Source organism: Zingiber officinale, chromosome 2A, assembly GCF_018446385.1.
Source record: "Zingiber officinale cultivar Zhangliang chromosome 2A, Zo_v1.1, whole genome shotgun sequence".
NCBI lineage: Eukaryota > Viridiplantae > Streptophyta > Magnoliopsida > Zingiberales > Zingiberaceae > Zingiber > Zingiber officinale.
In genome coordinates, this window is record NC_055988.1 from 53,484,749 (window position 1) to 53,556,837 (window position 72,089).

The 72,089-nt window shown below is 39.9% G+C and overlaps 1 protein-coding gene across 2 annotated transcripts; it reads right to left on the reverse strand.

Annotated features, from left to right (window-relative positions):
* Positions 1 to 22,333: 22,333 nt before the first annotated feature.
* Positions 22,334 to 47,126, reverse strand: LOC122041119. 2 transcript variants are annotated; one of them, XM_042600707.1, is made up of 4 exons: positions 46,796 to 47,126; positions 22,917 to 23,006; positions 22,734 to 22,830; positions 22,334 to 22,632 (listed from the first exon to the last, which is right to left on the reverse strand). In XM_042600707.1, exons 1-4 carry the CDS (start codon positions 47,109 to 47,111, stop codon positions 22,494 to 22,496), a joined length of 642 nt encoding a protein of 213 aa, XP_042456641.1. In that variant the 5' UTR covers positions 47,112 to 47,126; the 3' UTR covers positions 22,334 to 22,493. The 2 variants fall into 2 exon arrangements, with proteins under 2 accessions (XP_042456641.1, XP_042456642.1); XM_042600708.1 differs by having other exon boundaries at positions 22,508 to 22,649.
* Between the last annotated feature and the right edge of the window lie 24,963 nt (positions 47,127 to 72,089).

Below are 72,089 nucleotides of genomic sequence, written 5' to 3' on the forward strand. Positions count from 1 at the left end.
CGCCTCTAGACAACTTAAGGAGCATGAAAAGAATTGCCCCACCCATGATCTGGAACTAGCAGCTGTGGTCTTTGCACTCAAAACAAGGAGACATTATTTATATGGAGCTCAGTGTAAGATTTACACCGACCACCAGAGTCTGAAATACTTCTTCACCCAGAAAGACCTGAATATGAGACAACGTAGATGGCTCGAACTAGTCAAGGACTATGACTGCGAGATCTTTTATTATCCAAGAAAGGCGAACAACGTGGCTGATACACTCAGCAGGAAGTCTTGTGCCACTTGATGTCGCTGTTTTAAAGTTCGAGGACGAACTTTCTATGAGGTATGGGGTACTGTAACATCCACGAATTTCTTAAGCTAAGTATGTGAAGATTTTCTCTTAGAATAAAAGAAGACAAGATGGAACCAAAAATATATATATATAAAAAAAAAAGAATTGGTCAAGTATTGAACCTTGAACCTTCTTAAGCTAAGGATTTTGGAATTACCACTAGACCATCATGAATTATTGTTGAATAAAGAATGGATATTGTAGATAAAGATAACACCATGATTAAGACAAGGAAGCAAGAAAACATCAAGTAGCTTTCTTCTTCCTTCTCTTGATTAAGAAGCAAGACAAGTTGTCTTTTCCTTCCTCACTCTTTCCCATTTTCGTGAAGATCCAAGAGGGAAGGAGAGGAGAGGAAGTAAGGGGATGAATGAAGACATTTCTTCATCATTAAGAGAATAAAAGATGAGTTAAGAAGAGGGAAAAGCAAAGTCTCTTTTTGCATCTTACTTCCACCTAGCATAAGAGGAAAAACCAAGAAGGGATTTCATTTTTTCTTCCCTTCCCTCACCATTGCCGTGACCTAGAGCATCCTCTCTTCTTTCCCGAAAATCCAACTAGGGTTTTCTACCTAAGAAAACCAAACCTCAAGAAGGAACCCTCAAGATCTACCTCCCACAAGCAAGAGAAGCGCAAAGGAGCACTAGGAGGAGAAGCTCTCTTCCTTCTTTTCACAAAGGGAACCTTCTTTTAGGAAAAGACCAAGCAAGAGGATGTGAGTATCCCCTCACCTGTGGTACAAGTTGTTATATGATTTTTATTCGAGTTTAGATGAATTTACAACCTAGAGTTTCCTTTAGAAATTTTGGTCATGATACTTGTAAAGTTTATGGAAGCTTAAAATCAAAACCAATATGTTTAAGTTTTTCCTCATGACATGCTATGAATATGACCTTGATATTTCATGCTTGTACAAGGCTTGGAGTTAGGTAATACCCTACCTTAGGGTTCGGCCATGAAGAGGCTTAAAACCTATAGAAGCTCAATTTAAAAACTAACATGCCTATGATCTCTTCTATGATGTTATATGAATATGTCCCTTGATGTTTATACTTGTATGTTGCTTGGAACTAGTAAGACCCTGCCTTAAGGTTTCGGCCATGAATGGATTTAATACCTTAAGGAGGCTCAACCTCAAATCTAGCTTGCTCATGTTTTACCTTATGAAAAGATATGAGAATACCATAATGCACTTAAGATTTCATGTTGCTTAGGGTTAGGTTTCACATGATAAACTTTTGGCCAACATAAAATACAAGGCTTAGGCAAGCCTAAATTTCAACCCTAACATGTTTATGTTCCTCCCTATGATATGCTATGAAAATTTATAAGTACTCACATGCTTGTAAATTCTAGAAGAAGTATCAAGTATGAAGTTTTCCTTAAGATATTATGAATGTTCTCTTGATGTTTTATACTTTTAGGTTGCTTAGAACTAGTAGAACCCTACCTTAAGGTTTCGGCCATGAAAGGATTAAATACCTTAAGGAGGCTCAACCTCAAATCTAGCTTGTTTATGTTTTATCTTATGAAAAGATATGAAGATAATATAATGCACTTGAGATTCCATGTTGTTTAGGGTTAGGTTATCATATAATGAACTTTCGGCCAATATGCAATGTAGGGCTTAGGCAAGCCTAAATTCAACCCTAACATGTTTATGTTTATCTCTATGATATGCTATGAAATTTATAGGGTACTCATATGCTTAGAACCTATGCTTTTGTAGCATTCGGCCACTTACACTTGGTGGACTTAGGAAGCTTGAACTTTAACCTAATATGCTCATGTGAATGCCTATGATAAATGCATGGAAATTGATTAGGATCCACATGTTTACATGCTATTTGTAACCAAGTTTTGGACCTTGTATGTTTCGGCCAAGATGGATTTAAAACCCTAGGAAGCATAGAACCTAAATCAAACATGCTTATGATATTCCTTATGATAAATGTTATAGAAATGAATGTGGGTTCATATGCTTGTATGATTTCATGTAACCTAAATGAGCCTATGTATGTTTCGGCCACCCTTAGTGGGTTGTGGATTTAGACTAAATTATGACCCAATATGTACTTTCCTTGCCATTATATGAATTAGAAGAAGTCAACTTGTGATCCATGCATGATTATGTTTTCTTTTTTCCTTCCAAGATGTATTATATTGCTAGTTTAAGTACGCTTATGAACCATGCATGAGAATGATACCTATAATGGCTATGTGCCCGAATATGATGGCTATGCCCAAGACAAGTATGATGGCTATGTGCCCAAGTATGCATGGCTATGTGCCCATTTATGCATACCTTATGAATGATATGAACATGATATGCTATGAATGACATGAACATGATATGTTATGAATGACATGTACATGATATGCTATGAATGACATGAACATGATATGCTATGAATGACATGTACATGATATGCTATGAATGACATGAACATGATATGCTATGAATGACACAAATAGGATATGCTAAGAATGACACGGATATGTTATGATATGATAAAGATATGATATGACATGAACTTTACTTTGAATGGCTTGTACCAAAAGGGTGGGCTCATTATGCGCCTCTAGGTCGAATTACGGGCCTAGTAAAGGGTGGGCTCCTTACGTGCCCCTAGGCCGAGCTACGGGCCTAGTTTCCTAGTAGGTTCAAGACTAGCTACCTTGGGTCTACTTAGGATGCGCGCATTATGTATGTATGTGGTACTAAGCCGGGCCCCTTTCATGTTGAGATTATTTTCAAGTACTATATGATATTGTTTAAGACATCTCACCCATGACATAAATCATGTTTTGAAAGACATATTACACATGACATTACCCATGTTTTAAAGGACATCTTGTATCCATGCTTACGAAATGATGTGAAATGATGCTTACAGTTATGCTATGATATGATGCCTTGATGTTATGAAAAGAAATGTCATGATGTTTTCACTTATGCTATGATGAACACTTATGTTATAATATGATCTATACCATGATGTGATGATTTCCTATGCTATGATATGACCTATGCCATGATATGATGATTACTTATGTTATGATATGATTTATGCTATGATATGATGATTTCTTATGTTATGATATGATTTATGCTATGATATGATGATTACTTATGTTATGATATGATTTATGCTATGATATGATGATCACTTATGTTAGGATATGATTTATGCTATGATATGATGTTGCTTATACCATGATAAGATTTATGCCATGATATGTTGTTCACTTTATGTTACGATATTATTGGAATTCATGCCATGATATGATATGTTTTAATTATATGACATGAGTGTCATCTATTCCATGATGTATGATATGATGGTTTTAAATGATATATTGGTTTTTGTAAGTAGGAAAGGATCTCACTAAGCCTTGAGTGCTTACAGATACTTTTCCTTGTACCACAGATAAAAGTAAAGGATGGATAAACTAGAGGAGCAGGAGGAAGGGGCAAGAGATGTGTGATGGTGACTTGGCTAAAGAAATAAAAGGACCTGCTGAAATGAATTTAGAATAATATGTTATGTTATGTGATGTCGTTTATGATTCCCTATGCATGTGTTAGAAATGAACACTATGACTATTGAAGTTGAACCATGTTATTTCATGCTTCTATGCTTAGTATGATTCTAGGCAAACATAGATATGCTTCCTCTGTATGTAAGTATGAATGTTTAAGTTTACTAAGTCTAAGGGTAAGAAAGTAACCCCGCCCTCACTAGGCAGGAGTGTAGTAAAAGGGGTGGGCGTTATAGCTTGTTCCATAAGGTCCTCCAAAAATGGCTTAAAAATTTGGTGTCACGATCTGAAACAATGCTCCTAGGCATGCCATGAAGTCTTACCACCTCTTTGAAAAACAAATCTGCCACATGAGTTGCATCATCCACTTTGTGGCAAGGTATGAAGTGTGTCATCTTAGAGAATCTATCAACTACCACAAAAATAGAGTCCTTACCTTTTTGGGTACGTGGTAGCCCTAAAACAAAATCCATAGACAAGTCAGTCCATGGAAAATTAGGAATAGGCAAAGGTGTGTAAAGTCCATGAAGTACTGTCTTAGATTTTGCTTTTCTACACACAATGCACCGTGCACAAAATTTCTGCACATCGTGTTTCATATGTAGCCAATGAAAATGTTCAAGCAGCATTTCTAAGGTCTTTTGAACCCCAAAGTGTCCAATTAAACCCCCCCCCCCTCACGTGCTTCCCTAACTAGCAATTTACGCATGGATCCTTTAGGCACACAAAGTTTGTTATTCTTAAACAAGTAGTTGTCATGCCTAACAAATCCATTTTGTGATTTCTTTTCATACACAGCATATAATTGGGAAAACTCATTATCATGTACATACAATTCCTTAATATGTTCAAAGCCAAGTAATTTAGTTTCAAGTGTAACTAACAAGTTATACCTTCTTGAAAGTGCATCTGCTACAACATTTATCTTTCCTTGCTTATGCTTAATCACATAAGGAAATTGTTCAAGAAATTCAACCCATTTGGCATGCCTTTTGTTGAGCTTCCCTTGTCCTTTCAAATACTTCAAAGATTCATGATCACTATGAATGACAAATTCTTTAGGCAAAAGATAATGCTGCCATGTTTGCAATGCTCTAACAAGTGCATACAATTCTATATCATAAGTGGAATAGTTGAGACTGGCGCCACTTAGTTTCTCACTATAATATGCAATGGGATGACCATCTTGAAGTAAAACAGCCCCAATACCCACATGAGATGCATCACATTCAATTTCAAATGATTTGGAAAAATCAGGTAAAGCAAGAATGGGTGCATGTGTGAGTTTATCCTTAAGTGTTTGAAATGTCTTTTCTTGATTCTCTCCCCATCTAAAACCCATATTTTTCTTAACAATTTCATTTAGGGGTGCTGCCAATGTGCTGAAGTCCTTCACAAACCTCCTATAGAAACTTGCCAACCCATGGAAGCTCCTAACCTCACTCACAGTTTTAGGAGTTGGCTAATCTCTAATGGCCTTAACTTTCCCTTTATCAACCTGCACTCCTTTAGAACTTATGACAAAACCAAGAAAAACCACATGATTAGTGCAAAAAGAACACTTTTCCAAGTTAGCATATAGTTTTTCCTTTCTAAGGACATGCAAGACAGATTGGAGATGTGCAATATGCTCAACAAAACACTTGGAATATACCAAAATATCATCAAAGTATACTACCACAAATTTTTCAAGAAATTCTCGTAAGACATGGTTCATAAGCCTCATAAAAGTACATGGTGCATTAGTTAACCCAAAAGGCATTACCAACCATTCATACAATCCATATTTGGTTTTGAAAGTTGTTTTCCATTCATCCCCTTCCCTTATCCTAATTTGATGGTACCCACTTTTCAAATCAATTTTAGAAAAGAAGCAAGCACCATGCAATCCATCAAGCAAATCATCAAGTCAAGGGATAAGATGTCTATACCGAATTGTGATGTTGTTGATGGCTCTACAATCAATGCACATCCTCCATGATCCATCCTTTTTAGGCACCAAAATTACGGGTACAACACAAGGACATAAACTTTCTCTAACCCATCCTTTTTGCAATAACTCCTCCACTTGATGTTGTATCTCCTTTGTTTCTTGAGGGTTACTCCTATAAGCTGGCCTATTGGGCAAACAAGCGCCAGGAATAAGGCCTATTTGGTGTTCAATCCCCCTCATTGGAGGAAAACCTTGAGGTACTTCCTTGGTAAACACATCCTCAAAATCCTACAAAATAACAACAACATCACTAGGCAAGGAGTTAGTATTAGATTCCATGCAAGTTTCCTTGAACAAAAGAAGAAATATAGGCTGCCTTGTCAAATAAGCTTTCTTCGCCTCACTTCCTCTTGTAAACAAATTTTCTATTTTTCTCTCTTTCTTTTCCTCATTCTCTCTTTTCTTTTGAATGTTGTCCTCAAAATCAAGTATTTTCTTTTTCACACACTCTTTCTTTTTCTTAAGCTCTCGCTCCTCTTTTTCTCTTTTCTCTCTCATTTTTATTTGATCCTCACAAACCTCTCTGTTGGGACCGAAAAGTAGCTAGAGGGGGGGTGAATAGCTCGTCGTGTGCTTCGTGGTTGGCGTTGCTTGTTTCTTCAAAGATGTGCAGCGGAAATGTACAAGAAACAAAATACAATGCTAACAAATAGATTTTACTTGGTATCCACCTCACAAAAGGTGACTAATTCAAGGATCCACACACTCACACACCCTCCACTATGAAACACACTCCTCTACGGTAACTACCGAAGGCGGAAAAGCCCTTACAAACTCTCAATACAAGAAGAAAGGAAAGGATATGAAATACAAGCAAAAGCTTACAATAAACCCTAACCCTAACTTCTCTTCTTGCTTTTGATCCGCCTCTTGACTTGGAAGAACCTCCAAGAATCTTCAAGAATTGGCGATCTGAACTTGAGAGAGAGCTGTGGAGTCGCTGGTGAAGATCGGAGATGAATCGTGTGAGCACTGCTGAAGGAAACGCTCGCCTGCAGCTAAATACGACGCCAACGGTCGGATCCCGATCGATTGGATTGCTCCCAATCGATCGGGGAGGCTTTGGATCGATCAACCGATTGATCTAGAGTGCCTCTATGCTCTCTGGAATAGCCTAGATCGATCGGCTAATCGATCCAGGGCTTATCGCGCACAAACAACAGCTCCCAATCAATCCACTGATCGATTGGGACCTCTGGATCGATCCACGGATCGATCCAAATGGGTTTTATTCGTGGGGACTCACCCAATCGATCAGCTGATCGATTGGGCATGATCTAATCGATCAGCTGATCGATCAAGATCTGCTGGATCGATCGACTGATCGATCCAGATCTACTGGATTGATCGGCTGATCGATCCAAATCTGCTGGATCGATCGGCTGATCGATCCAGATCTGTTGGATCGATCGGCTGATCGATCCAGATCTGCTGGATCAATCGGCTGATCAATCCAGATCTTGGTTTTGGCCCAAAAGCAAGTCCAAAGCCCCCTAAACTAATATCCAGTCAACCATGACTTATTGGTACATAAAACCTAGCATCCGGTCACCCTTGACCAGCTAGGACTCTCTCACCAAGTGTCTGGTCAATCCCTTTGACTCACTTGGACTTTTCTCCTCTTGCTAAGTATTCGATCAATTCCTTTGACCTACTTGGACTTTCACTAGATGTTTGGTCAACCTTGACCCATCTAGATTTACCCGTGTCTGGCTTCACTCACCAAGACTTTCACCTGGCTTCACTCACCAGAATTTCCCTTCTGCCTAGCTTCACTCACTAGGTCTTCTTATCTGCCTGGCTTCACTCACCAGGACTTTCACCTAGCTTCACTCACTAGGACTTTCACCTGGCTTCACTCACCAGGATTTCCCTTCTGCCTAGCTTCACTCACTAGGTCTCCTCATCTGCCTGGCTTCACTCACCAGGACTTTCACCTAGCTTTACTCACTAGGGTTTCCTTCTGCCTGGCTTCACTCACCAGGACTTTCACCTAGCTTCACTCACTAGGATTTTCAGTCAAGTATCCAGTCAACCTTGACCTACTTGTTTCTCCTTCACAATCTCCCCACATGAACAATTGCACCTGTAATGTTCATGTGTTGTCTACAAGTATTGTCAAACATCGAAACCAAATCATCAAGACTCGAGCTTGAGTCACTTCAAGCCCAGTCAAACAGGTCAACCTTGACTTAGGGAATATTGCACCAACACTCTCTAGGTGATAATGGTACAAGTGTGACTTTGCGAGAATTGTGGACAAAAGAGAACTTGTTGGAGAATCCATCATGGTGAGCTCACCTATCAAACTACCAAGGTCTTCCAAGAAGAATGTGGCTTGCCTCCATAGGCGCAATATCACATAGAACTTGATCTTCATATTTGCCAATGGAGAAATTAATCAACACTTGCTGGTTCACTACCAATTCACCACTATTACTTAGCCATTGAAGTTTATATGGTCTTGCATGTGGTGTAGTCTTGAGGTTGAGTTTGGTGACCAACCTAGTGCTTGCCACATTGGTACAACTTCCACCATCAATGATCATAGAGCATGTCTTATCTTGAATAAGGCAGCGGGTATGAAAAATATTTTCTCTTTGGTCCTCCTCATGCTCCTTGGCTTGGCTTCCCAATAATCTCCTAACCACCAAGAGATCTCCATCTTGCGCATAGGCTGCTCCATCATTTTCCTCATCGCTTGAGGAAGAGGAATGAGAAGTAATTTCTTCACTAGAGATTCTCCCATTATCTCTCACCACCATAGTCTTCTTATTCGGGCATTCGGATGCAATATGACATTTTCCCAAACACCTAAAACACTTGATATCCCTACTCTTAGAAGTGGAAGAAGAGGTAGTAGGAATAGGCTTCTTAGTGCTTGCTGCCTCCTTAGAATTTGAAGAAGAACCCTCCTTCTTTGGCTTGTCCTTCCAACTTGAAGAGTAGTTTGGAGAAGATGATTTCTTCATAACGCCCTTTCTCTTTAATTGTTGCTCTACTTTCATTGCTTGATGCACTAAGTCGTCAAGCTCCACATAATGTTGTAACTCTACAATGTCTCTAATATCTCGGTTTAGGTCATGGAGAAACTGAGCCATGGTATCTTCCCTATCCTCCACAATATTGGCTCTAATCAAAGCCACCTCCATCTCCTTGTAATAATCATCCACACTCCTACTCCCTTGGGTGAGTCTTTGCAATTTGTTGTGCAATTCCCTATGATAGTGGGAAGGCACAAATCTCCTTCTCATCAAAGTCTTCATTTCGTCCCAAGTGTTGATAGAATGCTCTCCATACCTTCTTCTCTCCTTTTGCAATTGATCCCACCAAATTAAGGCATAATCGGTGAACTCAAGGGCAGCCACCTTTACTTTCTTTGCATCATTGTAATTGTGGCATGAGAAGATTTGCTCTATTTTCATCTCCCACTCAAGATATGTTTCGGGGTCATTCCTCCCTTGGAAGGAAGGTATATGGACTTTTACACCTCCTAGATCATCTTCTCGTCTATGGTCTCTACCTCCTCTTTCACGTCTTCTTCCCCCTTCATGCCTCCTTCTTTCTCTTGGTGAATCATAGAATGGGTCACTTTGACGAGATTATTCATGATTAGAATTGCCATCACGGTTGGAAACTTTTTCTCCTTCAAGTCAGTTCATCCTTTCATGTATTTCTTTAAGTTGTCTTTGAAGCATTCTCTCAAATTGTTGAGTAAGTGCCTCCATTTGAAGCCTATTAAGATCTCGCCTAGGGGAATGGGGTGATTTTTCCCCACTCATGCTTGCAAAAAAAAGAAGATGACAAGAAAAATTACAAAAGAAATGTTAGACAGACCTCACCGAGTACTCATGTGGTTGCACTCAAATTTATCCACTCAGCTTCCTTTATAAGCTCTTAAGGAAAGAACCTTATCAATATCTTTCTCAAGACAACAAGTAGACAACCAAGTGAATAAGAAACCAACAAGAGAAATATGAGTAGAACAAGAGAAATAAACGGATAAAACGAGAATTTCAGCAATGAAAGGAATATATCTTTGAATTCAGATTTCACAAAGAATGAATATTGACTCCTTTCAATTCACAAATCCTCCTCCTTTTTTTTTCTTTTTTTTTTCAATCAGAAACCAATGACTCTAATGATTCCTTTCTCCTTTTTTTTCGAATTTTCCTTTTTTTTTTTTAATTGAGGACCCAAATAACGAATAGAAATTTATCGATAGATAGGGACGGAGAGATCAACAAAGATGGACAAGAACAAAGATAAAAACAAGACACAAACCTGAAAATCAAGGAGCCAAGGTTCTGATACCAAATGATAAGGAACCTTGTAAGTGGATCGCCTTGAAATTCAGCTTGGGGAAGGGTATTGACGCCACACTCGAGCAAGATGACAAGGTGAGTGATAAGTCATGGGGTTTGATCGCCACAAGTTACCTTGATAAGATCGAAAGTAGTTCTTTGCCTAAGAACTAAAAGGAAGCTCTCACCAAAGAGAAACTAAAATTTTCATTCAAACTTACTTGATTTTCCATACAAGAGTTCTCCTATTTAACATCCCTTAAGATCCACTATGTACTAATTATGCAATAAATATCATGCTTGCATGCATGGTATTTATTATCCACTAATGCAACCACTAATCCCTAATACTAGCTTAATGCAACCATGTATGCATGGTATTTATTATACTAGCTTAGGAACTCTCAAAAATACATTAAAACCCCACAAAGGACATCAAAAGTCACTTTAGAAAAATCCCCCCAAAAATGCATACGAAAATGGTCCTCATGTTGGTCCAATTTCACTTTCAAATTGAAGGAATGTGATCCATTTAGTTGTTGCCTCCATTGTGCATTGATCCTCCTTTTCCTTGAGCCTCATTATTAAGCCTTCCAAAGCTTGCTTCATTCTCTTAGTCTTGGATCTCGTCATGGGTCCCCCAATTCCCTTTAATACCTCTTCTGGGCTTACATCAGGTTGGGGCGCCTAGAAGGGGTTTCGGGCGCCCTGGGGGATAAAACTTTATCCCGAACGTTCAAATCGCGTTTGACGTGATCTGGTCAAAAAACCAGGTCCGGGCGCCCGGAAGGGTTCCGGGCGCTCCGAGCTGCTCTGGGCGCCCCGGAGCCTAAAAGTCAATAGTGGTTGACTTTTTCATCCGAGACCTCTACTCCGGTTCGGTTGACTTTTTCTCTTGGGTGATCTTTGCCATTCGGAAAAGGGCTCACCGAAACCAACTTCCGGTCTTCTCGAGCGGGCTTCCCTCCGGCTTCTCGTCCCTCGGAATCGCCGCGTGTTTCCTTCTCGTCCGTCTGTGTACTCATCCTCAGTCTTCGTCCCTCGGACGCACCGCGTGCCGTCCTTCTCGCTAGCTGCGTATCTTGCTCCCCGAGCAATCTTCCGCTCCGGCTTTCGTCCCTTGGAACCACCGCACGCTTCCTTCTCGTCCCTCGGACTGCCGTCCTTCTCGCTAGCTGCGTCTTCCACTCGACTACCTGTGCTCCTAAGCTCCTGCACACTTAAACACAAGGTTAAAAAAACACACAGGACCTAACTTAACTTGTTGTTCACACCAAAATAACCTTGGGGTTCCAACAATCTCCCCCTTTTTGGTGTGATCAACCCAAGTTAAGCTAGGGTTACAATAGACATTAAATAAAATTAAGTAAATTAACTTAATTTTTAATTTAAGGGAAAAAATAGACAAGATAAAAAAAATTTAAATCTATCTACTTCCCCCTGAACTTATACTTTCCCTTCTCCCCCTTTGATCACAAAAAATGGGGTTCCAAGAAAAATAATCTAAGGGTTAAAGACTTAAAAAAATATTTCTAAAAAAGTTCTAAGTTTTTAAGAAATTTAGAAAAATTTTCTAAATAATTTAAGCTGAGATTTCTAGTTTCAGGAAAAAGTTTTTAACTTAGGAAAAAATGATTTTTGAGAATTTTTCTAAGAAAAAAAACATCCTAAGTAACAAATTTTTGAAATTAAAAAAATTCTAAGTTAAATTTTTTTGAGAATTTTTAAGCACATTTTAAAAAATATGACTTAGGCAATTAAAAAAGTTTCTAAGTAAGTAAATTTCTAAATTGAAATAAAATGTTTTGAATAACCTTTTTAAAGCACTAATTAATTCTTGTATTAATGCTTCGTTAGCAAGTTAATTAAGCATTTATTTCAATATTTTGGCTTCCAGGTCGTGGCGAGGCACTAGGCCTTCTTGGTTATTGGAGCAACAACCACTTCCTTGACAAAGCCTCATAAAGAAATTCTTTGTTTAATTTTCTCACTTAAAGCGCTAATTTTAATTTTAAAATTTAGTTTAAGCATGATTTAGGAACCCAATATAGGTTCCAACCTACTGGATTAATTAAAAAGTTTTTAGGGACATATTTTCTTGAAATGTTCTTAATTTGTCCCGGGTGATATTTAAAGTACCAATTTAAATTATTAAATCTTCTAAAATTGGTTTTAGATGAACATGCATAGTTTTTTAAGTTATCTATTTGAATTTTTAAATTTTGATTTTCTGATTTCAATTTTTTATTTTCCAATTTTGATTTATCTAATTCTTCTAAAGGGCAGGATTTAGCTAAAATTATTTTTAAATTTTTTATTTCCTTTTCTAATTTACAGCAGTCTTTAGTTAATAACTTAACGAATTTAAAAAGTTTATCGGGAGGAAGAGAACGTACCTGACTTACCTTGTCGAGTTTGTTGTTCGTGTCTCCCCCTGAATTACTGCTTTCTTCTGACGAAGCTCCCCCTTCATCGATGCTCTCGATGCTCATCTCAGAAGAGCTTGAATCGCAGTCATCATCTTGATGACTCACCATCAGTGCGAGTCCGGAGAATGCTTCGACTTCTGATTCGGACGACGTATCGTCCCACGTCGCCTTTAGGGTCTTTCGCTTTTGAATAGGCTTCTTACCCTTTTCCTTGTCCTTGTTCTTCAGCTTGGGGCAGTTGTCCTTGACGTGCCCTTCTTCGTCGCAGTGGTAGCAGCAGATCGTTCTTTTCTTCTTTCCCTGCGGATGGTTAGTAGATCTGGATTTACAAAGTTTCTTGAATCTTCTTACCATCATTACCATTTCCTCGTTGTTGAGAGAGGATTCCGATTCTGGTTCGTCTCTCGAAGCTTTGAGGGCGGCGTTGTTCTTGGGCTCCTTCATTCCTGCACATCTTGACTCATGCACTTCAAATGTTGAAAAGAATTCTTCTAATGAAATCTTTTCTAAATCTTTAGAAATGTAAAATGCATCTACTAATGATGCCCATTTGGTATTTCTAGGAAAGGAATTTAAAGCGTACCTGAGCGAATCTCGGTTACTTACCTTTTTTCTGAGATTCGAAAGTCTGGTAATAATTTCTTTTATTCTTGAGTGTAGATGTGCGACTGACTCGTCTTCCCCAAGTCGCAGGCTGGTGAGCTAATTGCGAAGCATATCTCTTCTGGCGAGCTTGGCTTCGGACGTCCCTTCGTGCAGCTCGAGGAACTTCTCCCAAAGTTCCTTTGCCGAGTCATAGCACCCGATCCTGTTGACTTCTTGAGGTGGAAGAGCGCTTAGCAGATGGTATTTTGCTTTGACGTTCGCCACGAATTCAGCCTGCTCCTTTTTTGTCCATTAATATTTTTCCTTACCTTCTGGATCTACATAGCCAGATTCCATTGTTAAGGTTAATTCAAAGTCTGTGGTAAAAAATACCTGCATCAGATTCTTCCAGATAGCGAAATCCCCTTCATATTTCGGCGGGTGGATGCTCAGTCCGACCATCTTGTTGCTTCGTTCGGCGGTTAGTCCTCCTGAAGCGCCTTGGCTCTGATACCACTTGTAGGACCGTTGAGCCGGCTAGAAGGGGGGTTGAATAGCCCTGTAAAAATTAAAAAAAAAACTCTTCTCGAACTTTCAACAGAACACTTGCATTAAATAAAGTAAACAGAAAACAGAAAGTAAAAGGCTCACAGAGAGTTTACTTGGTTACAACCGGGGAGGTTGTTAATCCAAGGAAGATGTCGTACTATTATCTCCTTCTGGCGGAGAAGCCTTTTTACAGCAGTGAAGTGCACAACTAGAAAAGCTAAACTAGAGAGAGCGTGCAAGTGTTGTTACAATGAGTTGTTCTGAATTGATGAAGAGCTTCTGGACCAAGGCTATATTTATAGCCTTGGTCGGGGCACCTGGAAGGGGTTCCGGGTGCCCTGGGGGGATAAAACTTTATCCCCAACGTTCAGATCGCGTTTGACGCGATCTGGTCAAAAAACAAGGTCTGGGCGCCCGAAAGGGTTCTGAGCGCCCCGGACAGCTCCGGGCACCCCCGAGCCTAAAAGTCAATAGTGGTTGACTTTTTCGTCCGGGACCTCTACTCCGATTCGGTTGACCTTTTCGCTTGGGTGATCTCTGCCATCCAGAAAAGGGCTCACCCGAACCCAACTTCTAGTATTCTTGAGCGGGCTTCCCTCAGGCTTCTCGTCCCTCGGAATCGCCGCGTGTTTCCTTCTCGTCCGCCGGCATACTCATCCACAATTTTCGTCCCTCAGACGCACCGCGTGCCGTCCTTCTCGCTAGCTGCGTCTCTTTCTCCCCGAGCAATCTTCCGCTCCGGCTTTCGTCCCTCGGAACCACCGCGCGCTTCCTTCTCGTCGGCCGGTGTACTCTTCCGCAGCACCTCGTCCCTCGAACTGCCATCCTTCTCGCTAGCTGCATCTTCCGCTCGACTACCTGTGCTCCTAAGCTCCTACACACTTAGACACAAGGTTAGAAATACACAGGACCTAACCTAACTTGTTGACCACACCAAAACAACCTTGGGGTTCCAACACAAACTTGGTATTTAAAGTACTAGAGTGCCTAGATGGCGCCTAGGCGCTCTAGGTGCTAGATGCCAGTCGAGCGCCCGACTGGCGCCTAGCGAAACTTACAACACTGCAAGTGAGTGAAGCTAGGCAGATGGAAGTCTTGGTGAGTGAAGCCAAGTGAAAATCTCTAGTGAGTGAAGCTAGGCAGTGTGAAAATCCTAGTGAGTAAAGCTAGCTATTGAGAAAATTCCGGTAAGTGAAATCAGGTGGTGAGAAGCTTTATTGAGTGAAGTCAGGTAGTGGAAATCCAGGTGGGTCAAGGTTGACCGAACACCTAGTGTTTCGAAGTTCAAGTGGATCATGGAGGACCGGACACTTAGCATGAGATGATAAATCCAGGTGGGTCAAGGTTGACTGGACACCTGGTGTTTGGTAAGTCTAAGTGGGTCAAGGCTGACTGAACACTTAGCACAAGGAGGAAAGTCCAAGTGGGTTAAGGCTGACCAGACACTTGGTATATGGAGGAAAGTCTAAGTGGGTTAGAGAATTGACTAGACACTTGGTGATGAAGTCCCAATAGGTCAAGGTTGATCGAATGTTAGGCATGAGGAAGTTGACTGGATGTTAGGCAAGGGAACCTTAGACTTGAGTTAGGGTTGAACCCAATCGATCAGTTGATTGATTGGGAGTGTCATCGTGAAGAGGGAAGGTGAATCGATCAACTGATCGATTCAGTCAGAACTTAATCGATCAACTGATCAATTTAGGCACTTCGTGAGAGCACAATGTGCTCCCTAGCTGATCGATTGGGACACTCCAATCGATCAACTGATCAATTGGGGAAGATTTTCTTGTAATATTGTGAGGCAACCAGAATCGATTGGCTTAATTGATTCCGGTGCTTTTTCACGAGAACACAGAAGCTATCTAGATCAATCACCTGATCGATACAGCTACCTCCAATCAATCAGCCGATCGATTGGGAGATGACCATTGTGCAGGTTACGAGCATTAGACGATTGGGATTGTGTGGATCTGGCGTGCAATCAATTGAGAGTAGGCCCAATCGATTGGGAACCCTAAAAGTGTAGAGATAAATCTATTGGCAAGTTCAAACGCAACATTGCTTCTCCGCAACAACTCACTGAGCTTACGATTCTTTATGGTCGGTTCTTGCAAGCAATAAGAGACATCTTGTTTCTTGTTTGAAGTGCTACTACATTTCCAAGCTTATAAGAGACATCTTCAAGCAACAAGAGATCAAGCAAGAAGGTTTTCCATTTGTATTTTTTACATTTACTTCTTATTTAGAGTTGTATTCTTGTTCTTGAGTTGTACAAGGTTTCTCCACCTCCTGATTATTCCGAGAAGGAGTGTTTTCATAGTGGAGAGTGTGCTCAGGTGTGTATCTTTGAATTAGTCATCTCATCTTGAGATGGATACCAAATAAATCTTTTGTGTTAACATTAGAGGAGTTCGTTTCGAGTTTTAGCTACAAATCATCTACAACAAAGCGAGGCGAGCTATTCATCCCCACTCTAGCTCTGAAGTGACCAAACAGGTCGAACCCTTCTTTTATAGCCCCATCCGAGTGCTTAGACTCCTCCTCGAGCACCCCCACAGAGCTAACATGGCATGCTCTCGTCGAAACTTCATCCAGCAAACTTTATCCACTTCCGAACGCTTAGACCGGTTCGGGCACCCAGACTGCTGACATAGGCTGGGCAATCAAAGCGTGCCACTATAGCCTGTGGATGAAGTTTTCCCATTTTGGGCGTTTGAACCAGTCTGAGTGCTTGGACTGTCCGGGTGCCCTCAGTGATGAAGGCTGGCCAACTAATGCGCTCCCTATTGGCCACTGACCTGGGTGCCTAGAGCAACTCTAGGAGCCTAGAGTTTCGGGCGCTTAGACTCTGGCCAAGCACATGGATGTACAACCCTTTTCCAACAAGCTTTATTATGCATCACAGGTTAGTCCAACAAGCAATAATATGTAAAGAATAATAATATTTGATAGTCTCCAAACTGTGCGGTCCTAACTTTGAATTTCGCTAAAACTCTAGGTCAGATTGACACCTACTATTCCCTCTACCGAGAACATGTTCTCACCTACTCATCTCAGGAGAGTTTACCTTTTGTCAAACCGGCCCTCCAAACTATTTGGACTTTTGCTTAACACCCGAGACCTCAGGACTTTCCGTTGGACGTCCAAACCCCGACACATCCAGTCCTTCGCCTGGTGTCTGTGACCCCCAGGACTTCCACCTCGTGTCTTCAACCCTAAGATTTATGTTCGACGTCCTCGACCTGTCAAGACTTCGCCTAGTCTCCCGCACCAGGACTTCCTTCCCTAGCTGCAATTAAGACTTTCCACTTGCCTAGTGTCCACTAGAACTTCTTCTTTGCCTAGCATAAACTAGAACTTTCACCTTGCTTTAGATTACTTAAGGCTTTCCTACATACTTAGTCAAACTTGTTAAATCACAACAAACTTTAACTTTAAACTCTTTGACATTATCAAAACTTAGGTTCGATTATCTGGTGCTTCTTGTGTTAGGACCAAAAGTAGCTAGAGGGGGGGTGAATAGCTCGTCGCGCTTCGCTCGTTGCTCGGCGTTGCTTGTTCCTTCAAAGATGTGCAGCGGAAAATACAGAAACAAACACACAACGCTAACACAGTTGGTTTTACTTGGTATCCACCTCACAAGAGGTGACTAATCCAAGGATCCACACCAACACACACACCCTCCACTAAATAAAACTCTCCTTTATGGTAACTACCAAGGGCGGAAAAGCCCTACAAGACTCAATACAAGAAGAGAGGGAAAGGATACAAGAAATACAAGCTTACAAGCTTACAATGAGTACAAAACCCTAACCCTAGCTTCTCTTCTTGGCTTTGATCCGCCTCTTGACTTGGAGAGCTTCCAAGATCCTTCAAGAACTGGTGATCTGAGCTTTGTGAGCGCTGTGGAGAAGTTGGCGAGAGCTCTGGGGTGAATCAGTGAAAGGATACCGCAGCCATCGAACGCCTGCAGCTATAAACGATGCCAACGGTCGGATCCCGATCGATTCGAATGTTCCCAATCGATCGGGGAGGCTTTGGATCGATCCACGGATCGATCCGGCGCTTGATAAGCGCTGGATCGATCCACGGATCGATCCAGCATGCTACGGCGAGCGTCCCCAATCGATCCAGCGATCGATTGATCTCGATCGATCCACGGATCGATCCGTAAGCTCTCTGTTCGCTGGGACAGGTCGATCCACCGATCGATCCGAGGCCGGATCGATCCATCGATCGATCCAAAGCACTTGATTTTGTCCAAAACCAAGTCCCAAACCTCCCAAACCAACATCCGGTCAACCTTGACCTGTTGGTATGTCATGCCCAGCATCTAGTCACTCCCTGACCTGCTAGGACTCCTTACCAAGTGTCCGTCAACCTTTCGACCCACTTGACTTTTCTCTCATGCCAAGTATCCGGTCAATCCCTTTGACCTATCTGTCTTTCTTCATGCCAAGTATCCATCAATCCTTTGACCTACTTAGACCAGATGTCCGATCATCCTTGATCCATCTGGATTTTCCCTTGCCTGGCTTCACTCACCAGGACTTTCACCTAGCTTCACTCACTAGGGTTTTACATCTGCCTAGCTTCACTCACTAGGACTTTCACCTGGCTTCACTCACCAGGATTTCCATCTGCCTAGCTTCACTCACTAGGACTTTCACCTGGCTTCACTCACCAGGATTTCCATCTGCCTAGCTTCACTCACTAGGACTTCCTTCTGCCTGGCTTCACTCACCAGGACTTTCATACTGCCTAGCTTCACTCACTAGGTCTTTCATTTTGCCTAACATCCCAGTTAGGACTTCCCAGTCAAGTATCCAGTCAACCTTGACCTACTTGACTCTTCTTCAATCAATATCTTATTGTCAAACATCTAAACCCAAACCAAGACTCAGCTTGGTTACCCAGGTCAACCTTGACCTGAGGGATATTGCACCAACATCTTGCACCAACATTTCCTTATCCTTCTAAGACCGAGATGATGAAGCCCCTTCCATTAGAATTGGAGAATTAAAGTCGAAAGCGATCGAGATTCAAGAATTTAGAGATGAGAGTAGAAAAGATGATGTGAAAATAATGAAATGAGTTATCTATTTATAGATTTTGAAAAATAGCAAACACTAAATTATAGTCATTGATACAAAAAGATCAAATAATCTCAATTGTTTAAAAAAATCAACGGTCGAAACAACCAATTTCCAATAATCAAAACCACCAATTTGAACCGCTAGTTTGAATGTTTAATTTGGGCCTTGAATTAGCACCAGCCTGGCTCGATGCAAGCCTATGTAATCGAGTCAACAGGTAACTGACCCATTGACTTTGTTATGGGTAGGGGTGTAAATGAGTCAAGCCACTAGTGAGCGGCTCGGTCAAAGCTCGACTCGAGCTCAGAGTTGATCAAGCTCGAGTCAATTTAATACTGGTTCAATGGCTCGTCGAGCCTATTCGAACCAAGCTAATTAAATATTCTAATATTTAAAATAATTACTATTTTACAATTAAATAATAAGTTGAAGAGGTGTTTGTGATTAGAGAGTTTATTTTTGGGTTTTTTTTAGTAGTTGAAGGTTTGAATCCCAACCTATACACGGTCTGTTTTTTCATTTAAATTAAATTTCGAGCCGAGCTCGAGCCCATGATTAGATAGCTCGAGCTCAAACTCGATTGATCTTGAGCCGAGCCTCTTTAATTTTCTCTAAGTTCGGCTCGGCTTATTTGCACCCTTAGTTATGGGTCGGGCCGAGTCCGATTTCAACCGGGTTCAAACTTGAATCTAGTAGTATATTTACAATACTTAGTTTAATACAATCAAAATATATAGAGAGAGAGATCTGCAAATCGACTAATCCTAGAGATCGATTGAGCATTCTTATGTCCACTTCTCACGGGAGGAAAATACATTAATATGAAAAGGGGAAAAATATTTATGTTTGTGATTGAAATTAGATTTTTTGAACTTTCAAGTAGATTATCTATGTATCTTGTAGAAGGCTTACAATACGTAGTGTTATACCAAATTGAGATGTGGAAGGTACGGTGAAGGTGAGATATATTTGGCTTTATCTTGTTGTAGTACTTACTAATTTTATCATGATTTGAGTTCGATCTTAAAACTCCACATTAATCTTATAGGCCTTTTTCTATCTCTAACCAATTATCAAATTTAGGCCGTCTAAGCTGTTAACTAGGTATCTATGATTCAAATATTAACTATGGTTTATTATAGAGATTTTTTTCTAGTGGAAAAATAAATATATTAGTTGTTTAGATGATTCTTCATAAACACTTTTTGATTTATCTTAATAGTCGATAAAAATTTTTATAGAATTGCATCGATCATCTTTAAAATTAGTCGGTTGGATAGCACATCTCTACTGCAATCTCCTTCAAATGACTCGTCTTCTCCTTTAAAACTTTAATTTTTTTTACTAAAATAAAGCAAAGTTTGAATGTTATTCTATGCTCGAAAATTATTATTGATAGCACAGCTCTATTGCAATCTCCTTCAAATGACTCGTCTTCTCCTTTTAAACTTTAATTTTTTTTACTAAAATAAAGCAAATTTTGAATGCTATTCTATGCTTGGAAATTATTGTTAAATAAGGTACATAAATCCATACTGTTTTCACCAATCTAACTGTTTTCACCAATCTAATACATCTAACTATTTGTAATTTTCTAAACTATTAGAATCTAGTTAAAAAATTAAGTTCATTTATAGTTCAATGTTTGAGAACCACTTGTTAACTTGGACGAGCGGCATAATTAAAGTTCTTATTAAATGTATTCATTATATTTATCATGGCAAGTATTATGAATTTTTTAGTTCCAAATTTTTTTAATATTTAATTATAAGATTAAAAAACTCATATATTTAATCTAATGGTCTAAAATAATAGATATTAAATTAATATTTACTTAAAAAATTTCGGCAACTTTAAAACAATAAGTTATCATATTTATAGTTTTAGTTTTTTTTTATTAGAGTAAAATATGATATGATTTCCTAAATATATTTTAATATACAATATAGATAGATATATCATAGAGAATATTTTACCCTAGACCTTAACCTTCATAGGAAGAAAGTCTAACTCCAGACATTTTATATTTATTAAAAATTGATCTTATCTAAAAGATTATAAGCATTTTCTACCTGTAACCAATTATTATTTATTAATTAGTTAATAGAAAACCTTTTAACAATAAATATTGCTAATTTATCTTTGAATAGTAATTTTGTTTTAAGCATAAGATAGGTCGAGTTTCAGAGATATATGGTGGTACATGAGCAGGAATTTTAACTGGCAAAAAACAGAGCATCCTTAATTATTGGTATTTAAAAATTATCAAAACATATTTAAAATATCTTTTTATGCTCCACCATAGAGCAACTTCCATCAAAACTAATCACAACTGTTTCAAACCAAAGCTGCACCACCATGCTTAAAATTTGATTAAAATTGGTCAAGGTAGCACAATTTGACTAAAACTACTCCAACTTAACGATATAGTGTGACCAACTTCTGTGCAAAAAAATGATAACGTTCATCTCAAAAAGTCAATATCGTAAAATTATACCAAAGCTACACCACCTTGAAATAAATTTGATTTTGCGCCCTTAGGTGGCACAATTATAACTAAAACTGCTCCACCTTATAAATATGTCGATCTAAGGGTGCCATCAACTTTAACTAAAATTGTAGCACCTTAAAATTGATCCGAGGTGCATCAACATTAGTCAAACTGCTCTAACATGATATAACAGACATAAAATTATAAGTGGAATATTATTTTAATAATTTCTAAAAAAGAAATACTATTTTGATTCTCTATTTTTGTTTTTATATTTAATATTTACACATTTATAATATTTTTTAAAAGAGATATTTCAAATATCAATTTATAAATGAAACGTTGTTGATTTGTGCAACATTTTCACCAATTACTCTAAATCTATCTTGTGTATAAAGGCTCAAGATATGACAAACATTGAGGGGAAAAAAACTACCTCGCAATATTATATCAAAATTTTCTTTTAAACCAGTTATCCTAGAAATATTATTTGACACGTTATTAAAAATTGACAATTTTTTCAGCTATACCATAAAAATACTAATTATTATTTTTAGATAGACTAATTATTGGCTATCCAATATTTAGGGTATATATATATATATATATATATATATATATATATATATATATATATATATATAAGGTATATCTTTATTACATTAGAATTCCTTGATCCATTTCCATAATATGACTACTCATAAAATATTAATGTAACTTGAGTCAGCAAAATGAAAATGATGACACAGACTTTATAATAATTTTTGTGAAACCTTTTCTCACTTCCTACAAGCTCAACACTGATGAACAACTATCCTAATGTCATTTGATTTTATATGATGAGTAAAAAGGCCAATTCCACTGGAAAACCTTCTTGCAACTCTTCAGCTAAGCCCTTTCTTCACCATCTTTAGAGATGCATCGTCGTTTACATGAATGAATTTCAATCCCCATGAACAAATGAATTTTATTATTATTATTATTTTTTACTTAACAAATTGAAACATTGTGACAATGTTTTTTTACTTCATTGTAAACTTTCCATCGAGAGGAAATCGAATCAAAGATACACTTAAAATAAATTACAATTGATCATCAATCCAAGGAAGGAGAACTTACCAAAAGAATTTTGCTAATTTTCAAAGATGCAGATAGGTGACTGCTACTTAATCTCCCCCAGCCCTCTTTTTCAACATCGAAACAAACTCGTCCCTATCTTCTTGTGTCATTCCTTGGGTAGAGCAATCTCCAACACCCCATTCTGCACCTCGCAGGCAATACTTATCTTGAGTTTCTCTTTGGTTCCTGCAACCATTCCCACACTTCTCAAAATCAATGAACTAGTACTTGCTACAATTTTCACCGAATGAAAAGTTTGAGTTACAACTCGCAAAATGGCATGATACCTTTCCTTGTTCAGTCTGGACTTCTCTAAAAGCTCCTTAAGCACAGAAGATGACTTGAATCTTGCATCATTCTCGGCGTACTTCTTTTGATTCTCATCTTCAAATTCCAAATAACATACGACAGAGTGACTGAAAAGACAGGATAGAAGAGTACATGCTATATAGAAGACAAAAGAACCAAACCATTCCACTGCTTAAGGAAATCAATCTGAGGTAGCTGAGGTCCAGGCACTGACTCCAAGCCTGAGAAACCTGATAGAATTCCAGCATTCACTGCAATGCACAAATGTTTAACATAATTCCCATATACAAGAACCATTTGCATGCTATTTCAACCTAAATAGATGGAATATAGATGGATTAGGTTCTTACAGACTTGATTATTTGGCAAAATATACATATCAGAGACTCAGTCAATCCACACATTCATCAAGCTGCTGCTAACTAGAATTAGTCAACTTAATTTGATCCAGGGATAAGTTCTACAAGGCAAAGGTTCCAAAGGCCTAGTGAGTGACATTACGGAGTGACATTGGGGCTAATTTTGGAGTTTTACGTGCAGGATCTGCAATGCCATAGGGATAAAATGGAATAGATTGAAGCGACGCAAAGAATGAGTTAGAGAAGAGAGTAACTCAAAGTACCCTTTACCTTTAGTCTCCTATTTCAATTTGATGGTTTCCTATCCTCCTCTCTCCCATTTGATAGCCTTGCTTTTTGACCCCTTGAAAGGTTTTCAAGTCATGTGGGCTCTTGGGGGTAGACACACTAATGAACTTACATAATTAAAATCACATTTAATTATCTTGATTTTGAATTAGGCACTTGGGATTAATTCCAAAGTTAATATTTTATTTATTTTTGTTCTTGATGTCATTCTTTTTGTTGTTATTGTTGGTAAAATCGACCTTTGGGGTTTTGATGTTTGACAATCTGGTCAGTTTGATCAAGGATTGATCCAAACAAAGCTTGATATTTTAAAGAGAAAAGTCTGGTCCGGACTAGATGACTAGCAAGGGTAAGTCCTAACCGAAAAATAGGCAAGTGAGAAGTCTACTAAGTGACTAGTCTTAACTGGAGGGCAGGCAAGAGAAAGTCCTGTGAGTGAAGCCGGGCCCTAGTGAGTGAAGCTAGTATTAGAGTGTATACTAAAAGTCTAGCTTTTTGTATAAACATTTAAGAATCACATTGGTCAAATGTCTACATTTATGCGAAATGTAGTTGTCCATTGAATTTATATTAAAGATAACATGATGTGAGGAGACACACAGAAGTTCATGTTATCAGTTCCTTATAAATTATAAACAGTTGTTCACAACCAAGATGAAATGGGACAAACCATTTAAGTGGTTGTAGTGTAATTAGATATTAGTTTATCTTGACTAATAAATTACACTAGTACACTATGAGTGTATTGAGCAAGACCATTTGAAGTAGTATCTTTTTATACTGATTATATAAAAGAGCAATACCTCTGGTTATTATGGAAGTATGTACTCTTAATCATGATATAATAACAAGCACGAATACTTAATATTTATTTCTTTGATTTATCAAAGGGTGCGATTTAGCTCGTTAAATCAATAGGCCCGATAAGTTGGGAAATGATATTATTTATATGGCGTGTTGTTGATTATAGAATGAAACTGTGTCCTAGTAATTTAGGTTGATGATGTCCCCTTGAGGAGCTCATAACGATTGTCATGTAAACCCTGCAAGTGGACCTAGTCCGGCATGATAATGAAGTTGAGTGGTACTACTCTTGGAGCTAGATATTAATTAAGTGAGTTGTCAGTAACTCATTTAATTAATGGACATTCGATATCTTAAACACAGGGAGACTAACACACTCATGATAAAAAGGAGCCAATATAGTAATATGGGATTGGTGCGGTAGTACAATAATAATTCTTTAGTGGAATGAGATATTATTGATGAACTTGAGTTGGGTGTTCGGAGCGAACACGGGAAGCTCAAACTCATCGGGAGACCAAAACCAATTCCTCCTCTCGGTCTCTATTGTAGCCTCTTATTTATAAAGTCTTATATCCACCAAACTCAACTTCTTACCCACCTTAAGGTGGCCGGCCAAGCCAAGCTTGGAGCCCAAGATAGGGTCGGCCAAACCAAGGTTAGATAGGTTCAAGTTGTGGCCGGCCCTAGCTTGGAGCCCAAGCAAGGGTGGTCGGCCACATTCACATTGAAAGAGAGTTTTAAAATTTTAAATCTTTCCTTTTATAACTTTTTATAAAGGATTAAGAAAAAGGTTTGAAATCTTTCCTTATTTGTAGTTAAAAGGAATATTTTAATTTTTTTATAAATTTTAAATCTTTCCTTATGTGGAAGCCATGATTTTAAAAGAGAGTTTTAAAACTATAAATCTTTCCTTTTATAGCTTTCTACAAAGGATTAAGAGAAAGGTGTGATATCTTTCCTTATTTGTAGTTTAAAGGAAGATTTTAATTTTTGATAAAACTTTCCTTTTTGTAGTCATCCACATGTTTTAAAAGAGAGATTTTAATTTATAAAACTTTCCTTTTATAACCAACCATGAAGGAATTTAAAGAAAGAAATTTTTTAATTAAAATTTCTTACCGGAAACAATTAAGGAGGTTTTAATTTTTTGTTTAAAACTTTCCTTGCTTGGAGAACAAGGTAGGGGCCAACCATTAAAGGTTTATAAGGAAGTTTTACTTAACTTTTGCTTCTTAGACATTGGTAAAGAATATAAGGAAGTTTTAATTATGTTTAAAACTTTCCTTATTTGCCAAGACCAAGGAATATAAAAGAGAGGATAGAAGTGCCTCACCTCACAACAACACATCTATTATTCCTCTCCTCTCTTCCTTGGTGGTGGTCGACCCTCTTCTTCCCCTATTCTTCTTCTTTGGTGGTCGGCGGCATCTCATCCCTAGGAGTTGTTGGTGGTCGGATCTTGTTAGAAGAAGAAAGATGCAGAAGATAATTTTTGAGATCAAGGCATCACTTGTTAATTACTTTAGGGTGTTTGGAGAGAGAGTACTTTTCTACCTCCTTTGGTAGCATGATGATTTATAAGGCGATAGTCAGTCGACTCGTCTAACGCTGCTCCATGGGAGATCCTGACTTATGGACTGATCGGATATGGTTAGATGACCTTGATGATACCTAAAGTTATACGACTCACAAAAATGTGGAAGAGATGGTGTTAGTTGATTAACACATGAAATTCCACTGTCACTGAGTGGAAATATCAGATGATGATTTTCGAGGGGCACAACGTCGATTGACAGATATTTCAACTAACTATTTAGTGATAGTGCTCCTCTATCCTTGTATGCATAGCTCGTCACTAGAGGTTACTGAACCTCAGGTGAAGCAATCGTAGTATGGATGGTTACAAGACAATGGTTAGGCAACTTAACTGACATTGTCTTTATCAAGTAGCTCAAGATCTTGACCACATAATTATTTACTCAAGGTCTTGAAGTCTATATCTCAGATCAGAGGATTTGACCCTTTATCGATATTTATCGAGGGACATTTACAGATACGATTATGAGAGTTGTGGAGATATCCTTTTGATAAATAGACTCTCAGTCAGGAGGTTGAGTGACCCTTTGAACTTTATAATGTCATTCCTTTACTATGGATATTTGAGCATTTGAAAGGATGAGATTTGATATTAGAGTTTTTATACTCATATCTTATGGATTGACCGTATCTCTACCATTTGAAGAGTTGTTAATTATCGATCAGGAAGTCAAGAGATATCCCTTGGACTTCAATAGTCATACACCTTTGATAAGATGATGATATATTTTTATATCTTGATAGTACCCCATGATGAGAGCGGGTCACTGAGAAGTCGGATTTATGAGCATACGATAAGTTAGTCTCACTAAAAATTTATGCTGCAACAAATTTACCCATAGTGTATAATCCCTTTAGTTAGTACTGTTGGAACCCCAAGGTTGTTTTGGTATGATCAACAAGTTAAGTTAGGTCCTGTGTGTTTCTAACCTTGTGTCTAAGTTAGGAGCACAGGTAGTCGAGCGGAAGACGCAGTTAGCGAGAAGGACGACAGTCCGAGGGACGAGGTGCTGCGGAAGAGTACACCGGCGGACGAGAACGAAGCGTGCGGTGGTTCCGAGGGACGAAAGCCGGAGCGGAAGATTGCTCGGGGAGCAAGAGACGTAGCTAGCGAGAAGGACGGCACGCGGTGCGTCCGAGGGACGAAGACTGCGGATGAGTACGCCGACGAACGAGAAGGAAACACGCGGCGATTCCGAGGGACGAGAAGCCTGAGGAAAGCCCGCTCGAGAAGACCGGAAGTTGGGTTCGGGTGAACCCTTTTCCGGATGGCAGAGATCACCCAAGCGAGCGGATCCGGAGGAATAGTCCGGGGCGCCCGGAGCCCTCCGGGGCGCCCGGAGCCCTCCGGGGCGCCCGGAGCCCTCCGGGGCGCCCGGACCTTGATTTTGACCAGGATCGCGATTTACACGATCTGAACGTTGGAGGATAAAGTTTTATCCCCCCAGGGCACCCGGAACCCTTCCAGACACCTCGACCAAGGCTATAAATATAGCCTTGGTCCAGAAGTTTTTCATTCATTCAGAACTCAAGCATTTCCTTCAAACACTTGTACGCTCTCTGTAGTTAGCTTCTGTTTCCTGAGCTTCAACGTTGTAAGAGGCTTCTCCGCCTGAAGGAGATTGATAGTGCGATCATCTTTCTTGGATTAACAACCACCCCGGTTGTAACCAAGTCAAATCCGGTGCCTCTTCCTTTTCTTGCTTTTTCTTGTTTAAGTTGATTTTATGCAAGTGTTAGTTTAAGAGTTCGAGAAGGGTTGTTTTCGTTTTTATTTTACAGGGCTATTCAACCCCCCTTCTAGCCGGTGCAACGGTCCTACAAGTGGTATCAGAGCCGAGGCGCTTCAGGAGGACTAACCGCCAAGCGAAGCAACGCGATGGCCGGACCAAGCATCCACCCGCCAAAATACAAAGGGGACTTCGCTACCTGGAAAAAACTTATGCAGGTATTTCTTACAACAGATATTAAATTAGTTTTAACAATGAAACTTGACTTTGAAGCTCCAGAGGACAAGGAAATAGATAAATAGACAAAAAAGGAACAGGCCGACTTCGTGGCGAACGGCAAAGCAGAGTACCATCTGCTAAACGTTCTTCCGCCTCAAGAAGTCAATAGGATCAGTAAATACAACTCCGCAAAGGAACTTTGGGAGAAGTTCCTCGAGCTGCACGAAGGGACGTCCGAAGCCAAAGTCGCTAGACGACTGCGACTTGGGGAAGACGAGTCAATCGCGCATCTGCACTCGAGAATAAAAGAAATTATCACCGGACTTTCGTATCTCGGAGAAAAGGTAAGTAACTGAGATTCGCTCAGGTACGCTTTAAATTCCTTTCCTAGAAATACCAAATGGGCATCATTAGTAGATGCATTTTATATTTCTAAAGATTTAGAAAAGATTTCATTAGAAGAATTCTTTTCAACATTTGAAGTGCATGAGTCAAGATGTGCAGGAATGAAGGAGCCTAAAAACAACATCGCCCTCAAAGCCTCGAGAGACGAACCAGAATCGGAATCCTCTCTCGATGACGATGAAATGGTAATGATGGTAAGAAGATTCAAGAAACTTTGTAAATCTAGATCTACTAACCATCTGCAGGGGAAATAGAAAAGGACAATCCACTGCTACCACTGCGACAAAGAAGGGCATGTCAAGGACAACTGCCCCAAGCTGAAGAACAAAGACAAGGAGAAGGGTAAGAAGTCTATCAAAAAACGAAAGGCCCTGAAGGCGACGTGGGATGATACGTCGTCCGAATCAGAAGTCGAAGCATTCTATGGACTCGCACTGATGGCCAGTCATCAAGACGACGACTGCGATTCAAGCTCTTCCGAAATGAGCATCGAGAGCATCGATGAAGGGGGAGACACGTCGGAAGAAAGCAGCAGCTCAGGGAGAGAAACGGACAACGAGATCGACAAGGTAAGTCAAGTACGATCTCTTCCTCCCGATAAAATGTTTAAGTTCGTTAAACTTTTAACAAAAGATTGCTGCAAATTAGAAAGTGAAAATAAAAATTTAAAAGTAATTCTAGCTAAGTCTTGTCCCTTAGAAGAATTAGATAAATTAAAAATAGCAAATGAAAAATTGAAACTTGAAAATGATGATTTGAAAATTCAAGTAGATAACTTGAAAAACTATGCATGTTCATCTAAAACCAATTTTAAAAAATTTAATAATTTAAATTGGTATTTTAAATATCACCCGGGACAAATTAAGAACATTTCAAGAAAAAATATCCCTAAAAATTTTTTGGTTAATCCAGTAGGTTGGAACCTATATTGGGTTCCTAAATCATGCTTAAACTAAATATTAAAATTAAAATTAGCGCTTTAAGTGAGAAAATTAAACAAAGAATTTCTTTATGAGGCTTTGTCAAGGAAGTGGTTGTTGCTCCAATAACCAAGAAGGCCTAGTGCCTCGCCACGACCTGGAAGTCAAAATATTGAAATAAATGTTTAATTAATTTACTAATGAAGTATTAATTAGTGCTATAAAAAGGTTATTCAAAACATTTTATTTCAATTTAGAAATTTACTTAGATTTTTTTCTAATTGCCTAAGTCATTTGCTTTAAAAAATGTGCTTAAAAATTCTCAAAAATTTAAGTTAGAATTTTTTTAAAAAAAAAATTTTTACTTAGGATTTTTTATTAGAAAAATTGTCAAATCATTTTCTCCTAAGTTAAAATTTTTTTCTAAAATTTAGAAAAATTTTCTAAATTTCTTAAAAACTTAAAATTTTTCTAGAAATATTTTTTCTAAGTCTTTAACCCTTAGATTGTTTTTCTTGGAACCCCATGTTTTTGTGATCAAATGGGGAGAAGGAAAAGTATAAGTCTAGGGGGAGGTAAATAGATTTAATTTTTCTATCTTTTTGCACTTAAATTGCAAATTAAGTTAATTTACTTAATTTTATATCTATTTTAACCCTAGCTTAACTTGGGTTGATAACACCAAAAAAGGGGAGATTGTTAGAACCCCAAGGTTGTTTTGGTGTGATCAACAAGTTAAGTTAGGTCCTGTGTGTTTCTAACCTTGTGTCTAAGTAGGAGCACAGGTAGTCGAGCGGAAGACGCAGCTAGCGAAAAGGACGACAGTCCGAGGGACGAGGTGCTGCGGAAGAGTACACCGGCGGACAAGAAGGAAACATGCGGTGGTTCCGAGGGACGAAAGCCGGAGCGGAAGATTGCTCGGGGAGCAAGAGACGCAGCTAGCGAGAAGGACGGCACGCGGTGCGTCCGAGGGACGAAGACTGCGGATGAGTACGCCGGCAGACGAGAAGGAAACACGCAGCGATTCCGAGGGACGAGAAGTCGAAGGGAAGCCCGCTCGAGAAGACCGGAAGGTAGGTTCGGGTGAGCCCTTTTCCGGATGGCAGAGATCACCCAAGCAAGCGGATCCGGAGGAGAAGAACCGGACCAAAGCGGGACTAAACCAGAGAAGAGGTCCCGGACGAAAAAGTCAACACCTGTTGACTTTGGGCTCCGGGGCGCCCGGAGCCCTCCGAGGTGCCCGGAGCCCTTCCGAGCGCCCGGACCTTGATTTTGACCAGGATCGCGATTTACGCGATCTGAACGTTGGGGGATAAAGTTTTATCCCCCCAAGGCGCCCGGAACCCTTCCAGGCGGCCCGACCAAGGCTATAAATATAGCCTTGGTCCAGAAGCTTTTCATTCATTCAGAACTCTAGCATTTCCTTCAAACACTTGTACGCTCTCTGTAGTTAGCTTCTATTTCCTGAGCTTCAACGTTGTAAGAGGCTTCTTCGCCTGAAGGAGATTGATAGTGCGATCATCTTTCTTGGATTAACAACCACCCCGATTATAACCAAGTCAAATCCGGTGCCTCTTCCTTTTCTTGCTTTTTCTTATTTAAGTTAATTTTATGCAAGTGTTACTTTAAGAGTTCGAGAAGGGTTGTTTTCGTTTTTATTTTACAGGGCTATTCAACCCCCCTTCTAGCCGGCCCAACGGTCCTACAAGTACAACATAGACATGAAATGTTAAACCATGGTGGATATATTTAAAATTTGTTCGCTTGAACGTTTGATGCCTTCCTTTTTCCTTTATCATTGTACGGGGAAGCTATTAGGTTTGATTGATGTTGAGGATAATTTGAGATTGGTGGATATTGTGAGATTAGTTGTGGTGACATGTTATTTAATGATGATCTATTAGTGAATATTTGACTTGATGATCTATTATTTGGTATTTGTTGTTGATAGTGACATGAGGAGTAGCATGCCCGTGATATTTATGGATTTGGTGATTTGTAGTTGGTGATTAGATTATGGATTCGTCGGTGATCTTACAATTGAGGGTGCATGTTGTACGGATATTATGATTCTTTGGTATTGCCATTTAGGTTTACCAGTGCCCTAGATGTTTTTATGGACTCGATGAATCTAGTATTCCTAAGGAATTTTGATCAGATTGGTATACCAGTGCCCTTCATTGATGATATTGTGATTATGCTTGATTCGAGATGGATCACGAACAATAACTTCGTATACTTCTGGAGATGCTTCGACGAGAACATCTCTATGTGAAGTTCAGTAGTACAAATTTGATTGTTTTCGGTGGGATTTCTGGGACACATTTTCTTTGGTAGGGGTGTATCAGTAGATCCACCAAAGTTAGAGGCTATTAGCAGTTGGGAGTAGCCGAAATCTGTACAGGAGACTGGCAGCTACCTTGGTTTGGCTGGATATTACCGGAGATGGGTTGAGGATTTTTCCAGCATTATTATACCGTTAACTGGACTGTCTAGGAAGGGTGTGGAACTTTCCTGGACAGATGCTTACGAGACCAATTTCAAGGGTTTAAACGAAAACTAATAACCGCACCTATCTTGGTTCCACCTTCTAGTGTGGACGAATTTGTATTCTACATAGGGGTTAGGTGTAGTTCTATAGTGGCACAGTCGAGTAGTTCCATATGCTTCTCGATAGCTGTAAGATCATGAGAAAAATTATCCGACTCATGATTTTGGAATCAGTTCTGATGTAGCATGAACGGAGTAGTCATATGCCAGTAGACGGAATTCTCATGTGATGAGAATAAGATTCTTTATTTCCATGGGAGATGTGTGTTCCTGACTAACTTCCTGCTCGGGAGGAGTTATTGCAGAAAGCACATCGTTCGGGATTTGCGATACATTTGGATGGTACTCGAATGCATAGAGATTTGAAGTGTTTCTATTGGTGGAACGACATGAAGAAAGACATCGTGGATTTTGTAGCTTGATGTCTAGTATGTCAATAAGTGGAGGATGAACATCAAAGACCAATAGGATTGTTTCAGTAGATACGTATACTAGAATGAAATTGGGAGCATGTTACGATGAACTTTGTTGTGTAATTACGACACAAAAAGGATATGATATGATTTGGGTAATCGTTGTTTGGTTGACTAATTTGCTCCCATTCTATTGAACAGTAGGACGGATTCTTTTGATCAATTAGCAGTTACACTGTAGAGAGATTACCGGACCTCATGGTATATCTATGAATATTGTATCGGATGGAGATCCATGATTCACATCATGATTCTGGCAATGTTTGTAGCAGATCCTGAGTATTGAGCTTTGTTATAGAAGAGGGTTTCACCCTCAAACAGATGAATAGTCTAGGTACACTATAGTGTGCATTATGAATTTTGGAGGTAGTTGATTTACCCACGGTTGGCTAGCTTTAGTGTGGGAGTAGCGGAAGTATGATGAACTCATAACTCACAGAATCACCACTATCTATTTAGAAGAGGATCATCCTGTAGTTTTATAAGAGAACCATCATCACTCATAGTTGGAGATTTGTTCATGATACTTAGATGGAGTAGTCGATGAGAGTGTTGTTTAGTTGTTACCCTCAGATGAAGATCCCTGAGTTTGAACAGTAAATTTGAGAACTAAATTTTTATTAGTAGAGGAGAATGTAAAATACGACAAATTAATTAATAAGTGTTATTGGAGAAATAACCTTATTGAATTTTTTGAGAATTTTTAGAAATTTTTCAGGATTTAAACGGAATCCGTATGACATGTTTGAGGAGATGGATCTATTAGGTTAGGAGAAAGCTAGTTTGAAATATCACAAAAGTGGGAGTCATTGGATTGATTAACTTAAAGTTGGATTTAATTAAAGCTAGGTATATAAATCAAACCTAAGCTTTATTTCTCCTTATCTTCTTCTTCCGATCCAAGCTCCGCCTAATTCCCCTCTCACTCGACGTCGATGTCTTCCTCCTCCCCTCTGCAACTCCAGCGCAGATCTACCATCGGAGCTTCGTGAGGGAGCAAACCGGCAACGTCAGCACCGACCTTCACCCGATCTTCTCTTCTTCTCCCTCACGCATCACTATCAACAGTGTCGCCCGATCCACCATCACCGACAGTCGAGCAGCGCCCTCTGTACCCCTCAACGCATTGCCGCCACCCTCTCTTCGCGGCCGATCAACATACTTTCGTCGATCCATTCTTATATCCACCACTTCACGAGACGTTAGAGCCAAGCCGCCTCTCTTCCGATGTCATCGTCACTTGGTCTCCAATCGCAAGCCTTGGTCGCTATTAGCATCACGAGGGCGTTGCCGGAGCAAACTAGTGGATGATGTCGCACCGGCCGCTTGTCTCCCATAGTCGCCAATTGCTTGGCACCGACTGTGGTGTAGCTGTAGCTGTCGGTCTCTATCTTTTTAGTTACGAGAAGGTATTGTAGGATCGAAATGAATTTAGATATCTCCACAATGGTATGATATTGTCCACTTTGGGCCTAAGCTCTCATGGTTTTTCTCTTGGGCTCTACCCAAAAGGTCTCATGTCAATGGAGATATTTTTTCTCTTATAAACTCATGATCTTTCCCATATGTTTTTAATGTGAAACTATGTTTGCAACCTTGCAACCCCAACAGGTATAAGGTGTCATTTATCCCTGCTCCTCTTCCCTATTCGATGGCCACCATAGTTTATCATTGGATCAACACATTTTAGATTGGAAATCTTGCTGCGATGACTCCAGTTCATGTTGGATTTATACCACCACTGTAGACTACGATTCTATATGAGGGTTGCTAGACAGATTCACCATCGCCAGAAGAGCTGAGAGCTGTTGATTTGGGTAATAATCTGATCTGGCCAGAAGGTGAGTGTGGATTTAGAGTAAGTGGTTAGTTTGAAGGTTGTGGATCAAGAATTTGGTCTTGTGCACAGTTGAGGATGTATTGATTGTGAATTAGGCATTAGATCCATGCTAGGTGCCGATTTTTTGGGCGTTTGATTGGTTGAACAACAGCTCATCATTTCCTGTTGATACCCCAAGGTTGTTTTGATGTGATCAAACAAGTTAGGTTAGATCCTGTTGTATTTAATCCTGTGTCTAAGTGTTCAGGAACTTAGGAGCACAGGATATCGAGCAAAAAACGCAGCTAGCGAGAAGGACGGCACGGGAGAGAGCCGACGGGCTCAGTACGTCTGAGGGACGAGGTGCTGCGGAAGAGTAAGCGGGCGGAAGAGAAGGAGGTGTGCGACGTTTTCGAGGGACGAGAAGCCGGAGAAGAAGCTTGCTCGAGAAGAAGATCGAAATTTGGGTTCGGGTGAGCCCTATTCCGGATGGCCGAAATGACCCAAGCGAGCGGAAGACCCGGACCGAAGCAAACAGAGCCGAAGCTTGAGGCTCGGAGAGAAAGTCAACAAAATATTAACTTTCCCCTCGGGGCGCCTGGAACCATTCCGGGTGCCCTGAGCAGTTCGGGCGCCCGGAACCCTTCCGAGCGCCCGGAACCCTTCCGAGCACCCGGAACCCAAGGTTTATCAAAATTGACGTGGACTTTGACCGACGCGTCGGGGATAAGGTTTTATCCAATTCTAGACACCTGGAACGCTTTCAGGCATCCCGAGCAAGGTTATATAAGCAGCCTTGCTCCTAAAGCTTTACAACAACGCAGAATAGTTTGAAACAACACTTGTGCTTGAGTTTGTTAGATTTTAGCTTTGTTTTGTGAGCTTTGAATGTTGTAAGAGACTTCTCCGCCCAGAGGAGATTTTGTTAGTACGCTTTTTCGTCTTGGATTAACAACCTCCCCGATTGTAACCAAGTAATTCGCTGTGTCTCTTTTTCTTCGGTTTATTTCTTATTTTGTTTATGCAAGTGTTATATTAAGTTATAAGTTTGAGGAAGGTATTTTTGCTTGTTTTATGCAGGGACTATTCACACCCCTCCTCTAGTCGCCCGTCAAGGGTCTTAACAAGTGGTATCAGAATAAGGACGCTTCAGGAGGACTAATCGCCAATCGAAGCACCGAATCAATGACCAGACCGAGTATATACCCACCGAAGTTTGAGGGAGAATTCGCGAGTTAAAAATAGAAAATGGAAGTATTTTTTAAAACTGACTTTGAATTACTTTTAATAATGAAATTCGATTTTGTAGCACCCGAAAGAAAGGAAAAATACGAGTGGACGAAGGAGCAGGTCGATTTCGTGGCAAATGGCAAAGCAGAGTTCCACCTGCAGAGTGTCCTACCGCCACAAGAAGTCAACCGGATCAGCGCCTACGACTCAGCAAAGGAGCTTTAGGAGAAGTTCCTTAGCTACACGAAGGGACGTTCGAAGTCAAGCTCGCGAGACGGGATCTGCTAAGGAATCAGTTAAGCAATATAAAACTGGAAGCAGAAGAAATCGTTGCACATCTTCACTCGAGAATGAAGGAACTAATCACTGAACTCACGAATTTTGGAGAAAAGGTAAGCAACCAATATTCGCTAAGGTACGTGCTTAATGTATTTCCTAGATCTACTGAGTGGGCATCATTAGTAAATGTTTACTATATTTCTAAAGATTTAGATTTTGTTACCTTAGAAGAAATATTTTCAACATTTGAAGTCCATGAAACGAGATGTGCAGATCCGAAGGAGCCGAAGCATAACGTTGTCTTTAAGGCACGAATGGACGAACGAGATTCAAAATCCTCTCTGGATGACGATGAAACGGTAATGATGGTAAGACAATTTAAAAAATTATTTAAATCTAGAAAAACTAACCATCTGCAGGGTAGAAAGAAAAGAACAATCAGATACTACCACTACAACGAAGGACACGTTAAAAAACAACTGCCCTAAGTTAAAGATCAAGGATAAGGATAAAGGGAAGAACAAGAAGTCTGTCCAATCCAACAAGTACAAGACGTTAAAGGCGACGTGGGACGAAACCTCGTCCGAATCAAAAGTTGAAGTTGTTGCTGGACTTGCATTAATGGCAAGTCATCAAGATGACGAAAACGAAACAAGCTCGTCCGAAATGAGCATCGAGAGCATCGATGAAGGGAGAGCGACATCGGAAGAAAGCAGCAATTCAGGGGGAGCTACGGATAACGAGATCGACAAGGTAAGTCAGGTACGATCTCTTTCTCCTGATAAGTTGTTTAAATTTGTTAAGTTATTATCAAAAGACGGTTGCAAATTAGAAAAAGAAAATAAAGAAATAAAATTAATTCTAACAAAATCTTGTCCATTAGAAGAACTTGATAAAATAAAGCTAAAAAATAATGAATTAAAAATACAAGTAGAAAACTTGAAAAACCATACATGCTTAAATGTTAAAACCCAAAATTATAATAGATTAAGTTGGTTCCCAAAAATTATGTGCCCCCAAAATTTCTGATTAATCCTGTAAGAAGGAATCTATATTGAGTTTCAAAAACTTGTATAAATTAAAAAGTTTAATTAGACTTAAGGCTTTCAGCGAGAAATTAAATGTTTGAATTTATTAAGAGACTTTGTCTAGAAAGTGGTTGCTGCTCCAATAACTAAGAATGTCTAGTGTCTCACCACAACCTGGAAGTCAATTAATAAAATAAAATATTTAATTGACTAACTGATAAAACATTTAATTGTAATTAAATAATGCTCAAACATTTTGCAGTGTTTTTAACTTAGAATTTTTTTTTTAGAAAATTTTACTTAGAATTTTTTTTTTTTTTTTGCAAAACTTAAAGTTTCTAAACTTATTGCAATTTTTTTTTCTAAGTGATATCAAATAATTTTTCAAAAAAGTTTTAAAGTTTTCCAAAAACTTGATAAGTCTTTCAAAATGTTGAAAATCAAATTTTTTTTTAATTAAAAACTTTCCTATTTTTTGAAAAATTTACCCTTAGATTTCTTTTGGTACCCTATTTTTTATGTGATCAAAGGGAAAGAAGGGAAGATTAAATCTAGAGAGAGGTAGTTTTAACTTTCTTAATTTTTTGCACTTTAATTGCAAATTTATTACTTTTACTTTATATTAGTTTACCCTAACTTAACTTGGGTTGCTCACATCAAAAAGGGGGAGATTGTTGCTACCCCATAGTTGTTTTGATGTGATCAAACAAATTAAGTTAAGTCATGTTGTGTTTAATCCTATGTCTAAGTGTGCAGGAACTTAGGAGTACAAGATATCGAGCAAAAGACGCAGCTAGCGAAAAGGACGGCACAGTAGAGAGTCGACGGACTCGGTGCGTCTGAAGGACGAGGTGCTATAGAAGAGTACGCGGGCGGACGAGAAGGAGGCGCGCGACGTTTCCGAGGGACGAGAAGCCGGAGCAGAAGCTAGCTCGAGGAGAGGGTCAGAAATTGGGTTCGGGTGAGCCCTATTCAGGATGGTCGAAATTACCCAAGCGAGTAAAGAAGGAGCGGAAGACCCGGATGGAACCAAGTGGAGCCGAAGCTGGAGGCCCGGAGAGAAAGTCAACAAACTGTTGGCTTTCCCCTTTGGGGCGCCCGGAACCCTTCCGGGCACCCGGAACCCAAGTTTTATCAAAATCAACATGGACTTTGACCGACGCGTCGGGGATAAGGTTTTATCCCATTTCCAAGCGCCTGAAATGCTTCCCTCGAGCAAGGCTATATAAGCAGCCTTGCTCTTAAAGCTTTACAACAACGCAGAATAGTTTGAAACAACACTTGTGCTTGAGTTTGTTAGAGTTTAGCTTTGTTTTGTGAGCTTTGAATGTTATAAGAGACTTCTCCGCCCAGAGGAGATTTTGTTAGTACGCTTTTTTACCTTGGATTAACAACCTCCCCGGTTGTAACTAAGTAATTCGCTATGCCTCTTTTTCTTTGGTTTATTTCTTATTTTGTTTATGTAAGTGTTATATTAAGTTATAAGTTTGAGGAAGGTATTTTTGTTTGTTTTGTGCGGGGGTTATTCACCCCCCTCTAGCCGGCCACCAAGGGTCCTAACATTTCCGACAACAACCTTCTCCGGCTAGGAGTTAACAATGGAATACACTTATTTGGGTAAGATTAGTTGGTTTATTATGTTTAGTTGTTTATTGATAATTGATGCTATGATTGGTTGTTAATGAATTAATGGATTTATGTTGATTATGAAGTTGAGTAACTTAAGGATTAAATGATTGGATTAATTGATGATTCATGTATAAACCTAATCTAATTAGGTTGTAGTATATTTATGGTTAATTGGGGGATTAATCCATAATCATGTTCGATTGAAGTTACTCTAATTAGGTGGGGGAATTATTTAGCTATTTACTTCATATGTAATTAGTTAAATACATTATGTAATCGCAGGACTTGGATTTGGGACGAACATCTCGAAGTGGGATTTATTTAGCACGATCTACATAATAAAGACGGGTATTTCTTCCTTGGCCTCTTTAGTTCTTTAAACTTAGTGCATGGTTATTTTGATTGATAGATTAGGTTATTTTACCTTAAATCTATCCGTATTATTATCGTGCTTGATACTTGTGCTTGACCTTTAAGATGATTTATTTATTTTAAATACAGTCTTAGTTTTTGGATATTTATACTCTGTTGTGTAAAACATGTAGAGCATGTATATTAGGGGATATTTTGTTGACTGAGTTAACATGCTGATTATGCATTTGATGTTGAGTTACACATGATTGGTATGCGTTGTAGAAGTCACCTGGTTGATTGTCCATTTGCATGTTGTATGTGTATACATGTTCGGTGTTTGCTATTGGTGGAACTATGCTGATTGTATTTATGTTATGTGTACACATGTCTGATATGTACTAATGGAGTATCATGTCGATAATGCCTATGTTGATGATCTGTTGTTGCTACTTATGGTATTTATTGTTTAGTAGACACCAGTTGGATTTACTCATACCTCTAGATATAGGTATTAGATGGATCATTATACTGGAAGTATTTATGATGATCGAGATGTTGCATTGATGATGATTGTGTTGGTATCATAATTATTTACATCATGTTCATCATTCATTATATGCTGAAAACCAAAGTCTCCTATGTGGTGTGAGAGAGTTGTCAGTTATATTTATAGCTGCCCATTCGGCGAGAGAGTGGTAGCTAGGAGTGGAGCTAGTCTTGTCGTACTCACTTGGCCGCTCAGTGTTATACTCTGTCAGCCTCAGTCACTCATGAGTAGTGATATCTGGAGGGTATAGTAGTTAGAGGGCTAGAGATGTGAGTAGTCAGGGACCCTGATGCTATATACTTAGATAACTACTTAGCGAACTGTCTGCCTCGGCCGCTCTATTGTGGTATCTGGAGGGTAGTACAGTTGTCACGGACCTAAGTCTCTCGACCATACAGGGGTCGTGGTGTCTGGAGAGGTGGCAGGAGTGATCATATGGAATGCATGTGCATTTTTGCATATGATGCGTGTGTTAGAATGTATACTAAAAGTCTAGTTTTTTGTATAAATATTTATTTTAAAATAAAGAATCACATTGGTCAAATGTCTACATTTATATGCTAAGTGTAGTTGTTCAATTAATTTATATAGTAGATAATATGGCGCGTGGTGTCATATACAGAAGATCATGTTATCAATTCCTTATAAATTATAAACAGGAGCTCACCACTAAGATGGAAATGAACAAACCATTGGAATAGTCGTAGTGTAATTTGGTATTAATTTATCTTAACTATAAAATTACACTAGTACACTCTGAGTGTATTAAGCAGGATCATTTAAAGTAAGTTTTTTTTATACTGAAAGAACAAGACCTTTGTTATTATGGAAGTGTGTGCTCTTAATCATGACATAATAACAAACACATATACTCAATATTCATTTCTTTAATTTATCAAAGGGTGTGATTTAGTTCGATAAATCAATAGGCCCAATAAGTTGGGAAATGATATTATTTATATGATGTGTTGTTGATTATAGAATGAAACTGTGTCCTAGTAATCTAGGTTGATGATGTCCCCAAGAGGAGCTCATAAGAATTATCATGTAAACCCTGCAGGTGGACTTAGTTCGACATGACGATAAGGTTGAGTGGTACTACTCTTGGAGCTAGATATTAATTAAGTAAGTTATTAGTAACTCATTTAATTAGTGGGTATTCTATATCTTAAACATAGGGAGATTAACACACTCATGATAAGAAGGAACTCATATAGTAATATGGGATTGGTGCGGTAGTTCAATAATAACTCTTTAGTGGTATGAGTTATTATTGATGAACTCGAGTTGGGTGTTCGGGGCGAACACGGGAAGTTCAAGTTCATCGGGAGATCAAAACCAATTCCTCCTCTCGGTCCCTGTCGTAGCCTCTTATTTATAAAGTGTTATACCCACCCATACCCATCTCCTTACCCACCTTAAGGTGGTCGGCCAAGCCTAGCTTGGAGCCCAAGCTAGGGCCAGCCAAACCAAGGTGAGATGGTTTAAAGAGGTGGTCGGCCCTAGCTTGAACCCAAGCTTGGTGTGGCCGGCCACAATAAATTAAAAGAATTTTATTTTTGAAATCTTTCTTATGTGGAAGCCATGGTTTTAAAAAAGAGTTTAAAATTTAAATCTTTCCTTTTATAGTTTTCTACAAAAGATTAAGAGAAAGGTTTGATATCTTTCCTTATTTGTAGTTAAAAGGAATATTTTAATTTTTGATAAAACTTTCCTTTTTAACCATCCTCATGATTTTAAAAGAGAGTTTTAAAATTTAAATCTTTCCTTTTATAGTTTCTACAAAAGATTAAGAAAAGATTTGATATCTTTCCTTATTTATAGATTGAAAGGAAGATTTTAATTTTAGAGAAAACTTTCCTTTTTGTAAATCATCCACATATTTTAATAGAGAGATTTTAATTTATAAAAGTTTCCTTTTATGACCAACCATGAAGGGAATTTTTAAAAGAGAAATTTTTATTAAAAATTTCCGGAAACAAATTAGGAAGTTTTAATTTTGTATTTAAAACTTTCCTTCCTTGAAGGATTAGATATGGTCGGCCACATTAATAGAGAAAAGGATTTTTAATTAGTTAAATTTTCCTTTTCAATTGCAAGGAAAATAAGGAAGTTTTTATTAAAACTTTCCTTATTTGCCAAGACCAAGGAATATAAAAGAGAGGGTAGAGGTGCATCACCTCACAACAAGAACATATATCTAGTATTCCTCTCTTCTCTTCCTTGTGGTGGCCGGCCTTTATCTTCTTCCTCTCCTCCTTTTCTTCTTCATTGATGGTCGGCGGCATCAACTCTCAAGGAGCTTGTTGGTGGCCGGATTTTGCTTGGAGAAGAAGTAGAGAAAGGAGGCTTTGTTTCTAGCATCCCTTGGAGCTTAGTGGTGGTGGTCGAACCTCATCTTCTCTTAGAGTTCTTGTGGTGGCCGAAACTTGCTTAGAGAAGAAGGAAGCTTGGGTAGATTCTCGTTTCAATAGATCGTCGCCCACACGACGTCCAAAATAAGAAGAGGAATACGGCAGAAGATCGTGAGGTCTATAAGCTATAAAAGGTATAACTAGTTATTAGTTTCCGCATCATAACTAGTTCATCCTTTTAGTTAGATCTTGAAATACCAAACACAAGAGGCTAATGAATCTAGGTTATCGAATTTACATTTTCGATTTTGTGTTTCTTTTGTTTTTCGAATTTGTGATTCGATTGTTCTTTTTTGTTAAACCTAGGGTTACTATAAGGAAATTAAATATTAAATTTCGTTGAAAGGCTTTGTCTAGGAAGTGGTGGATGCTCCCATACCCAAGAAAGCCTAGTGCCTCGCCATGTTTAACCTGGAAGTCAATCTCTGAAATTAATATTTAATTGAATTTGTAACATGGGTGGATTTGGATCAATAATGTTAAGCATCGTTTGCGATCCAAGTGTAAACCACTAAGAACAGATAAGTTGAATTTGGAATTAATAATGTTAAGTTCCGTTTGAATTCCAAATTTAATTTTTAAAGAACATAATAGGTCGTTAGGAATGGTTCAGGACTTTTACAAAATTTTTGTACAGGGAACAGTACGATATTCCCAGTAGCAACCAAAAGTGCGGTGCATCTATGCAGATATATCTACATACATATCTTGTGGTTACTAGCTATATGTGATTGTGATATGTTGCACTTGTTTGAGCTATGATTGTTGCATATGGTTGTCATGCTGCATACATATCATTTATTATACATGTATATACTGTCAGTTATATTGCTCAGGTGTTACGAGCAAGTTTGTTGATAATCTATGGTGAATTTACTATTTATTACACTCTGTGTATTCGACTGGTTCGGGTATGTGTATATATTATGTCATTTACAATCTTGACCTTATATGTTAGTTCCAGTTTGGATAGGTTTACTTATTATAACATTATTATCATGATATTATATGTTAGATCCAAATTGGGTATATACATTCATTATATCAGTTATGATCATGTTCTTATTTCCCTGATGAGACTGTATATTTTGATCTCCATATTTTATTTAGACCTGCACTATCTTGTCTATTACCCACTAAGTGACCCGCACTCACCACTGCATTTGTGTATTTTCTTTGTCTCGGGTAGCAGGTAGGTAATTGGTCCCATGTCACATCCGAGGATGATTTCAGGTAGCTTCGTACTTTATTTGCTTTACGAATTTGTGAGCTTGGCATTGTATTACTTCGATTTTGTTTTGGAGTTGTGCTATGTTGATATCTTGTATTTGTCTTGTTGTGGTTGTGTGTAAAACCTAGTCAGCTAGCAGTTTGTTGTTCTTGATTTATGGACTTTCCTTTCATTTTCTGCTATGTTTTTAGTACAACCGTGTGGGCTGTTTATTATACAACTGCGTGGTTGTAATCATTTTGTTCTAGCCAAGTGGGTTGTATATATAATTACGTGGTTGTGTATATTCCAGCCATGTAGGCTGTTGATTATAGCTTGTAAGTAGTCGTGTGGCATTGTATATATGATTTATATTGTCACTAGTTCAGAGGAGATGTTGTCCGTTTGTCGGACAAGGACTCCTCTAGGGCGTGACATACACACTGAGAATGAGTCATGGAACGGACAGAGTGAATGTGTTTATTCAGTTGGACAAGGACGATAGTTGCAATATATACCTATCAGAATTTATCTCAATCCAATTGTGTGGAGTCAAATCTTATTTTTTAAATTTGACTCGGTGTAAGTGACAAATCTATTTAAGAAGGGTTCAACTACTTGCTTTAAATATTGAAAAGATTTTTTTTTTGCTCTCTTGATCAACTTGTTTAGAGGTTTTGGTAATTAATACAGTGTGTCTAACTATTTACTTCTGGCAAAGACATCATACTTGGTTTCATTTAGGGTATAGATTTGGATCATCTTATGGGAAAGGCTAATGTCCTGCCTTAGGATACAAATTATTTGCCGGGTTCATTCACTTTCAACCTTTCTATCTTGATTTATTGTTATTGTAATTTACTGCTTTCTAGGACAAATTACTTATTTATTTTTAATGCAATAGAACTAACACAATGAGCTTATTATCTCAGTTGTGAAATAAGGCCAGTTCTCTACAACAAAGTGAAGAAAGAATCCATAGATTTAAATAAGATCTTCAAACAATTTAAGAAAATAATTTTTAGGAAGTGTTAAATAGAATGGATACATATATCTGACTCTTGTGTTTTACCTAATCTAATTCCCTAGGCTTTAGATTAGTTAATTATTCTTAAAAGCTGCGTAAACAAGGGCTATATTTCAAGTTTTAACTATGTATTAGAGCCTATCCAACTCCATCCTACTCCTTGCCCCCTCTTCTCACCGCACAACCTGCCCACCTCTTCTCCCTTATTCTTCTCTATCATGCTCTTCGCCTCCTTATTAGCATTCCTCCCTTTCCTTCTTGCACCAAGGAACACCTCTCCATCCTATTTCCAGCTTCCCTTGAGCATCCTAGACACACATGACTACTATTCTTCTCTTCTCCCAATCTACTTCAAAGCATGATTCCTTTTCAATTCTTGCACACTCAATCTCTTGAGCACAACTTGATTCCTTCTCCTCTCTTATAGACTCCTCTCAAGTGCACATATCAACTCCTCATATGATCGTGCACAGCCAATATCATATGGATGTGATTACATTATCCACTCTCCTCCCTCATGCTGTTGTTCTTGGGAAGACTGAATCCTCACAGCCAACCAACTATCTGAGTCAACTGCTCCATTCTCGTGCAAGTCAAGCCAGTCCCGTCCCATCAGTCTCATGTGGACCAAGCCATTTCCCCTCCCTCTCCTTGCATTCTCGTGTGTGAGCTAAATCTCTGATATATAACCCACCCCACCAAGCTAGAACCCAAAAGATTGAATCTCCTATATTGATAAACCAAACCCTCTTCTTTCTTCCAAAATCAGTTTTTTTTTAATTTCCCCTTTTCCTATTTTTTATTTTCTGCTATAAAAAACTCAATCCCAATATCATTTCTATTATCGTGTTTATCTAGCATTTGTAAATCCATTTGTTCTCACTGTCTTCTTATCCAAATGGCTCCTCTACCAGCAACCCTAAACCCAATAGCGCTATCAGAAGACGCATTAAATTCCTTATCTCAGATATCCACCTCTAGATGACAAAGAATCACCCTTCTTAGAGTGACAGATTTTATACCTTACTATTTTTACATTAGTTCTCAATAGTAGGGAACCAAAATAGAGCATCATCGTTGGGTTTAGGGTTTAATGTTTCTCTCTACTTTTAAAGTACGAGATACGCTTTAGTAGATGTCCTCAAAATGTAACCTGACTATATACCATCCTATTCTTACAAATCCCAAAATTTTGAAGTGCTAATATCAATATCTTTAGGTGGCAAAATTATTGTCCGACCTAGACGATTCTTAATCTCATCAAGTCACAATTATTTTATCATTGTTATCCCACGATAACAACCTCACTCGAGATCAGTGAGCAATACCCACATTGCTCTACTCCTGAGATCAGCATACTGGTTACATGTTCCATGACCTTGGGCTAAAGGGTTGACCTCTCGGATCGAGTTGGCACGTTGGCACCTCTAAGGGTGGACCTCTTAGGCAGGTCGGCATGACGGCACCTCTTTGGAGTTCTACAAGTAAACATCATAAGTTGCAAGGAGGCTCAATTCACCAAGCTCTCCTTTTGAGCTCAAAAAGAGTTTTTTTGGGTATAATTGCACCCATTAAGCTCTAGGTGCTAAGGATAATAATAAATAAAATATATTTATGTAAATTTTATTTATCATTACATCAATTAGTAAAAGTAATCTAGTCGTACTATAGGTGAATTTCAATAACTTTGCATTTAAGATAACCAAGATCCAAGTTGTTACTAGCAGCACACTATATTATATTAATTATTATTAAAAAAAGATCTCTAATAAATCAAATTTCCCACTAAAATATCTCTATCAGTAATGTATATAAAAATTTAAAAATATTATAGAGCTTTTTTTTTTAAATATTAGTTTCTAAAGCATAATATTTATATATCTTCATAAATATTATTTTATTGATATTCTCATGATGCTTCTAATTAGGTACATTTTTATAATTCTATGCCCCTATTTAGTTAGTCCTTTTTTATTAAGAAAAAAAAAACTTTTAAGCTTTTGAAAATATGAACTCTATTACATTACTGTTTTTATTATGTTTAATGAGTATTGTTTTTTATGATTAGATATCGACCGCTATTAATGACCGGCCAGAATAATTTTAGTTGAAACTCTAGTTGAATATAAAGTAATATTTTTATTTATTCAAATATAAGTAATTGATATTTATATTTATTTTCAACTAATTAAATGGTACAACACATGCAATGCAAACATTTAATTATCCTAGAAATGTCCGTACTAGCTAAATATTGTCCAATCTAAGCTCAATGGAAATAGTTCATAAGATCTTGCCCAAATTTAGTTTCCTTTAATTCAATTAGAGTGAAAACATGAAATATTCTTGCCTAAAATGATAAGTCAAAACATTAGCTTAAAGTAAGATCTTGCCCAAATTTAGTTTTCTTTAATTCAATTAGAGTATTTTTGCCTAAAATGATAAGTCAAAACATTAGCTTTGTTTTTTATGTCCTATATCCTGTTGATAAATACTCCCACGGTGAAGTATTTTCCTAGCAAACTTAAGAGGTTGACTATTTCAAGATATTTCATCTGTTGCTCATCTCAATTCAGTCTGAATTTTTTTTGTTCATATGAATGTCAAAAATACTTCTTTTTGTATGGTGACCTTTATGAAGAAGTTTATATGGAGTAACTTTGAAGTTATGCTAATCAAGGGAGACTAAAACTATGCAAATTTTAAGCATATCTATGATCTCGAACTTTACCTTTGTCTGCCACATTCATAATGGTATTCTAGTTCAGAAAAATAAGAACAAGTCAGGAAACTAATCCGTAGATCAGACTGTCAGAAAAAATCAACCAAAATTCTAAATATTAGGAATAGCTACCCAAATTGTGAGAAGAAACTATTGAGCAAAATGGAGGAACAAATTTATCAAACAATTCCACGGCATTGGATAATCTATGGAATGTTCCCTTTAACTCGGCCAAGGAAGTAACTCAGGCAGGTAGCAATGGAGGCAAACTACAAATTTCTTGACTAATCTTTGAAATGAAAACTCGAAAGGAATCGCTTTTGGGGGAAAATCCACTATAATCAGTGTAGATTCAGAAATAACAACGCAGGTGGAAAAAAAAAAGAAGAAGAGAAAGAAACCATCGAGGATGGGTTGTTATAAGCTGTTTGTACCTGGGCTCGTCCATAAGAGAATTGAAACGGAGGCGGCTAAAGGAATAGCTGAGGAGGCTGTGAGCGGAGGAAGGCGAAACAGCGCTGGTCGGAGCGCGGCGGTCTTGGTAGCAGTATAATTAATTGACCTTCGCGGGGGAGTGGAGGTGGAGGTGGAGGCGGCGGCGGCGGCGGCGGCGGCATGGGACGTGGAGGAGGGACGAGAGCAGAAATGGGCAGAAGCTGAGAGCATGATGACGATTCCTCCCCTTTCTCTCGCTCCCAGTTTTTGCTGCTGAGGGCCGATGATGCGTTTTGGCTGGCATATTGTAAACATTGTGGATCTATTTGTGCCACCGTTACAAGACTGCCTAAGGCAGCATTTTCAATAACATCGCATATTTCTTCTAAATATTTAAGATTTCTATATTTAGATCATTAATTAAATATTTTATTCTTTAAATATTATAAATTCTATAATTAAATATTCCATCAATTTCATATTTATATTTTTCATCCACCAAATATTTCACTCTAAAATACCTTAAATTATACAATCAAATATCTTATCAATTAAATATTTATAGTTCCCACTCTCATTTTATTAATCTACATCTAATTTTATATTTAAATAAAATTAATTATACTTATCAATTTTTAATTTAATATAATTCATTGATATTTTTATAAATATTTATTACTTAATATTTATTTATATTTTGATAATTATTACATATAACTAATTTAATAATAATAATTTATTTAAATATAAGGAGACATATAATTTTTTTAAAAAAAATAATACAATATACATGAATATAAATATTTTACAAATTCAAAATTTAAATACTGAGATACAAACCAAGTAAATAAAATAAATTATAGAAATAAAAAATCACAATTAATTAATAAAATAAATAAAAATTCACTACATATTCAATCTTTTCTTCAGTTACTCACATATCGCTAGATGATTTTGAAGTTGTTCTTCTGTCATACCTTGTGTGTTCATTATGAGGAATTGATGTGCATGGATGAGTTGGTCCATTTTCTTACTATTATTATACTTCTCCAAATGTGCTACTGATTATGGTATAGCCTTATTCAATTCATCAATTAGGCTTACTCTTTCTTTACTTTTCCTCTTTGTTTCTTTTTGTCCCATTGGACGAGATCGGACTTTCTCTATCATCCACATTACTTGTGTTAGGATTTGAATAATCAGTATGAGCATATGATGATTTTGATGTCCTTACTTTCTTTATAACTCGTCGCTCTGAGAATTGAGGTGTGTACATCAGATTATCTTTCATAATTATCCACACATGTTCATATTAAAAAGTATATTTAAAAGTACTTTTGCATTCTTCATGAGCCCGCACCATTAAATCCTTGTCACTCCATCCGCTTGGTCAATTATTGTAGCATTTATTGTAAATTCTATTATATCTATTCATGATCTTTTTCAATGAAGCCCAATGTGATTTTGCTTTATCCGTAATTCTCCTTTTAGCTCTCTTATCTCGATTGATATTATAGTATGTCACCATCCATCTCCAAAAAGACTCACTCTTATAGACATTACCAACTACTGAATCGTCACTCATGATTGTGTAGGTTGTTGCAAGGAGCTTATCATCTGCTACTATCCACACTGTTCGCTTACTATGATCTCCTTTTGATTCATTGCTCGTCTCAGTTATTTGATCGAAAATAATATTATCAAGTCCTATTTAAGATGAGAATAAAAGAAATTGTGAATCAGGGACTATATGAGATACTTTTATACCTTTATCACTGTCACTTGCATCAACACTAGCTCTTCTCGATTCATTTGATTGAATCCTCGGTGATCAAAGCAGATTAATTCCATGAGATGGGAGCTTGCATGAAATATTGGTTATTCTGCCAATATTTCAGGGGGCATGTATAAAATGAAGCTCAAGGGTCACTACTCGAAAAATTTGGATAACTTTGAAAATTATAATAATATAGCGGTGGGTATGAAAAAGGTTAGAAATTTTGTGGGTGTTGTATAAGAAATGGAAATGAAGGAGGTTGTAGATTGGAATGAACTTGAGAATTTTCTCCACTTGAATTTTGATGTGCGTAGATTGTATACACTTGGTTAGCATGTTTTGACGCACATTTACATATTTTGTGCATGCTTTATCTATGTATTTTTGTACTTCCAGCTTTACTTTTAGTGTATTTACTCTTTTTGTTTGGAGATATACTTTTGTGCATTTTCTATATGCAGGAGTCGATTTTGGAGAAGAATTGATGTTCGAGGCGAATTCTACAATTAAACGAAGGAGGAAGGCACCATCCCTGTGTGCCACACGCCCCTGTCATGGGGAGTTGCCCAAGCCGTGTGGTGATCCACACCCTTGCAGCACTGGTAAAATGAGGGAGTGTCCAGGTCATGTGAGTATCACACGGCTGTGCAAGCCTTCCCGAGCCAAAGCAGTGCATGGTCGTGTGTGTCACACGGTCGTGCAACATCACTAGAAGCCAAGAATGCCTTGGTCGTGTCCCAGACATGGCCGTGCAGAAGTTTCAGAGCCAGAGGCAGAGCAAGCCGTGTAGATCTACACGGGCATGCAAGGGGGTAGTGGCAAAGCATGCCACGACCGTGTGAGCTTCACACGTCCGTGTCACCTGGGCAGTGAAGGAAATGGTCCAGGCCATGTGAGCTTCACACGGCCGTGTCTCGGGGTCGTGTGGCGCCCAAACCCAAGCTCTATATAAGGATTTCTTCCTCATTTGAAAGGGGGAATCTCCCTTTTGGGAGAAATCAAGATTTGGGGCATTCCTCCAACTTCTTGGAAGGATTTTCCGACGATCTAAAGGTGGATCTTCAACGAATCGACTCCGAAAAATAAGGATTGGATCCGAAGATGGTTCTTCATCGTAGATAAGCTTTTCTTCCTTTATCATCGTGGATTTGGGATCAAGATGCTTGTATTCTTTTTGTCTTTGGATTTCTTTTCTTGTTCTATGGATTAGATCTCTATGTTCTAGGATGGAGAGAGTATTTGTAATGTGAATTTGATGTAAACTCTTGTGGATTTGCCAATTTTCTATTTCTATGATTTTGTCCTATTTGTATCTATTTGATCTTGTGTGGATTGTTGTGATTAGGCTTAATTACCATACTTGATTTAATGTTTGGGTATCTTGTGGATCTTGTAGAGGTGATTCCTCACTCGATTATCTGAGGGATGTTCGTGACAGACAAGCCCGTGTAAGGACATTTGAGGGATGATCTTGAGGGTGAAACAAGGGCATTCAAGGGGGTAGGATAAACTAATCTATGCTAAGCTACATGATAGGATTATACCTTTGTCGCATGCCCTTCGTAATCCCGACAGTAACTTTTTCTTTGGATCCAGATCTCAGCGCGTTCAAGTGTCCGCGTCTCTATGGTATCCACACGAACATATCCTTCGTTCGTCCCACGAATGAAGCCTTCGGAGAAGAACCATCTTCTTGTGCTAGCAAGAAGTATGGTTCGACCATGGAAGAAAATTCGGCCATGGAAGAAAGAGGAGGAAGATCAAGAGACACCCATCTCATCTAATGAAAAATCTCACTAAAAAACCTATTTATATTCATCCAATGAATATGAAGGGTTTTTTGTCTCTTTGTATTCCTCTTAATGGGTTGGATTATTATATTGGATTAACCATTAATCCAATAACCCAATAAGTCTAACCCATTGAGTGTAACCCATCAATCTAATTTGTCTAATTCGGATTGAACTCAATCCAATGAGTGGGTTCATTTGAGTCTAACTCAATTAGTAACCAAAAGGCCTAATCATCTCATGATTGGCTCTTAGGGATAATTACTAACAGCTAGGCCTTAGTGAGTGATACTAGGTGGTGAAAATCCTAGGAGGAGGTAACCTTAAGTGGTGGAAGTTCTAGTGAGTGAAGCTATGTGGTAAAAATCTTAGGGGGAGGTAACCTTAGGTGGTGAAAGTCCTGGTGAATGAAGCTAGGCAGTGGAAATCCTAGGGGGAGGTAACCCTAGGTAATGGTAAAGTCTTGGATGTTATCCAAGCATGAAGCCTAGTAGGTCGGGTAGACTTACAGGAGTGTGGCTTGATCCTAATGGATTAAACCTTAGGTGGTAGACTTGGAGGAGGAACCTCCAAGCAAAAGGTAAGCCTAGTGGGTCAGGTAGACTTACAAATATAAGCTAGGTTGCTTGTTTGTATTTGTATAATTGTTTTGCAGGAACGTAGAGCTGGAAGAAAAATAGAGAGTAGACAAATGCAAGTGGGTGAACTAGATTAGACTCAGGTCGAATCAAACCCAAATTGGTTCAAGAGACAAAATCGATGGTTCGGTAGGCCGACTGGGTTCAGTCTAGATTATTGAGTTGTCAAAAATATTGACATGGAAGATTATGTGGAAAAAGATCATCTTTATGATTTGAATCAAGATGAGGATAAGCTAGATGATGTAGATAGTGTAAAATATCGGAAATAGGCGAATATTAATAAGAGAATTTTTTGGAATTTTTAAAAAAAAATTTGGGAATTTTTCGGAACTCGTATGGCGAGTTTACGGGGATAAAACTGGGCCCCGGGGAAAAGCTTGTTTAGGCTACCCTGTTTTAATGAGGAAAAGTTTTATTTTCTTTTTCTTTTTTCTTTTCTTATTCTTATTCTTTTTCTCTTATTCCTCCCGCGTGCCCTAGCCTTTCCCTTCGCTCGGCGACTTCTCCTCTCTGCCCTAACCGGCGCTGTCGCGGCGGTTTTCCTTCATCCCTCGTGCTTAAGCCGTGGCCGAGTACTCATTTCCTTCTCTTCTCCTTTTCATCTTCTACTCGGTCCCGTCTCCTTCTCTGAGCCGCCAGCGCAGTCGACGTCGCCGAGCCTTCTCCGATCTCCACTGTGTTGCCAGCGAGCTCCTCCTCAGCCCTAACACCGACCGCCAACACTGTGCCCTGCCGACGCCGCTGCCCTCTCTAGACGGGAGTAGCGTCGCCTGTGTTCTAGCGCCGCCACCGCTCGGGACAGAGCCAGCCCTCTTCACTGGAGAGTCGAGCCCTAGATTTGATCAGCCGCACATCGCCCTCTTCTTCTCCTGACCGGGTTCTCTGCCCTAGTGCTGACATCCCGATTTCCCCTTGCCACCGGTCACTATCACAGTCGACCCGGCAGATCCTCATGCCCTAGTTTCTGGGTGCCAAATTTCTTTTCTTCCACTTCACTGATCGGGATCCAGGGGTAAGTCAGGATCTCGATTCCATTTTTTTTCTGTTTGTGGTGTGATGATTTAGTTTCTTGAATTAGGTTAGTTTTGACTAGTAGTCCCTATTCCCTGATTTGATATGTGATCTTCACTTCTTGATTCTTTTCTTTGTTGTTGAGTTAGGTCAAGATTGGAGAGGAATTCAAAGGGAGGTTTGCTGTGGTGTTCTTATCTAGCTGTTTACCCTAGATTCAAGTAGTCGGCAGCCACTTTCCAGTAGCTATTTCTTTCGGCAGCAACCAGTTTTAGCTGTGATTTGAGGTAAGGATTAGGTGTATTTGAATACATGTTGCAGAGCATGTTTTGAATTGGAGGTTTGGTTAGATGATCATGCGAATCTAGGTAAGGAACATGATTATAATACATGTTGTTTTAGGTACGTTTTGATACATGGTAAATTATAGTTCATGTTTCAAATTTGATATTAGTTAGGTATGATTATTTTGTTGTAGATAAATTATACTCGATGGTTGTGTTGATTAGGGTTAAGGAACTATCCCTAGTGGACCCACTGATTTTATTTAATTAGGGTTCGTTAATTGTGTTGAGTTAATTAGTTGGATTCAATTTAGAACTTTTTAATTGGATTAGAATTTAGTTTGTCTAATTGTTGTATGATAGAATTAGCTAAACTAGCCCTTTTGTGTGATAACACAGGAGTTTGACGCGGGACGAGCACTTCGTCACAGAGGTCGTTTAGCTCGATCTATATCGGAGGCGGGTACTTTGACTTATGTCTTTTGATATGCATAATAACGTGTTTAACATATAGCAATAATTGTGTTATCCATTTGTTTCGGTTGGTCACTACATGATCTGTTACATGTTTGCTTGTTTACTTATTATGCACTGCATGTTATTATTTACCTGATCATACATGCTTTAGGTAGTGACCCAACCACATGATACATTATGTTCAGGACCTAGAGTTTATTTGATACCCTATCTGTTTGTGTACCTTCCATTTGATTCATTATCTTGTGGTACACCTTTTATTTATGTATGGATCTTGCTATGCTATTCATGATACTGCCATGTTTAGTGTCATGCATTATCTTGCATGATTGCATGCTGTGCGATTACATGCTCCATTATTGTGAGTGCATCGCCAGTTACATGTATCTGTACACACCATCACTCATGGGTTAGTGGTATATCAGACAGGTGTGTGGCAGTTCTGCTGTTTGGCTTCGTTGGTCTGGTGACTCAGCGTGGTAGCCGGCAGACAATTCCGCTCTGTTTGGCTCCGTTGGTTTAGTGTAGCAGCGTTGTAGCCTGCAGGCAGTTGGACTTTGTTTGGCTCCGTTGGTCCGCTCATGGGTAGTGTGACTCAGCGTGGTAGCCGGCAGAGAGTCCTCCCCGTCATCGTGTACCGGGAGATGAGAGCATTGCGCTCCCCCATTTATTATTTCGGGGTAGGAGTATCCCGTCCACTCGATCACTCATCAGGGGCGGTGATGTCAGAGTGCACGGTTGTCACAGCCCTACCCACTCGGACTCACCATTGTGTGTGAGATGACTGACTGGCGTCAGGGGTGACCATGTCATTGGCATCATATGCATGATGCATTTATTGTTTGTGGTTGCTGCATTTACTTGCTGCATTTATATGGATGCATATGATTGACATGCATACAGGATTATGACACCCTCGGTATGACGACCCAGTTATCTTTATACCTTGGTCCTGGATAGTACAGTTTTCTCCTGTTTTTGTTTCAGTTGCATTTATCCTTCTCGTATTCAGGAGACTGTACGCATGATTAGTGTTGTCTGTTATTTACTTTATTATGCATATCAGTTGTACCTGCTGAGTGTTGGACTCACCCCACCTCCATTGTTGATATTTTTCAGGTTGAGGTTGTTCGGAGCAATTCCAGTCGCTAGTCCTCACTGCACGTAGTGCTAGTTTCCTGCAGACCTCGAGGATTTATTGACCTTTTAGTTTTTCTTCTCATTTGACTATGTTTAGACTTGGTTTGTTTGATACTTATGGATCTTGTATGGATTCTTATCGTTGATGGATTTTGATATGATTTGGATATGTTTTACTCCATGTCTGCCTGGATGGCAGAAGAGGTGAGTTTGTTGGATTTATGTTTTATGAGTGTAGTGGAGTAGGAAAAAATCGGATTTGAGCTTTACGAGTGTAGTTGAGTAGGGTTGTTTTCGAGTCATCGTATTACTGTTCTATTTGTTTACTACTTAACTGCGTGGTTGTGTCAGCCCGAGGCTGAATTTGATATTAATTGCATGGTGATTGTTTTATTATTGTTATTATTCCAGCCGCATGTGGCTGAGGTATATAGTGATTGTAGAAAGTTTCAGATTGTCCGCCGTACAGGTGAGGTGCTGCCGAAATTTCTTCGGACAGGGACTCCTCCGGGGCGTGACAATTTATTTGGTATCAGAACGTAAGTTTTACGATTGTTGTTTTCGTATTTTGGATATTTGGGATAACCTGATACCAATTTATATGGTATCAGAACGCCAAAGTTTGGCGATACTTGTTTGGTTTCCGTGTGTTGGATTTTTGAGATTTATCTGATACCAATTTATTGGTATCAGAGCAAGGTGTGATACCTGCTTTTAGTATTCTGGATATATTGTGCTAGCCCAAGTTTGCGAGTCAAACTGAGTAGTTATTTTGGTTGCACGGATTTTCCATTACGTATATGTTTTGGATTTTCGTTTCGGATTTTATTATGGATTTTCGATGATTTTCTTGTACGGAATTTTGAAGTCAGAAGTTGGGGACTGGACAGCGATGGAACATCTCCAGACGGCATATAGGTATGATGTTTAATTTTTTAGTTTATGACATGTATTAGCATTCTTTATTTAGTACCTGTCTAGTTGTTATAACACATATTACATGTGATAGGTTAGCCATTGAGCATGGTTGACCTTAATAGAGATCAAGGATTATAGTCTCTGGTGATTTTTCATATCATACCATCAGTAGTTTTAGCTTCTGTTACTACTAGTAGGAGATGGAGGCACATACCAGCCTCTGCTATTGTTAGCTGGCTAATGGATGAGACCTACATATTCCTGTGGATTTAGCCAGTAGAGTTTTTTATACTCATATCTTCTGGATATTAGGGTACCTGATACAATGAAAATTGGTCATTGGGGAGTTATCATGTCTGATCATTGTTGAGAAGGGTTGGAGGTTGAGGGATATTGTGAGATCAAATATTGTGATATGTTGATTTCTAATGATTTATGAGAGTAAATGTTATGTGGTTGTTTGATGATCTATTACTAGATATTTGTTTTGATGATATATTATTTGGGTTATCGTTGATGGTGACATAGTGAGTGTCATGTATAATATTCACAGGTTTGATGATTATAGTTGGTGATCAGATTATAAATCGGGTGCTAGAGAGTTTACGGTTGTGTATGCCTATGAGATTTTAATAAATCTGGTTAGTTGTGGTTAGTTAACAGGATGATAAGATTGATATTTGCTTCCTCTGATATTGGACTATGTGGATAAATAAAGATTTGATATTTTGAATGCTAACTTGCTCTCATGGGGAGTAGAGATTTATTCATCTGATATTTTTAAGGATAGAAATGAGAGTGTCTTAATGTTCTTGAATTCTGACTTTATCTTTTGGGTCGTATACATTTATACATATGATTATTGTGGGTTTCAAGTAGATTATACCCGAGTGGTTAGGCATACATGTCTGATTGTTTATTAGAGGTATTTATCAATTAAAAACTATGTTGTGGAATGTGCACATATGTTTGAGTGTTTTATTGGATGTATCTTATCGATTTAATCTGAGTTGTGATATCTGCAGATGTGTTTGGTGTAATATTCGAGGTATTTTATTGATTATATTTGATTTGTGGATGCACTTGTGTCTATTAGGCTTTGTTGGAAGTATTATGTTGATTATACTCTTGGCATAGGTGTATATATACCATGTGAGGTTGTTTGAGGTGTATTGTCGATTATACCTATGTTGATATATGCACACGGGTTTGGTAGGTATTGTTGGAGGTATCACACTGATTTATACCTGTGCTATGAGTGTGTTTGGTGTGTACAAATTGGAGGATTATGTCGATCATACATATGTTGTGTGAGCAAGTATGTCAGGTGTATTGTTGGTAGCAGCATGATGATTCTACTTATGTTGAATGCAGGATGTGGAGTGTCTGCATTATGTCATTTGTTGGATTACCCTATCAACCCATATTCTTATCAGTGAGTGATTCACTACGATGTTGATAGATTTGAGGATGAGTTTGATTTGATTGCTGGATTGTTATACCTTTGGCTGCCACAGTGATATGTGGTTGAGTGATCTCGTGCAGCCTCTAGTTGGATAGTTAGGTGTCTTGGTCACTTGTGGGATGTTTGTGGTGGAGCATTGCTCCCACCTATTGTGGATTGCTTGTAGCGGAGTATTGCCCTATGTATATATTGTAGATACATATTACGGATTTGGTTGTGGTGGAGCGTTGCTCCCACATATTGAGGATTTCTTGTGGTAGAGCGTTGCTCCCACATATGTGGTATTTTTGTGATGGAGCGTTGCTCTCACATTGGTGGATTTATTCTTTGGTGATTTATATTATTGGTGATTGGATTTCAGATTTATTGTCAGAGATCTTATAGTTAGAAATGTCTGTGATACGGACATTATGTGTCTTGGTTTTACCATTAGGGCTTGCGGAGCCTTAGATGTTTTCATGGACTCGATGATTGGGTATCCCTAGGATATTTGATCAGAATTCATTATCGTTATTGACGACGTGGTGTTTTATTCCTGATCTGAGGTGTATCACGTACACTATCTTCGCATAGTTCTAGAGATGTTTTGACTGAAACGTCTATATGTGAAGATCAGTAGTGCGTATTTTAGTTGTCTTTTGTGAGATGTTTGAGACATACGGTCACCAGTAGGAGTATACCGTGGTTCCACAGGAGATAGAGGTTGTTACCGTTGGGAGTAGACAGAGTCTATAGAGAAGGCTCGCAACTTCCTTGGTTTGGATCGATATTTCCGGAGATACGTTGAGAGTTTCTCTCGATTTGTTATGTCACTTACACGCTTGACCAGGAAAGGCGTGAAGTTCACTTGGACTGAGGATTATGAGATCAGCTTCCAGGAGCTGAAGCGGAGACTAGTGTCAGCTCTGATTTTTGGTTTTTACCTTCTGAAGAGGACGGATTCGTGCTCTATACCGACGTATCTCTACAGGGTTTGTGCGCTGTTTTGATGCAGCACGGCAGGGTAGTCTCCTACTTCTCGGCAATTGAAGGAGTATGAGGAGAACTACCCAGTACATGACTTGTGGATGGCTGCCATTATTTTGCCTTGAAGATTTGGCAGCAACATCTGTTCGGTATTACATTTGAGATTCTCACTGATCATAAGAGTCTCAAATATATATTTTTACCTAGAAGGAATTTAATCTCCGACAGAGGAGATGGATGGAGTTCCTGAAGGATTATGACTGTACGATTGACTATCACCCGGGGAAAACTTATATGGTTGCCGACGCACTCAGCTAGAAGTCTAGAGAGACTTTAGCTTGCCACCGAGTTGTGGTCACAGATTTGATTCAGGGTTTCTCCAGGTTAGGCCTTGCGAAGCAGGGACAGACAGAGCAGGGTATTCTGGTTACCATGGTTGCTCAATCCTCGATCAGGATGAGGATTCAGGAGGCCGAGGTTGGAGATCAGTATTTACGGTCCATTGGCAGCCAGATAGCTTCTGGCAGCAGACCGAGTTTACACGAGACAAGGAGGGTATTATATACTTCCGAGGCAGATTGTGCGTGCCTCAGTCTCATCCGATCTTACAGAAGCTACTTCAGGAAACTCATCGCTCTCGATTTACGATCCACCCAGGCGGGACCCGCATGCATCGAGATTTGAGGCGTTCCTACTGGTGGAACGACATGAAGGAAGACATCGCGGATTTTGTAGCTAGATGTCTTGTCTGTCAGCAAGTGAAGGCCGAGCATCAGAGACCTGCCGGTTTACTTCAGCGGATTCTTATTTCTGAGTGGAAATGGGAACATATTACCATGGACTTTGTGGTAGGTTTGCCGAGGACACGACGAGGCCATGACGCGATTTGGGTAATCGTTGATCGATTAACCAAATCCGCGCACTCGTTAGCGATTCGGAAGACTGATTTCCTGGATCGATTGGTAGATTTGTTTTACCGGGAGATTATCAGATCACGTGGTGTCCCGTTGACTATTATTTCGGATAGAGACCCCCGGTTCACGTCTCGTTTTTGACAGAGTTTGCAGCAGGCCTTGGGTACGCAACTCTGTTTCAGTATAGCTTTCCATCCTCAGACAGATGGATAGTCAAAGCGGACCATTCAGACTCTAGAGGACTTGCTGAGATCGTGTGTATTGGATTTTGGAGGCAGTTAGAAGGACCATCTGCATTGGTAGAGTTCGCCTACAACAACAAATTACATTCGCTTGTCCAGATGGCACCGTTTGAGGCATTGTATGGTAGACTTTGTCGGACACCCACCCTCTAGGATGGGTTGGGGAGGCCCAGCTGTTGGGACCTCATAGAGCTCAGCGTGTGGCAGAGTTGGTCCATACTATCAGACCGAGGATGTTAGAGGCACAGGATCGCCAGAAGTGTTATGCTGGTCGGAGACGCAGATCCCTAGCGTTCTCTATTGGCGACCATGTATTTCTGCAAGTTTCACCCACGAAAGGAGTGAAGAGATTTGACCTCAGAGGTAAGCCAGCTCCGTGATACATTGGACCTTTCCAGATCTCGGAAAGGATTGGAGCAGTAGTTTACTGGTGGGCACTATCGCCGTCTTTGGCAGGCGTTCACGCCGTATTCCACGTATCTATGCTGAGAAGATACGTACTCGATCCGATACATGTGCTGATAGATGTCTCAGTTCTAGTTCAGTCTGACGTCACTTATGAGGAGGTTCCGGTACAGATTTTGGACCGGAAGGAGCGTCAGTTGTGGAACAAGACTATCCGACTGGTTAAAGTCGTATGACAGCATCATTCGGATAAGGAGGCTACTTGGGAGCTCAAGGATACTATCCGAGCTCGTTATCCCCATCTTTTCACTTAAGGTATGTAATTTAGTTTACCGTACAACATTTCTACTCTTACCTGTTATTAGTACTTGCTGATGGTAGATAACGAAATTTGGAGACCAAATTTTTATTAGTGGGGGAGAATGTAAAATACCAGAAATAGGAGAATATTAATAAGGGAATTTTTTGAAATTTTTGGAAATTTTTTGGGAATTTTTCGGAACTCGTATGGCGAGTTTACGGGGATAAAACTGGGCCCCGGGGAAAAGCCTGTTTAGGTTACCCTGTTTTAATGAGGAAAAGTTTTATTTTCTTTTTCTTTTTTCTTTTCTTATTCTTTTTCTTTTTCTCTTATTCCTCCCGCGTGCCCTAGCCTTTCCCTTCGCTCGACGACTTCTCCTCTCTGCCCTAACCGGCGCTGCCGCGGCGGTTTTCCTTCATCCCTCGTGCTTAAGCCGTGGCCGAGTACTCATTTCCTTCTCTTCTCCTTTTCATCTTCTACTCGGTCCCGTCTCCTTCTCTGAGCCTCCAGCGCAGTCGACGTCGCCGAGCCTTCTCCGATCTCCACTGTGCTGCCAGCGAGCTCCTCCTCAGCCCTAACACCGGCCGCCAACACTGTGCCCTGCCGACGCCATCACCCTCGCCGGGGAGATCCAGTGTTCTACGCCGCCGTCTTCGACCTAGGGCCGACCGCCCCTCTTCACTGGAGAGTCGAGCCCTAGATTTGATCAGCCGCACATCGCCCTCTTCTTCTCCTGACCGGGTTCTCTGCCCTAGTGCTGACATCCCGATTTCCCCTTGCCACCGGTCACTATCACAGTCGACCCGGCAGATCCTCATGCCCTAGTTTCTGGGTGCCGAATTTCTTTTCTTCCACTTCACTGATCGGGATCCAGGGGTAAGTCAGGATCTCGATTCCATTTTTTTCTGTTTGTAGTGTGAGGATTTAGTTTCTTGAATTAGGTTAGTTTTGACTAGTAGTCCCTATCCCCTGATTTGATCTGTGATCTTCACTTCTTGATTCTTTTCTTTGCTGTTGAGTTAGGTCAAGATTGGAGAGGAATTCAGAGGGAGGTTTGCTATGGTGTTCTTGTCTAGCTGTTTACCCTAGATTCAAGTAGTCGGCAGCCACTTTCCAGCAGCTATTTCTTTCGGCAGCAACCAGTTTTAGCTATGATTTGAGGTAAGGATTAGGTGTATTTAAATACTTGTTGCAGAGCATGTTTTGAATTGGAGGTTTGGTTAGATGATCATGCGAATCTAGGTAAGGAACATGATTATGATACATGTTGTTTTAGGTACGTTTTGATACATGGTAAATTATAGTTCATGTTTCAAATTTGATATTAGTTAGGTATGATTATTTTGTTGTAGATAAATTATACTCGATGGTTGTGTTGATTAGGGTTAAGGAACTATCCCTACTGGACCCACTGATTTTATTTAATTAGGGTTCGTTAATTGTGTTGGGTTGATTAGTTGGATCCAATTTAGAACTTTTTAATTGGATTAGAATTTAGTTTGGCTAATTGTTGTATGATAGAATTAGCTAAACTAGCCCTTTTGTGTGATAACACAGGAGTTTGACGTGGGACGAGCACTTCGTCACAGAGGTCGTTTAGCTCGATCTATATCGGAGGCGAGTACTTTGACTTATGTCTTTTGATATGAATAATAATGTGTTTAACATATAGCAATAATTGTGTTATCCATTTGTTTCGGTTGGTCAATACATGATCTGTTACATGTTTGCTTGTTTACTTATTATGCACTGCATGTTATTATTTACCTGATCATACATGCTTTAGGTAGTGACCCAACCACATGATACATTATGTTCAGGACCTAGGGTTTATTTGATACCCTATCTGTTTGTGTACCTTCCATTTGATTCATTATCTTGTGGTACACCTTTTATTTATGTATGGATCTTGCTATGCTATTCATGATACTGCCATGTTTAGTGTCATGCATCATCTTGCATGATTGCATGCTGTGCGATTGTCTGCTCCATTATTGTGAGCGCATCGCTAGTTACATGTATCTGTACACACCACCACTCATGGGTTAGTGGTATATCATGTTGGTGCGGGAAGCATCCGACGATCGAACCTGAGTTTTGATAATGGCAAAGGATTCAAAGTTAAGGGTTTGTGATCTAACATGGTTGAATAAGTGTTTCAGGAAAGTCCTAACTGCGGTTAGGCAGGTGGAAAACCCTAGGGGGTGGTAACCATAGGTCATATAACCCTATACGGAAAGTCTTGGCAGGTCGATGGCTTCAGGCAAAAGTCCTAGGGGGTGGTAACCTTAGGTGGAAAGTCCTGGTGTCGCGAACCAGGTGAAAGACTGGACTAGCCGGGAAGCGGATGTCCAGCAGGAAGTCGGGAAGCGTCGAGTGCTGAGCAAAAGTCCAGTCAATCTGGAGGATCGACTGGCAACAGGTAAATCTCCTGAGTGGAGTAGGTGAGGACGCGTTCCCCGTAGAGGGAACAGTAGGCGTCGGGTCGACCTAGGATTTTCGGTTGGAAATCCGAAGTCAGACTCGGACAGTCCGAAGACTGTCAAATCTTCTTTACGATGTTTTATCTTATTCTAACACTGTTTTGCAGGGGATTTTGCTCGGACTAACCTTTGTTTGCAGGTGAGGAACCTGCTGGAAAAAGGTTGTCCGGGCGCCCGAGATGGATCCGGGCGCCCGGAGGTCCGGGCGCCCGGAAGAGGTCCGGGCGCCCAGGACCAACTTTTATCCCTGCCGCGACTTCGCCACGTGGAGCATCCTGGTTGGGTGGCCACGTCACACTCCAGGCGCCCGGAAGGGATCCAGGCGCCCGGAACATCATATAAAAGAAGGGTCAAGGTGCAGCTTCAGAAGAACAACCATCTAAGTAATCTCCCTGCGACAAGCTGCTAACAACTCGATCCAGAAAGTGCTGCAACGACACCCCGACAACCCGGAGCTTCGATTTAGTCTTTTGTTGTCGGTATAATCTATTTACTTCTTTGAATTGTAGTTAATCTGTAATAGTTTTATCGTGCTTATAGTTGTTGCCCACGGAAAGCGATCAAGGATCGCGGGCCTTCGAGTAGGAGTCGCTTTAGGCTCCGAACGAAGTAAATCTTCCTATCTCTCTGTGTTTGTTATTTCTTTATTCTGCTGCACTTTTACTCGTTTTTTTTACGAATCGAAAGAAATAGCCACGAACGCTATTCACCCCCCCTCTAGCGTGGTCTCGATCCAACATATCAGACAGGTGTGTGGCAGTTCTGCTGTTTGGCTTCGTTGGTCTGGTGACTCAGCGTGGTAGCCGGCAGACAGTTCCGCTCTGTTTGGCTCCGTTGGTTTAGTGTAGCAGCGTTGTAGCCGGCAGGCAGTTGGACTTTGTTTGGCTCCGTTGGTCCGCTCATGGGTAGTGTGACTCAGCGTGGTAGCCGGCAGAGAGTCCTCCCCATCATCGTGTACCGGGAGATGAGAGCATTGCGCTCCCCCATTTATTATTTCGGGGTAGGAGTATGTGTGTACTCCGACAGCATCCCGTCCACTCGATCACTCATCAGGGGCGGTGATGTCAGAGTGCACGGTTGTCACAGCCCTACCCACTCGGACTCACCATTGTGTGTGAGATGACTAACTGGCGTCAGGGGTGACCATGTCATTGGCATCATATGCATGATGCATTTATTGTTTGTGGTTGCTGCATTTACTTGCTGCATTTATATGGATGCATATGATTGACATGCATACAGGATTATGACACCCTCGGTCTGACGACCCAGTTATCTTTATACCTTGGTCCTGGTTAGTACAGTTTTCTCCTGTTTTTGTTTCAGTTGCATTTTTCCTTCTCGTATTCAGGAGACTGTACGCATGATTAGTGTTGTCTGTTATTTACTTTATTATGCATATCAGTTGTACCTGCTGAGTGTTGGACTCACCCCGCCTCCATTGTTGATATTTTTCAGGTTGAGGCTGTCCGGAGCAATTCCAGTCGCTAGTCCTCACTGCACGTAGTGCTAGTTCCCTGCAGACCTTGAGGATTTATTGACCTTTTAGTTTTTCTTCTCATTTGACTATGTTTAGACTTGGTTTGTTTGATACTTATGGATCTTGTATGGATTCTTATCGTTGATGGATTTTGGTATGATTTGGATATGTTTTACTCCATGCCTGCCTGGACGGCAGAAGAGGTGAGTTTGTTGGATTTATGTTTTATGAGTGTAGTGGAGTAGGAAAAATCGGATTTGAGCTTTACGAGTGTAGTTGAGTAGGGTTGTTTTCGAGTCATCGTATTACTGTTCTATTTATTTACTACTTAACTGCGTGGTTGTGTCAGCCAGAGGTTGAATTTGATATTAACTGCGTGGTGATTGTTTTATTATTATTATTATTCCAGCCGCATGGGGCTGAGGTATATAGTGATTGTAGAAAGTTTCAGATTGTCCGCCGTACAGGGGAGGTGCTGCCGAAATTTCTTCAGACAGGGACTCCTCCGGAGCGTGACAGATAGAGATAAGACTTCATCCAGATATAGCTTCATCTAGATAAGAGTTGATCCAGATAAGGATCTGATTCAACTCTATAAAAGGAGACGAAGGCTCTGTTAGGATCGATGTACTCGGCTAGAGAGGGGGGGGGTGTGAATAGCCGCCCCAAATTCTTCGTTTCTTTCTACAAGTTGACGTTAGCGCAGCGGAAAATAAAACAAAGAAACAAAGACAAGAAGATCAAACCTCAACACGCAGCGATGTAACGAGGTTCGGAGATAAACTCCTACTCCTCGGCGTGTTCGTAAGGTGGACGAAGCCTATCAATCCGTCGGTGGATGAGTCTCCGGAAAACTGGCTAATAAGAACACTCCTTCTGGGAGGAGAAACCTCGCCACAGAAACTTCTTGCAACAGCAAGAAAGGTGTACAAAAATACAGCACAAAATAGAAGACAATATGAATGTACAAAACAAAGCTTGCCTACTGTTCTTGTCGACTGGAATCCGAAGCAGCAACTTCAGGAAACTCATAGCAACAGCTGATCAGTCGAGGAAAGCTCACCCGAAGCTTCAAGAAGGAGCTCACACGAAGCTCAGTAAGCTAAGAGCTCAGCAGTGAAGAAGCAGAAGCTTCGGACCAGAAGAAGAGTGAGAGAGTTACAACACTGTAGAAGCCCTCAGCCCTCTTATACCTGCATCCACCTGCGAAGAAGAAGCCAGAAGATAGAAGACCGTTGGCTCACAACGGATAGTTCTGGACCGATCAGGCTGAAGCCTGATCGGTCCAGGAACCTCTGATCGGTCCTGGCGACCGATTAGAGCTTCCTCTGATCGGTCCAGGGACCGATCAGCATGCATTCCCTTCCTCTTCTCCCGAACTTTTTGCCTTCTGATCGTTGTTTCCTGATCGGTCTGCAGACCGATCAGATAACACTCAGTAGGCTACTGTTTGGTTACTGATCGGTCACCAGACCGATCCAGATACCCAGTGTATCACTGGATCGATCCACTGATCGATCCAGAGCTTGGTTTTTGCCCAAACCAAGTCCCAAACCTTCCAAACCAACATCCGGTCAACCTTGACCTATTGGTACATCATGCTTAGCATCCGGTCACTCCCTTGACCTGCTAAGACTCCCCACCAAGTGTCCGGTCAATCCCTTTGACCCACTTGGACTTTTCTCTTCGTGCCAAGTATCCGGTCACTCCCTTGACCTACTTGACCTTCACAATACCAGATGTCTGATCACCCTTGATCCATCTGGATTTTCCCTTGCCCGGCTTCACTCACCAGGACTTTCACCTAGCTTCACTCACTAGGGTTTTCACCTGGCTTCACTCACCAGGTTTTCAATCTGGCTTCACTCACTAGGACTTTCCAACCGCCTAGCTTCACTCACCGTGACTTTCCCATTGCCCGGCTTCACTCACCAGGACTTTCCCACCGCCTGGCTTCACTCACCGTGACTTTCACCTGGTTTCACTCACCAGGACTTTCCCACTGCCTGGCTTCACTCACCAGGACTTTCCGAACTGCCTGGTTTCACTCACCAGGACTTTCCGAACTGCCTGGTTTCACTCACCAGGACTTTCCGAACTTCCTGGCTTCACTCACCAGGACTTTTCCAACTGCCTGGCTTCACTCACCAGGACTTTCCCTTTCACCTAGCTTCACTCACTAGGATTTTCACTCTGCCTAACATCCCAGTTAGGACTTCCCAGTCAAGTATCCGGTCAACCTTGACCTACTTGACTCTTCTTCATTCAACCTGATCAGACCTTGATCAGTATCTCTCCGTATGGACAACTGCACCTGCATTGTCCATGTCTACATGTCTTTCTGTATTGTCAAACATCGAAACCATGACCAAGGTTTACGCTTGGTCAACTAGGTCAACCTTGACCTACTGGAAATTGCACCAACAATCTCCCCCTTTTTGATGTTTGACAATACCTTTTAGTTAGGCTAATCCAATAGCTTCAACTTCCCTCATGCCACTAGGTAATGAAACATAAGTTACAACCTTACATTCTCCTTCTAAGAAGGCAACCTCCTTCTTAGATAATGAAGGCCTAACTTAAACCCTTCATTCTCCCCCTATTGGCACACATCAACAAACTCTCCCCCTGAAGAGTAAGTTATCGTTATTCACAACTTTACTCGTCGTGATCAACAAACTCTCCCACTAACTCTAATGTTCTTCCTTGAACATTCTTTAGACATTCTTTCCCTTTTTGACACACATCAAAAGGAGTGAATCAAGGTCAAGAGTTTCTTCCTAATGAAAGTCTCATACATTTCATTGAAACTCTTAATTTCCCCCTTGATACTAAATTCAACGATCAACTTAGTGATAATCCCATATCACTCAAGTCTTTAGGAGTAAAAACTCCCCCTAAAAGTCAACTCCCCCTTGACCATTGCACCAACAATGTCTTGGAGAGTTTCAAACCTTTAGAACTCTAAAACACCACTTCCATAGCTGCAATTTCAGACAAACAGTCGAAATTCAGCAGGTTGGCACGCCCTGATCGGTCACCAGACCGATCAGGCTCCCTGTGGATCGGTCACAGTGACCGATCCAGGCTCCCCTGGACCGATCAGAAACCCTTCTGATCGGTCCACAAACCTGATAAAGGTCTGATAAGTTCTGATTTCTCTCCACGAAATTCAGAAACCTCTAGACAATTACAGAAAATTCCAAAAATTGTGAAATTTTGAGGATACATTCCTCATAACATATACTATTAAGGAAAAATAGTTTTCTATGAAAATAACTTTCATTTTCAAATCTTGATACAAAGTTTAAAAACTTTGAAATAGCTCAAAGTTAACTCATCTTTGTATCACTTTGCTCAATGATGAATGCTATCACTAGAAAAGCTTCATCAAGGTTTTTCAAATCAATTTTGAAATAATTTTAAACCCTTTAATTTAGGACCACAATCTTTGGGATAAATGTACATGACTTGTACATAAGCTTTCCCTATGATCCCCAATTTAGAATTAGGCTCATCTAGGTACAAGAACTATGCACCTTGATCCTAACTCATCATCCTAATATCTCACACACATCTAAGGTGTATCAAACACATTCAAGTCAATTTTGATGTGAGATATGGGTTTAGGTTATCTTAGACTAAGGTCTCATGCATTTTCTAAACATCAATTTGATCTCCATATCAAATTGTGTTTTTAACCTTAAATCAATTTCATTGATTATAAATGCAAGAAATGATGACATGGCATAAAATGATATCATACATAATAACATGTGTCAATGTCATGATGTCATGACATAAAGTATGAAATTTAAATAAAGCATGACATTTAAACAACCTAAGCATTATCCTGACATTTTAAATGATCATAAAATAAATATGATATCATGACATGACATATGACAAACAATATATGGCAAATAACATGTAAAGGTATAGGAAATATCTAATTCTAGCCTTAGTTGCCATGTTTGATAGTTTTGATCATTTTGCCATAGGTTCTATATTCCTAAGAGTAATAGACCAAAAATCATATACCAAAGATTTTTAGATCACTATGTGCCAATTGACTCTAGAAAATTCTTCAATTGTGATTGACACATCCTAAACACCTTAGGAATAATTTTCCATTTCATTTTCAAGGCTTGATTACACCTTGAAAATTTCTAAAGTGCCACCTTTTGCCATGATTAGGTTAACTACCTATTCAAGTAAGGTTGGCACACCCTAACTCATCTAGCGTGATGAAATCATGCTCCTAGGAACCCAATACCTATTGGAGCTCATTGGGTTCACTAAGTATTCACTAGGGATGACTTCCCTAGCAACCCTTCTAATGACCCTCCTAGGCTTTGAAGCCTTGGTCATTTGGAACTCATCAAGATCAACTCTAGGGGTGACTCCCCTTGTGACCTTGGTGATGGTCTTCCTAGCCCTAGATTTTGTTCCATAATTGAATGGAACATTATGATAAGTGGGCTTGACCACTTGGGACTTAGGTTTGTGACCCAAACCTTTCTTGTCCTTGGACATTGGTTTTTGACCCTTAAACCCTAGAGATGACTTCTCCAAGTTCTTAAGAGTCTTTTCCAAAGTATCAAGTCTTGACCTCAAGACTTGATTCTCCTTCTCTAATACCTTAATTTTTAATTTTTCATTTTCCTTTGAGGTATTCCTAGGCATGTGTCTAGTTGTTTTGGGGTTTCTACCTAGATTATCCTTAACCTTAGATGAGTTGATCCTAGGGTTGGCTTTCCTAGTGTTATCCCTATCTAGGCTCACATGTTTGGCACCTAAGCATGTGTATCGATTTCTATAATTATCATGCTTATCATTATTGTCAATTGCAATCAAACTACTAGCATGCATCTTACTAGTATTGCAATAATGTGCCTTAGAGATTACCTTAGGGTTTGCCTTAGCTCCCCCTATAGACGTGCTCGATCTCTTGTTCTTGTGAGATTGCCTCCCCCTCGGACATTGGCTCCGATAATGTCCCCTTCGCTTGCATTGGAAGCACACCACGTGCTCCTTGCTCTTGCGTGTTGGGACTCTGGCTTCCTTGACCTTTGGCGCCGGTGGAGTCTTTCTAACCCTCTTTGGACATTTACTCTTGTAATGTCCAAATTCCCTACACTCAAAGCACATTATGTGTAATTTGCTAGAAACTAAATGGCTTGAGTTACCTAGAGTTGAGGATGGATGAACGCTCTCTCCTTCATCCCTTCCGGAGGTAGAAGCTTCTTCTTCTTGCTCCGAACTTGAAGAAGAACTCTCCTCCTCTTCTTCTTTAGATGTTGAGTGGCCCTCAACTTCTAAATTCATTCCTCCATGAAGTGAGCTACTTGGCTCACTTGACTCCTCTTCATGGCTTGAAGTGGAGTTCCCCTCATGGAACTTAGCCAAGTTGTTCCACAACTCCTTGGCATTGTTGTATCCACCTATCCTACACAAAACATCATTAGGTAAAGAAAATTCAAAAATTTTCAATACCTCATCGTTGACTAGGGATTGGTGGAATTGTTCCTTGGTCCACTCCTTCTTCTCTAGGGTTTCTCCTTTCTTGTCCATTGGAGGCTTGAAACCTAATTGAACACAACTCTAATTTTCAAGGTTAGTCATAAGAAAATACCTCATTCTTACCTTCCAATACGCGAAGTCGTCGCGGTCATAGAAAGGTGGAATGGTGATGTCTTCTCTGAGTTGATCCATCTCTAGCTTGCGCTCCCTCGGGTGTTAATCCGGCGAAGAGCGACCTCACTCTGATACCACTTGTTAGGATCGATGTACTCGGCTAGAGAGGGGGGTGTGAATAGCCGCCCCAAATTCTTCGTTTCTTTTTACAAGTTGACGTTAGCGCAGCGGAAAATAAAATAAAGAAACAAAGACAAGAAGATCAAACCTCAACACGCAGCGATGTAACGAGGTTCGGAGATAAACTCCTACTCTTCGGCGTGTCCGTAAGGTGGACGAAGCCTATCAATCCGTCGGTGGATGAGTCCCCGGAAAATCGGCTAATAAGAACACTCCTTCTGGGTGGAGAAACATCGCCACAGAAACTTCTTGCAACAGCAAGAAAGGTGTACAAAAATACAGCACAAAACAGAAGACAATATGAATGTACAAAACAAAGCTTGCCTACTGTTCTTGTCGACTGGAATCCGAAGCAGCAACTTCAGGAAACTCACAGCAGCAGCTGATCAGTCAAGGAAAGCTCACCCGAAGCTTCAAGAAGGAGCTCACACGAAGCTCAGTAAGCTAAGAGCTCAGCAGTGAAGAAGCAGAAGCTCCGGACCAGAAGAAGAGTGAGAGAGTTACAACACTGTAGAAGCCCTCAGCCCTCTTATACCTGCATCCACCTGCGAAGAAGAAGCCAGAAGATAGAAGACCGTTGGCTCACAACGGATAGTTCTGGACCGATCAGGCTGAAGCCTGATCGGTCCAGGAACCTCTGATCGGTCCTGGGGACCGATCAGAACTTCCTCTGATCGGTCCAGGGACCGATCAACATGCATTCCCTTCCTCTTCTCCCTAACTTTTTTCCTTCTGATCGTTGTTTCCTGATCGGTCTGCAGACCGATCAGATAACACTCAGTAGGCTACTGTTTGGTTACTGATCGGTCACCAGACCGATCCAGATACCCAGTGTATCACTGGATCGATCCACTGATCGATCCGGAGCTTGGTTTTTGCCCAAACCAAGTCCCAAACCTTCCAAATCAACATCCGGTCAACCTTGACCTATTGGTACATCATGCTTAGCATCCGGTCACTCCCTTGACCTGCTAAGACTCCCCACCAAGTGTCCGGTCAATCCCTTTGACCCACTTGGACTTTTCTCTTCGTGCCAAGTATCCGGTCACTCCCTTGACCTACTTGACCTTCACAATACCAGATGTCTGATCACCCTTGATCCATCTGGATTTTCCCTTGCCCGGCTTCACTCACCAGGACTTTCACCTAGCTTCATTCACTAGGGTTTTCACCTGGCTTCACTCACCAGGTTTTCCAATCTGCCCGGCTTCACTCACCAGGACTTTCCAACTGCCTGGCTTCACTCACCAGGACTTTCCAACTGCCTGGCTTCACTCACCAGGACTTTCCAACTGCCTGGCTTCACTCACCAGGACTTTCCTATTGTCTGGCTTCACTCACCAGGACTTTCCCACTGCCTGGCTTCACTCACCAGGACTTTCCGAACTGCCTAGTTTCACTCACCAGGACTTTCCGAACTGCCTGGTTTCACTCACCAGGACTTTCCGAACTTCTTGGCTTCACTCACCAGGACTTTTCCAACTCCCTGGTTTCACTCACCAGGACTTTCCCTTTCACCTAGCTTCACTCACTAGGATTTTCACTCTGTCTAACATCCCAGTTAGGACTTCCCAGTCAAGTATCCGGTCAACCTTGACCTACTTGACTCTTCTTCATTCAACCTGATCAGACCTTGATCAGTATCTCTCCGTATGGACAACTGCACCTGCATTGTCCATGTCTACATGTCTTTCTGTATTGTCAAACATCGAAACCATGACCAAGGTTTACGCTTGGTCAACTAGGTCAACCTTGACCTACTGGAAATTGCACCAACAGGCTCTACGTTCAATATAACAATTCTTTCATCCTACTCTTTATCTTTACGCTCAGACGAACGTGCTACTAAGCTCTATGATCGGGGAAGCTCCAGAAAGGGTGTGCTGCACTCAGGACTTCCAGATCGGTTGTCATCTTTTGTTTAGTTTGATTATTTCAAGTTGTATTTAATTTATTATTATTTGTGCTTGAATTTCAAACTATAAGACGAGTTTTCCACCTCCAGAAAGCTTTCGGAAAGGAGACCACTAGTGGGCAGGTGCCTCTCATGATTAGGCCTTGGATGTACTAAGCATGGAAGGTTGGGAACCAAGTAAATCCTTCTTGTTCTATCTTATTGTTTGATTTATTATTTCCGTTGCTACTAACTAACTCTTTAGAAAAGAATATGATGAAATGTGAAAAGAAAGTGTACAAAAAAGACGGTCGATATTCACCCCCTCCCCTTCTATCGATGTGCATCGATCCTACAAACACATCTACTACAACTTTCATTATTGCGTGCTGCTCTGAGAAGACCCCTATGACACCCAAAGGCTACTCTGACAACCAGCAACAAAGCCTCTTTCCTTTTGTTGTTGGTATTCTTTTATTATTCATGCATTGTACTTAACAATTTGTAATATTTTTAATACTATAGTAATTGCCTAACGAAAGCGCTCGACTAGTGCAGGCCTTGGAGTAGGAGTTGTCGAAGGCTCCGAACTAAGTAAAAAATTACTTGTGTTAGTGCTTGCTTTTTTTGTTTTTTTTTCTCTTTTTCGCTGTGTTTATTTTAACTCATAATTTTAGAAAAGTTGACGAATACTATTCACCCCTCCCTCTACCATCATTTCGATTCAACACCCCTGACTTTAATTTACAAAGAAAAGGAGGAGATGCAAATTCACCCTAGCCGACCAGAGGCCGCCACTTAAGTAGCAGCTGATATGAGCCCAAAGATTAAAGCAAAGTTGATCGCATGTTTGAAGCGCAATAATAACGTATTTGTTTGGACACCCCACGAGCTCATGGGTATCTCACCGACAATGATGGAGCATGTACTGCAAGCTCGCCCGAACTCTCGGTTGGTCAAACAGCGGAAGAGAGATTTCAAAGCCAATCAGAATCAAATTGTCTGAATGGAAGTGAACAAGCTACATGAAGTTGGGCATATTCGTGAGGTTCAATTCCCGAGCTGGCTAGTAAATGTAGTGTTGGTGTCCAAGCCCGGTAACAAATTGTGGTCTGTGTAACTTTAGAGACTTAAATAAGGCATGCCCAAAAGACTACTACTACCCATTGCCACACATTGATCAAATGATAGACTCGACCACTGGCTACGAGTTGATATGCATCTTGGATGCATATCAGGCTACCATAAAGTCCCTTGGCAAAAGAAAATCAAAAAAATGTTAGTTTTA

Bases quoted from the DNA above. Each gene is read 5' to 3' on its own strand.
- LOC122041119 (XM_042600707.1), bottom strand. From the start codon at position 47,111: ATGTTTACAATATGCCAGCCAAAACGCATCATCGGCCCTCAGCAGCAA. The intron at 23,007-46,795 runs GTACAAACAGCT...TGTGCATTGCAG, and splicing joins TCTCTTATGGACGAGCCCAG to TGAATGCTGGAATTCTATCA. The intron at 22,831-22,916 runs GTTTGGTTCTTT...TGGAATTTGAAG, and splicing joins TTTCCTTAAGCAGTGGAATG to ATGAGAATCAAAAGAAGTAC.